This window comes from Quercus lobata, chromosome 8 (genome assembly GCF_001633185.2).
Source record: "Quercus lobata isolate SW786 chromosome 8, ValleyOak3.0 Primary Assembly, whole genome shotgun sequence".
In the NCBI taxonomy this organism is placed as follows: domain Eukaryota; kingdom Viridiplantae; phylum Streptophyta; class Magnoliopsida; order Fagales; family Fagaceae; genus Quercus; species Quercus lobata.
The window spans coordinates 8,398,570-8,470,658 of record NC_044911.1 but is presented as its reverse complement, the minus strand read 5'-3'; the positions used below and the strand labels follow the sequence as shown (position 1 = coordinate 8,470,658).

Below are 72,089 nucleotides of genomic sequence, written 5' to 3'. Positions count from 1 at the left end.
AACTAAAATTCATACAGATGATGATCTTAGTCGGAGGATTTAACAATAAAAACTCAAGAATTAATTGTCTAAGGTAGTTTCATGAAATTGATTGATTTTAGGCAAAATAAAACTAGTGAATTAGCTCGCAGGGAATACTAAGCATTTGACGTGCTTGGAGTCTATGATAAATCAAAGGATTATACAGAACTAAACACTTTTCTAAATGAGTAAAACAATAAAAAATAAATAAATAAATAAAACATTAAAACATAAACATTAAAACCAATAAATAATTGTTAAGAACATACCAATAAACGGTTGAGTTTTACCCCTTGTCTTAACAAGGCTTCTACCAAGCCATAATACAAATAAAACTCTAAAAACTGTAAAGAAATTTTAAGAAAACCTAAATTACATTCTACGGCAGCTATCCTCTGAATTTTGCCCTAAATAGCCTTTAAATAGGTCAAGGAATTCTATTACAAGTTGAATTTCCGTTTGGAGAAAATTCCAGGTTTTTAGGCTTCACTTAACCAACGTTTTTGGCCAATTTAACTTCAGAATCGGACTTTTGGTAAACTACAAAGTTGTAGCCCTTTAAGTTCGATTTCCAGCCCAACTTGAATCATCTCGATTGGACATCTAAGCTGAAAGTTATTCTCAAAATACTAATTGGTGCGCAGGCTGGAATCCTAATCCAAATTGGACTTCGATTTGGTGCAAATTTCCTTTGATTCCTTACTCTAATTGGACTTGAATTTAATTGGGTTGGCCTTCTTTGACTTTATCATGGCCCTTGTAAAAGTAAAGTCCATTAGTTTTCTTCTTTGCACAAATCCACTTATTTAATTTCATTATCCTACAAAAGACAAATTCATGCATTAAAATTCAATTAAGCACAAAATTGATTATTTAGCATTATTCCCAAACCAACTATAAAATGCATGAATTAACTTAAAATAAGTATGATAATGATTTCTAATAATGATATAAATATGCAAAATTAAGTTATTATCACTTCACGTCAATTATTTTTATTTTCATATGCCATTATTTTTTAATCTCTCTCTCTCTCTCTCTCTGATGCATCAAACTCATCAACAGTCAAACACCATTCTCTACTAGCAAACCCACCACCACTCCCACAACTCACCACCACCTCAAAGGCTTAAACCCACCACCATTCTTGCACAAACCACCACCTCCTCAGATGCTTAGACCCACCATCATTCTCACAACCCACTACCACCTTTGCCTCAAAGGCTCAAACCCACAACTCATAACCACCACCTCCACCAAAACCATCAACAAAGACACCAAATCCAACAAAACCCATTGTAATCTCCTCCAACAAACCCACACTGATCTCCTCTAACAAACCAACAAACAAGAGAGAGAGAGAGAGAGAGAGAGAGAGAGAGAGAGAGAGAGGCAGGCAGCTTAGCGAGACCTGTTGTGGGTGGAGATCACTAAGAGAGAGAATGTGTGAGAGAAAGGTATGTGAAAGGAGACATAGAAAAATAGAATAAAATAATGAGAGGAGAGAGAAAAAGAAAAAGAAATTAAATTTTCTTTTTAGCATTGGTGTTCGTATTGTCATTTAGAACATTTTTTGGCATGACTCATCCTTTCACGTATTCCATGACAATTTTTTTGGCATTTAGAACATTTCATGTAAATGGTTTTATTGTGTTTGGTGTGCCACATGCCAAATATTTGGCATTTGGCACACTTGATGCTAGTGTTGTTACAGTTTTTTTTTTTTTTTCCCACATTTTCTTATTTTCCAAACTTAAGTGTATATAAGAGTCTGAACATTGTATATGAATGTTCAAATAGTGTGTAAAACACCTTGAACGTTTAAACCCCCAAAATACAAATTACCAATTCAAGCTTATTATCAAACAATGTATGTGCAGAATATGAAAATTAGCTAAACTAGAATTGATAAAATAATCTAAACCAAATAAAATCACAACCACAACAGAAATTAAATGGTAAAGATTAAAGGAAGAGAGATGCAAACATAAAAACAACACAGCGATGTGTTATCGAAGAGGAAACCAAAGTCCTCGGCATAAAACCTCTCCACCGCCCTCCAAGCGGTCAATAATCCACTAGAGAATGAAGCTGGGATACATGAATAGCAAAAGACCCTCCAAGCCTAATCTACCCAGTGTACATAAGCCCTCCAAACTTCTTGCTCTAACGAGGTTACGTCGAACATTTATCTTCTCTAACTTACCGGATCCCGCTATAGCCCATAGTATCAACCAATATCAATCGGTCCCGTCCTAACTGCTTCCCAAGTACCAAATAGCCTCCTCACAAATATGGATATGGTGAGAAAAAGGTTTTGGCTAATGTACCTCTCAAGGATGTATCAATGGAGAGGGTGAAAGTAGAGGAATTTGGAGAATCAAAGGATGAAGATTGTGGATAAGTCAATATTGTTTTTCTCTAGGGTTTCTCTCTCAAAATTCTCTCTAAAAGCTCTTTACAATACGTGGGTATAAGGGCTATTTATACTGTTGTGTGTTTGGAATGTGAAAGGTCAGTTTTTCCCAAACAGAATGGTCTGGCGACTTGGCCTCACGACTAGACTAAGTCGCGAGCTAACTGCCTGGCCAGCCTAGGACTTTTGTCCTGTAGTGCAACAGCTGGCGTGACTCTTCAGCTCCTCTGCATGCTTCACACATGTGCCTCTTTGGCGACTTGCCAGCCGCGAGCCAGTCGCGAGGCCCTACTGAGTTGCACACTTCTGAGTTTTTCTTCACACTTTCTCACACACTACCCTTACATGATTCCCACCTAAATATAAGGTTTCTAAATGCTAAATTACAAACAAATTTGGTACGGAATAAAGCCAAAAAAATGGTTGAATAAATACAAAAAAAAACAATGACTATGTGATGTGGGATGCGGAAGCATCCAGAAGCAGAACATGTCTACCTCTAGAAAACAAGAAACAAAACATGTTTGTTTCTAAAAATAACATCGAATCCATGAGGATTCCTTGAATCCACAAGGAGAAAATGTCAGGAATTCACCAGAGAATAAAAAGACAAAAGTCTGAATTTTATTGATTTAATAATTGTTAAAAAACGTGTACAGACTTAGGGTCCTATTTAAGGGCTCTGTAAACTTGATAGACAAGAAAATATTTTTTTAAATAATTCTTAATTAATACCTAACTATAACAGGAACCACATTTGACCTAAAAAGCATTAAAAACACCTAAAAACAAGGAAATAAATGCCCTAAACCTAAAATAACGAAAATTACATAAAAATACCAAAAATAACAAATTACATAAATTAATTTGAAGATTCTGTGCTACATCAAACCCCTCCACTTGAAACAAACTCGTCCTCAAGTTGATGGTTGAAATCTGGAATCTTCCATGCCAAGTGAACAAATACTTTGAATACTTCATCTTCTTTGTATTCTTACCAAACTTGAAAGTCATCAATTTGGCAACTTGAACTTCTGGTCCCTTGATCTTCATGCAATTAAAAATATTCACCAAATAATAGTCAATGATCAAATCAAATCTTTCCACCCCAATAAAATCAATATACTTTATTTTGGTGCCTCCCACCAAAATAATAGGAGCTTGAACATTGCAATCATTTAACTTGACTTCATCGAGATCATTGACAATTTCCTCTATAATTTCTTTTTTAATGGTCTCTACTATCTTGACTTCAAGATCTTTCTCTATAATAGGGTCTTCATTAATCTCCTCCACAGTCTTGATTTCTGGTTCTTCTTCTATAACAAGGCCTTCATTAATTTTCTCAAAAAATCTCTATATTTTCTTCTTTGACTTCTACATATTCTTCGAGAAAAGTATTTTCTTCAATATGTAATTCTTCCTTTAATGGTGGAATATATGACTCTTCAAAATAATTTAAACATGAACTTCTTGGCCAATAATAATCTTGTATTGTATACAACAAGATTTCTTCTAAATCCAAATGAGAAAATTTGATAGCAAGCATCTTTTTCATCCTTGGCCATGAATGAATCTTATCTTTACCTTCTCGGATTCTATTAGATTGTACTCGTTCCCACCAACGTAAGGCATACTCACTAAGTTTATATAAAGCAAGTCCAACTTTTCTCTCATAATAAATATTCTCAAGGTCAAATAAATCCTCTAGATCAAGTAACCAATCAAGAAAATCTTCTTTATAAAAATAACCATTAAAACTTGCAATTCTTTTATAAGGCTTATATGAAATTTTCTTACCAATAGGTTGCCCGTGAGTTATGTCTCTGTGACAGTTATCCCTATTGTCTCCATGCTCCAATGATGGCATCTTAGCAAAGACATTTGTGAGTGCTAGCTATACGTCACATAATACTTGCTAAGTTTTCTATTACCGAAATTGCTACCGTCTCATATGTTAGCCACCAAACCAGGATAAGTCAAGGCTATGATACCAACTAATGCGGGATGCGGAAGCGTCAAGAAGCAGAACACGTCTACCTCTAGAAAACAAGAAACAAAACATGTTTACTTTTGAAAATAACCTTGAATCCACAAAGAGAAAGGGTTTGGAATCCATCAGAGAATAGAAAGACAAAAGTCTGAATTTTATTGATTGAATAATTGTTAAAAAAAACGTGTACAGACTTAAGGGCCTATTCAAGGGCTCCGTAAAACATGACAGACAAGAAAATATATTCTAAAATAACTTATAATTGTTACCTAACCATAATAGGAACCAAATTTGACCTAAAAAGCATTAAAAACAGGAAATAAATGCCCTAAACCTAAAATAACGAAAATTACATAAAAATACCAAAAATAACAAATTACATAAATTAATTTGAAGATTTTGTCCCATATCACAATTCTAGCCCATAACACACAAAATTCCATCATTAAAATGCTAGGGCATGGTTTCATTCAACAAATTAACCAAGGTGTTACATGTAGAGTTGTCAAATGGGTTTGGGGTGGGCATAATTAGGTTGGGTATATAAAACCCATTTACCCATTAAAACCTATTTAACTAATTTTTTTTAACCCAAACCCAACCCAACCCAATTATAATGGGTAAACCCCAACCCACCCAATTATCAAAATTACCAAAATGCCCATAAACACAGTAACAGCACAGAGAGGAAAATAGAGGAATGTGCACCGTTTGGTTGCTGAGAAAATTTAGAAAAATAAGGAAATGAATTTTGAAAATTGGATTCCAATTATTTACGAATTGAAAACCAACACAAAAAAAAAAGCTTTCTCCTCCTCCTCCTCCGAAACCACCAAGCTCATCATCCATCCTAACCCAGCCTAGACCCGAATCTACGGCATCGCGTGTCAGGTCAAGTACCTTGTTGACTCCCTGGAGAACAGTTGGGGATGCCTCGGCGAGTCCATGTTCGTCGAGTCCATCGAGTCCATGTTCTTCGAATTTTCCTCTACTTCACCATCAATGGCAAATCGTCGAGAGCTCAAGGTTCAGATCTCACAGCGAAGCCACGAGCAGTTGCTGGAGCGAGAGCTTCCGATTTCGGCTTACGTCGATGCGTTGGCTGGCGTCACCGTCATCGACGAGATTCACCCTAATTAGGTTCTTCCTGTTGATCATCCAATCGTTTCCAGCTTCAATTCCGTCTAGAATTTCTCTCAAGGTTTGGAAAATGCTTCCTTCAATGCTTCGAACCGCTAGAAATGGACTCTGGTGAGCTCTCTTTTAATGCTTTTGTTAAAGATATTAATGAAATTGGAATGCTTTTGGTTGCCGAGAAAGTTAGGGAAACAAAATAAGAAAATTAGAGTCTAATTTTGTCTGAGTGCTGGGTTTTTTGTTTTTTGTTTTTTTTTAATATATAAAAAGGGCTGGGTTGAATTTGGGTATATTATTTTTGGGTTAAATGGGGTTTAATGAGTTCTTAGTTAAAACCCAATAATCATTGGGTCTAATTGGGTTGATGCCCATTTAACCCAATTAATAATTGGGTGGATTTGAATTCAATTAAAGTGGGTGGGTTTGGGTGGACAAATGGGTTTGGGCTTACTTTGCCACCCCTAGTTACATATAAGTTATGTGTATAGGGGCGTAGTCAGGATTATTATTAAATTTTTTTTTTTTGGAGGGTTGAATTACATATTTATATGTTAGTCATAACTCATAAATATATTATATACAAAATAGAAGTGTTACATCCACTATGTTTTCACAATAAATTTTAAGTAGTAAGTTATTACTAGTTCTAATTTGAAACCATCACTAAAGTTATTTTTTTGTCCATTAGTTGAAATTTAAAAGTTCAAAGGATCATTAAAATGGAACTGGAGTTTAGTTAGTTTTAGTTTTAAATGTCAAAAAGAAAAAAAAAATGGGATGAAAGACTTAATGATATAGTGCTCAAATACTACGTATTGCAAATTTGGAATTACAAAATTTTGGTTGGGTATTTGGGTTGAACTGATTCTGTTGCTCTAAAGTTGAATTATCATCTATTGATTGTTGTCCTAAATTTTAGTCTATCAATTTCATTAGGGTCCATTTGGGAACAACTTATTTAGTTAAAATTGAAAACTTTGTATTAAAAGTAATATAGAAAAAAGCTAAAAGCTAGTTGAATAGTACAATGAGACTCATAAATAATACCAAAAAGTGCAATAGAACCTAAAAATAATAGCAAAAAAAAGCTAAAAACTCTAATAAGCTGTTGGTGAAGCGTAATTTTATTGTGCATGGGTGAAGCGTAATGAACTGAGATTTGAAATCCAAAGCACAACATCATGAATCTTTTTTCTTTTTTCTTTTTTCTTTTTTCTTTTTTCTTTTTTTGATAGGACAAAATGATGAATCTTATCATTTGAGAAAAGTCAAAAAGTTTATGAACGTGAGTAACGAAATCTAAGAAAAAATAGTAGAGTAGAGACATTGATTTTCTTCTGAGTGTTTGCTTTCTTGTGTTTGGCACATCTTTCTTCGAGAATATATGTTTTCTTCAAACGAAATTTCTTCACCTGCGCACTAATGTAAAAAAACTCAACAGTTTTTATTTTCTTCATAATATAATATACAATAATATGTTGTAGAAAGTGCCATCCACGTCAAGTCAAAACGTGTTTTAGGCCCTGCCCAGTGTCCAGGATATTTGCGAATCAAAATCTCATTCAATTCAACATTCTTTTGATTAGATAGAAGATATTGGAATTTCTTTTTCTTGACTTTGTGAAATATATATAGCTTTAGCTAGTTACTATAAACTAAAAAGTAATGTGCTTTATTATATTATTATAAACCAAAAATTGTGATTATTAAGAATATCTTCTAAGAAAGTGCCATGGATGCACTACAAAAAAAAAACGTCTATAGCTGCGTTTTTGAAACGCAGCTATAGACCCCAAAAAGAAATTCGAAACGCGTTTTTGTAACTGCAGCTACAGGTCAGACCTATAGCCGCGTTTTTTAACCACGGCTATAGGATTCGGACCTATAGCTGAATTTTTAGAAATGCGGCTACAGACCAGCTTTGAGCCGCGTTTTTAAAAACGCGGCTATAGGTTTTTTTAAAAACAAAAAAAAAATTCTGGGTTTTTTTTTCCCCAGAAAATTCAAAATTCAAATAAAAAATTCAAAATTAAACAAATTCAAAATCAAACACAAACCCAAAAAATTCAAAATCAAACACAACATTCTCACAATATAAACACACCCAAAAAATTCAAAATATGCGGCTATCCACTTCATTCAAAATTTTCAGCATCTCCTCCATTTTCTTACTAACTAAACATAAAAAAAAATAAAAATAAAAAAACTAGATCTATAGACAAATCAGTGTGCTTGAGATGAAGAAAAAAAAAAGTACGTAGCTACAAAGAATCAAAGAAAAAAAAAAGAGTTGTGCTAGAGTGAAGAAGGGAGAAAAAAAAAAAGAAAGAAAAAGGAGAAAAAGAAGCAGCAGCTCCAAAGAATCAAAGAAAAAAAAAAGAGTTACCAGATGTGAAGAAAGAAGAAAGAAAAAAAAAAAAAAAAAAAAAAAAGAGTTACCCAGATGTGAAGAAGGAAGAAAGAATAAGGGAAAAAAAAAAGAGTTATCCATATGTGAAGAAGGAAGGAAAAAAAAAAAAAAAAAAGAGAGAAAGAAGAACCTGAAGACGGTGGAGTGAGTGAAGAATGAAGAAAGAAAATGAAAGAAAGAAAAGATGAAAGTGGGGTAGGTGGGGATGTAGGTGTGAAAGGGTTGGTATGTGGGAAGTTGAAGGGAAAAAAAATTTTGTTTTTTTTTTTTTGTGTTACATATAGCTGCGTTTTATAAAAATGCGGCTATAGGTAACCTGTAGCTGTGTTTTAAAACGCAGCTAAAGGTCAGATATAGCCGCGTTTTTTAAAAAAACGCAGCTATAGGAGCCTTTTTAAAAACGCAGCTATAGGTTCCTCTAAAAAATTATTCGACAAGACCTCTAAAACGCGGCTATAGAAAACCTTTTCGCTGCATTTTAAGGTTAGCTATAGCCGCGTTTTTTAAAAAAACGCAGCTATAGGTCACCCCAAAAAAATTTTTATAGCCGCATTTTTAAAAACGCAGCTATAGGTTAGCTATGGCCGCGTTTTTAACCCGGCTATAGATCAGCTATAGCCGCTTTTTTTTGTAGTGATGTGACCCAAAATTTTTACAGCAAACAGTAATGATTTCTAGAAATCCATTTCTAAATAGTTAACTAGGGCCTAGTGGTGGTTTATTCTAATTTTTACATTCAATCTCTGCCTCATTTTATGAAAGTTGTTATGCTTATTAGTTCTTTGACAAAATGCAAAAAGAGCCCTTCAACATTGGGTAAATCATCCTTTTGTCGCACTTTTATTAGGTGGAATGAAAGATGTCCTACTCCTACAATATTGATGTATTTCTACAAGGTGTCAAAATTTTACTGTGCATGGGAAGCTTTAATGAATTGATGAGCTCATGGAATGAGAGGCACAATACTATGAATTTTATCATCTAAAACTACAAGTTAAACAAAAATTTATGAATGTCATAATTTTAAGTGTGTCAAAAATGAAATGGAGACATATTGATTATCTTGTTAGTCAGTGTTTGTGCCTTGGAAATTCTTTCTAGTGCTGGCCAACTTTCTTCAAAGTATTGTTTCTTTACTCAAATTAAATTTCTTCCCATTCAACCTAACGTTAGATATACTCAATAGTTGTGTGGAAAATGCCATCCACATCAAGTCAAAAAGATTGGGGCCCTGGTGCAAGATTTGCTAATCTTTTGTCAAAGTAGGAGACATTGTAATTTCTTAGGACTTGTTTGGTATTATTGTTTAAACAATAGTTTTCGTTGTTTAAACACCACAACACATATTTTCACTATACTTTTTCACTCACACGTATTTCCACAATACTTAAAAAATGTTACTAAAAATCTTTTACCAAACAGGCCCTTAATAAGCGTATACACTAGGTTAATAGAAAGTCATGTGTATAAAGAGGTGAAGCCATTATTATCCAAAATTGTGATTATTGAGAATGCTTTTTTTTTTTTTTTTGAAAGTTTCCTGAATGTGAACCAAACTTTTGACATTAAACAGTAATGATTTGCAGGAATTCATTGCAAAATGGATAACTATCGGTGGTTTATCCTAAATTTGACATTCTCATCACCACCTCATTTTATGAAAGTCGTTATGCTTATTACTTTTTTATGCATAAATTGAAGGAGTCCTTTTGCTTTTTGTCCAAAGAACTAATAAGGCTGAAGTTACCATCTTAAAAGTTAAAAAGAAGGTTGTTATGCTTATTAGGACAAATTAGGTAACAATCTAGAATCATGTGTAGAAATGTGCTGGGGTGCAAATGAGGGAATTTAAAAAATAAAAATAAAAATATTTAGGCTCTATTTAGTTGGAAAGATGGAAAAGTGAGAGATTGAAGAATATTGGGAGAATAGAAAATTTTTTAATTTTTTAACATTTTTATTTAGTAGGATGGATAGATTTAAATGCTTTATGTAGTCTTAGCTTTTTGGTCCTTATAATAATGCTCCCATAATTTGATAATGTCAAATTTAGTTACTCATTTTGCAACAAAATCTTCCAAAACATTACTGTGTTTAATGTTAAAAATTTGGTTCACATTCATGGAACTTTGATAAAAGGCGTTCTTAATAATCACAATTTTAATTAATAATTACTTCAACTCTTCACATGTAAACACGTGACTTTCTAGTAAGAGCATTCAAATTGATAGATGTAAAACCATTCAAAACTTTATTTTTCAATATATCTGTTGTGGAAAGTGCCATCCACGTCAAGTCATCCAATATCTTTTATGTTCTCCATATATGATTATATCTTTACCTTTTATGTTCTCCATATATGATTATATCTTTTATGTCATTCGTTTTGACTTAACGTTTAGTGTGCACTGTAAAGGAAAGAAATTTCGTGAGAGTAAAGAAGCTTTTTTTTTTTTTGTGGAAGAAAGTTGTGCCCATCACAATAAAGCAAACACCGAATATAAAAGCTATTAAATGATTTAACTCGACGTGGATGACACTTTCCACAACACATATATTATATTATGGAGAATATAAAAGCTATTGAATGATTTATTAATGTTAGTGTGCACTGTGCAGAAGGGAGGAAATTTCGTTAGAGTAGAGAAACATTTTTTCGAAGAAAGTTGTGCCCAGCACAGTAAGCAAACACCGAGAAGAAAAGCAATATTTCTTTATTTTTTTTTAAGATTTTATTACTCACACATTCATAAAGTTTTGATACAGTCAGATGATAAAATTCATATTATTCTGCTTTGCATTCCAAAGCTCAGTTCATTGCGCTTCACCCATGCACGATAAAATTGACACCTCGTAGAAATGCACCTACACTTTTGGAAGGATTTTTTCCGGTACACCTGACTATTTGATTGTTCAGTAGCATACAGTTTTTTGTAGAATTGTAACATTTTATAGTTAAACTAACTAAACTCCATTTCCATTTTAATGATCCTTCAACTTTTAAATTACAATACAAATAATAACGAATAAAAAAAATTAGAAAATTGATTTCCATCCAAATTAGTAGTCTATTTAATAATAATAATAATAATAATAATAATAATAAAGCTTATGGACCCACGAAATGGAGGGTCCCTTCTCAGAAGACTTCAGTCAATGCTTGTTTTTTGATAACCACTTCACTTGAGTCAATGCTTGACCCCAAGTCTTCGATATAATAATGTGCTTTAAATTTTTAAAGCATTAAACCCGAAAGCTCGTAAAAAAGGCTCATAAAAAACCCCGAAAACTGAAAGAAACTCTTATTGCAATTGCATCGTTCAATTAACCTTGTTCTTAAACAAAAAATTTCTTCCCATTCAACCTAACGTTAAATACACTCAGTAGTTTTGTGGAAAATGCCATCCACGCCAAGTCAAAAAAAGTGGGGCCCTAGCGCAGGATTTGCTAACCTTTTGACAAAGTAGGAGACATTGTAGTATTTTACCGTATGTTTGGTATCGTTGCTTAGATAACAGTTTTCATTATTTAAACACTATAATACGTATTTTCACAATACTTTTTTATCTACATATATTTCTACAATATTTAAACAACTTTACTAGAAATCTCTTATCAAATAGGCTCTTAATGAGCGTATACATTAAGTTAATTGAAAGTCATTTGTATGTGAAGAGATGAAGCCATTATTATCCAAAATTGTGATTATTGAGTTTCCTTTCTTTTTTGTTAGTTTCATGAATAGGAACCAAACTTTTGACATTAAACAGGAATTCATTGCAGGAATTCATTGCAAAATGGATAACTAGCAGTGGTTTATCCTAAATTTGACATTCTCATCACCACCTCATTTTATGAAAGTTGTTTTGCTTATTAATTACTTCTTTTTGCATAAATTGAAGGAGTCCTTTTGCTTTTTGTCCAAAGAACTAATAAGGCTGAAGTTACCATCTTAAAAGTTAAAAAGAAAGTTGTTGTGCTTATTAGGACAAATTAGGTAACAATCTAGAATCATGTGTAGAAATGTGATGGGGGTGCAAATGAGTGAATTTCTTTTTTTTTTTTAATATTTAGACTCTATTTAGTTGAAAAGCTGGAAAAGTAAGAGATTGGAGAATATTGGGAGGATAGAAAATTTTTTAATTTTTTAACATTTTTATTTAGTAGGATGGATAGATTTAAATGCTTTATGTAGTCTTAGCTTTTTGGTCCTTATAATAATGCTCCCATAATTTGATAATGTCAAATTTAGTTACTCATTTTGCAACAAAATCTTCCAAAACATTACTGTGTTTAATGTTAAAAATTTGGTTCACATTCATGGAACTTTGATAAAAGGCGTTCTTAATAATCACAATTTTAATTAATAATTACTTCAACTCTTCACATGTAAACACGTGACTTTCTAGTAAGAGCATTCAAATTGATAGATGTAAAACCATTCAAAACTTTATTTTTCAATATATCTGTTGTGGAAAGTGCCATCCACGTCAAGTCATCCAATATCTTTTATGTTCTCCATATATGATTATATCTTTACCTTTTATGTTCTCCATATATGATTATATCTTTTATGTCATTCGTTTTGACTTAACGTTTAGTGTGCACTGTAAAGGAAAGAAATTTCGTGAGAGTAAAGAAGCTTTTTTTTTTTTTGTGGAAGAAAGTTGTGCCCATCACAATAAAGCAAACACCGAATATAAAAGCTATTAAATGATTTAACTCGACGTGGATGACACTTTCCACAACACATATATTATATTATGGAGAATATAAAAGCTATTGAATGATTTATTAATGTTAGTGTGCACTGTGCAGAAGGGAGGAAATTTCGTTAGAGTAGAGAAACATTTTTTCGAAGAAAGTTGTGCCCAGCACAGTAAGCAAACACCGAGAAGAAAAGCAATATTTCTTTATTTTTTTTTAAGATTTTATTACTCACACATTCATAAAGTTTTGATACAGTCAGATGATAAAATTCATATTATTCTGCTTTGCATTCCAAAGCTCAGTTCATTGCGCTTCACCCATGCACGATAAAATTGACACCTCGTAGAAATGCACCTACACTTTTGGAAGGATTTTTTCCGGTACACCTGACTATTTGATTGTTCAGTAGCATACAGTTTTTTGTAGAATTGTAACATTTTATAGTTAAACTAACTAAACTCCATTTCCATTTTAATGATCCTTCAACTTTTAAATTACAATACAAATAATAACGAATAAAAAAAATTAGAAAATTGATTTCCATCCAAATTAGTAGTCTATTTAATAATAATAATAATAATAATAATAATAATAAAGCTTATGGACCCACGAAATGGAGGGTCCCTTCTCAGAAGACTTCAGTCAATGCTTGTTTTTTGATAACCACTTCACTTGAGTCAATGCTTGACCCCAAGTCTTCGATATAATAATGTGCTTTAAATTTTTAAAGCATTAAACCCGAAAGCTCGTAAAAAAGGCTCATAAAAAACCCCGAAAACTGAAAGAAACTCTTATTGCAATTGCATCGTTCAATTAACCTTGTTCTTAAACAAAAAATTTCTTCCCATTCAACCTAACGTTAAATACACTCAGTAGTTTTGTGGAAAATGCCATCCACGCCAAGTCAAAAAAAGTGGGGCCCTAGCGCAGGATTTGCTAACCTTTTGACAAAGTAGGAGACATTGTAATATTTTACCGTATGTTTGGTATCGTTGCTTAGATAACAGTTTTCATTATTTAAACACTATAATACGTATTTTCACAATACTTTTTTATCTACATATATTTCTACAATATTTAAACAACTTTACTAGAAATCTCTTATCAAATAGGCTCTTAATGAGCGTATACATTAAGTTAATTGAAAGTCATTTGTATGTGAAGAGATGAAGCCATTATTATCCAAAATTGTGATTATTGAGTTTCCTTTCTTTTTTGTTAGTTTCATGAATAGGAACCAAACTTTTGACATTAAACAGGAATTCATTGCAGGAATTCATTGCAAAATGGATAACTAGCAGTGGTTTATCCTAAATTTGACATTCTCATCACCACCTCATTTTATGAAAGTTGTTTTGCTTATTAATTACTTCTTTTTGCATAAATTGAAGGAGTCCTTTTGCTTTTTGTCCAAAGAACTAATAAGGCTGAAGTTACCATCTTAAAAGTTAAAAAGAAAGTTGTTGTGCTTATTAGGACAAATTAGGTAACAATCTAGAATCATGTGTAGAAATGTGATGGGGGTGCAAATGAGTGAATTTCTTTTTTTTTTTAATATTTAGACTCTATTTAGTTGAAAAGCTGGAAAAGTAAGAGATTGGAGAATATTGGGAGGATAGAAAATTTTTTAATTTTTTAACATTTTTATTTAGTAGGATGGATAGATTTAAATGCTTTGTGTAGTCTTAGCTTTTTGGTCCTTATAATAATGCTCTCATAATTTGATAATGTCAAATTTAGTTACCCATTTTGCAACGAAATCTTCCAAAACATTATTGTTTAATGTCAAATTTTTGGTTCACATTCATGGAACTTTGATAAAAAGCATTCTTAATAATAACAATTTTGGTTAATAATCACTTCAACTCTTCACATGCAAACACATAACTTTTTAATAAGAGTATTCACATTAGTAGTTGTAAAACCATTCAAAATTATTTTACCACCTCAAGTCATTAAAATCATGCAACATTGAAGAAGCTAAAGCAATTTCACAATATCAAAAAACAAACCCCTTTTAATCAAATGAACGTAGCATCATACAAATCTTGATAAAGTAAAGAAAAGACCCAGGCAAAGTCCCTTTATTCGTTTTGACTAGACGTGGATGGCACTTTCCACAACACATATATTATATATATTATAGAGAACATAAAAGATATTGAATGATTTAAGTATTTGACGTTAGTGTGCACTGCGAAGGGAAGAAATTTCGTGAGAGTAAAGAAGCATTTTTTTCGAAGAAAGTTGTGCCCATCACAATAAAGCAAACACCGAATATAAAAGCTATTGAATGATTTAACTCGACGTGGATGACACTTTCCACAACACATATATTATATTATGGAGAATATAAAAGCTATTGAATGATTTATTAATGTTAGTGTGCACTGTGCAGATGGGAGGGAATTTCGTTAGAGTAGAGAAACATTTTTTCGAAGAAAGTTGCGCCCAGCACAATAAAGCAAACACAGAGTAGAAAAGCAATATTTCTTTATTTTTTTTAAAGATTTTATTACTCACACATTCATAAAGTTTTCATATAGTCAGATGATAAAATTCATATTATTCTGCTTTGCATTCCAATGCTCAGTTCATTGCGCTTCACCCGACTATTTGATTGGTCAGCTTTAGCATACAGTTTTTTGTAGAATTGTAACATTTAATAGTAAAACTAACTTAACTCCATTTCCATTTTAATGATCCTTCAACTTTTAAATTTCGATACAAATAATAACGAATAAAAAAAAAATTAGAAAATTGATTTCCATCCAAATTATTAGCCCTGGCCGGACTTTTGGCAATAGGAACTTTAAAGTCAGTGGAACTAGAAGTTTCAACATACATATTTTTGGCATGAATTTCAAACGGAACAAAACAATGTTTTCAAATTGTGAATAAGACAACTAAAATAGCTAATAGATAGAACAACTAGGATGCCACTTCATTTCCCCTAACATCAAAACATTATGCACTCACTGCTTTTTTTTTTTTTTTTGGAGAAAGATAAACTTCATTTTTGAAGGAATTTCAAAATTAGGTTAAACCACCAATAGTGCATTAAATGAATTCAGGACAGGAGGTCATTATTACCTAACATCAAAAAAATTTCTCATATCCATGACGCGTTCATAAAATGCAATGTTAATATATAATCTCAATTTTGGTCCTAAAATAATCACAATTTTGATTAATAATTACTTCACATTTTTACTCGAAAGCACATGACTTTTGGAACTAGCCATATTAAACTTTTCAATAGCTAGCTAAAACAATTTCACAATATCAAACAAACCCATTGTATACAGTCGGAAACTCCAATGTCACCTATTCCATCAAAGGGATGTTGAATTGTTCATACTTCCCATACTTCACACTATTATTGATTAGGAAAGATTTTGGGCCAGAGCATCACACTTTCAATTAACTTGGATGACAATTTCCAAAATATATTATCTGATAGAGAAAAAACTAGAGTATATTTAACATTAGTGTACATGGGAAGAAATTTGTTCCTAGAATTATCTTTTTTGAGAAAGTTGTAGTATCAAGCACGAGGAAGACTTCCAAGATACAGGCACTAATAAGAAAATAATTGTGTCAAAATATTTTTTGGACACTCGCACATTCATGACCTTTTTATTTTCTTGATAATAAAATTAACATTGTGCTCCGGCATAACAAAGCTAAATAATGCATTGTGCTTGATCCCATAATGCAATAAATTTGTTTTTCAATTGTAGGTGAAAGCAAGAAACACAGCCTATTAATCAATTAAGTTAATGATGATTCACTTTAGGAGATTTAGAATTAGTTCAATCCAGCCTAATTTTGTGATTTCAATAAGGAGTATTTGTCTACGAATCTACAGCATCATAAAACTTTTGTTCTCTTTATTCTTTGCAACATTTGAAAGTAAGATTTAGGTAAACTCCACACGATGTCCTATTATTATTATATTATTACTATTATTATTTAATTTATGCATACTATATGTTCTATAGTTCCATTGTTCCAAGCAGTGATAATACTTAGAGACTTAAGTCACAGTGGGATTTTAAAGATGGTTGAAATTTTGAATTTTTGAATTTTTGACATAAGTAATGAATAACCAATCAAATTATGTTGCACTTTTCACAAGTTACAAAATGATATGTAGTTTCAAAAAAAAAAAAAAAAAATGATATGTAAATCCAAATGCACCAAAGGGCCCACAAATTCACTTTGCACAAGTTAGAAAATTGATTTCAATCCAAACGAAGGGTCCCATCATTTGTGGGGTAAAAATTAAAACATCAAAAAACCGATTAAGCTCAAACAAACAAACTCAAACTCAAACTCGTAGTCAACACAACGCAATACAATAAAGACGGTCCATTTCCTATAAATTAGCATGCCATTAATGGCATTTCGTATTACTTAACAAAATCATAAACCAGTTTTATTTTTATAAAACAGCACCGTGATGATGATGATGGAGGGTTCCTTGTTGAGAATTACTTTAACCCTTTTCCTTTGTTTGCTCACTATTCATCCTAATTTCTGCACTGCCCACTCTGAGGTTCGTTGCATTGAAAGCGAGCGACACGCCCTTCTCAACTTCAAGCATGACCTTCTAGATCCTTCAAACCGGCTTGCCTCTTGGGCATCTGACGTGGATTGTTGTGACTGGGTCGGTGTTCTCTGCCACAACGTCACCAGTCATGTCCTCCAACTCCATCTCCGAAGCTTTTTTCCTGTGAGAGACGAGTTTTCAACTGATGATGACCAAAGGCAAAGGGATGCTCAATACGAAGCTTATGAGAGGTCAGTGTTCGGCGGTAAGATAAATCCTTCTCTGCTTGATTTGAAGCATTTGATTTACTTAGACCTCAGCTACAATGATTTTGGTGGTACTCACATTCCCAAATTCCTCGGTTCAATGGGGAGATTAAGATATCTTAATCTTTCCCGTGCGGGATTTGTGGGATTGATTCCTCATCAACTTGGGAATCTCTCTAATTTGCACTATCTCAATCTTGGACTTAATTATTATGAAAATAATAATTTATATGTCAAGAACCTTCAATGGCTCTCTGGTCTTCCTTTACTACAACACCTTGATTTGAGAATTGCAAACCTTAGCAAAGCCTCTGATTGGCTACAGGAGATAAACAAACTCCCTTCCTTGTTAGAGTTGCAATTGTCAGATTGTGAACTTTCTCATTTCATCCCACCACCGATACCCAATATTAACTTTTCATCTCTCACCACCCTCGATCTTTCATCCAACCGTGGTTTCTATTTTCAAAACACTTCGATTCTGTTTTGGGTCTTTGATCTTCACAGCCTGGTTTCTCTTGATCTATCTGACAATCAGCTTCAAGGTCCAATCCCTGTTCATCTCCAGAACTTGACTTCACTTAGGCACCTCGATCTATCTTATAACAATCTCAACTCTTCAATCCCTAATTGGCTCTACAGTTGTAATCATCTTGAGTTCCTCGACCTCGGCACCAATATTTTGCAAGGTACAATCTCTAGTTCCATTGGAAACCTAACATCTGCCATTAGCATAGTCTTGTCAAACAATGAACTTGAAGGAAAGGTACCAAGATCTTTGGGTAATCTCTGCAGCTTAAGGGAAATTAGATTGTCATACAACAAATGGAGTCAAGAGATATCTGAAATCTTTGAAAGTCTAACACGATGTGTTACAAATGGACTAGAGATCTTAGATTTGTCTAGTGCTCAACTGTCTGGGCAGTTGATTGATGATCTTGGGCAATTTAAAAATCTGGTCATCCTTTCTTTGGGGTATAATTCAATTTCAGGTCCAATTCCATGGTCTATAGGAAATCTTTCCTCTTTGAGATCCTTGGACCTTATGAGGAATCAAATTAATGGAACTCTCCCTCAAATCTTTGGACAACTCTCCAAATTAAAGTCTCTGTATATTGGTTTCAATATGTTGGAGGGTGTGGTGTTAGAAGTTCATTTTGCCAATTTAATGAGATTAAAAACACTTTTTGCATCTCAAAACCAACTGACTTTAGAAGTAAGTGACAGTTGGACCCCTCCTTTTCAACTCAACTCTTTAGTTTTGGAATCATGGAATTTAGGGCCCAAATTTCCTTCATGGCTCTGTTCACAAAAGCAACTTTTGAGCTTGGACATATCCAACACAGGGATTTCAGATGCAGTTCCTCCTTCCTTTTGGAACTTGACTTCTCAGCTTACTTATCTAAATATCTCTCATAATCAAATCTATGGAGAGATTCCACATATCCCAATGATTTTGTCCTATGATTCAATAATAATTGATATGCGTTCAAATAACTTCACAGGTCCATTACCTTGTATATCCTCAAATGTGACCTTTCTTGATCTTTCTAACAATTCACTATCCGGATCTATTTCTCACTTTTTGTGTTACAAGATGAATGAGCCAAAAAATATGCAGTTCCTCAATCTTGGAAAAAATCTTTTATTAGGGAAATTAAGTAATTGTTGGATGATGTGGAAAAACTTGTATGCCCTAAATTTGGGAAAAAACAATTTCACTGGTACAATTCCAACCTCCATTGGATCTTTGGTTCGTCTTTCGTTTTTGCACCTAGACAACAACAGATTCTCTGGAAAATTACCATCCTCTTTGAAAAATTGTAAAGATTTGGTGACCATTGATGTTGCTAAGAATGATTTTGTTGGAAGCATACCTTCTTGGATAGGACATAGACTTTCAAGCTTGGTGATTCTTAACCTTCACTCAAATAATTTTCATGGTTACATTCCAGAAGAACTCTGTTCTCTAACGTCACTCCAAATCTTGGACCTTTCACATGATATGCTATTTGGAAGCATACCTAGATGTGTCCACAATTTTAGTGCCATGGCCACAGGTAACAATTCAAATTATCCCTTTCTTTTATATTACTCATTCACAGGATATAATTCTCGGCCTTTTGAAAGTCAATCGGTTGTGATTAAGGGAAAAGATCTTGAGTATTCCACCACTCTTCAACTGGTAAAACTTATAGACCTTTCCAACAACAATTTATCAGGTGAGATCCCTGAAGAAGTGACTCGTCTCAAAGGATTACAATCATTGAATTTGTCATTTAATATCTTGACTGGAAGAATTCCTGAGAAAATAGGTGATTTGGGATTTGTGGAGTCTATTGATTTCTCAAGCAACCAACTTTCTGGTCGAATTCCTCAAAGTATGTCAAGTTTGACATTTTTAAGTCAATTGAACTTGTCAAACAACAATTTGATTGGGAGAATCCCGTCAAGCACTCAACTACAAAGTCTCAATGCATCCAATTTTTTTGGAAACAAACTTTGTGGACCTCCACTTACTGATAATTGTACTATAAAGGACGTACAACCAAACATTGAAAATAAAGAAAGCAAAGTTTTTAGTGGACTTGTGGTAGATTGGTTTTATGTGTTCATGGCACTTGGGTTTGTTGTTGGATTTTGGGTTGTATTGGGTCCTTTACTGTTGAACAGGCAATGGAGGGTTTTGTACTTTCAATTCTTGGATCACCAAGGGTACAAGCTTAGGGGTGTAGTGACACAAACTTGGTAGTGTTGTAAGTAATTGTTGTAAGATTCTTAATATTTAGTGCAAATGTCACGTAATCATATTAATCAGTAGTTTGATGATTTCTTTATGATCTTGAAGGTCATAACTTCTTGTATTACTTGTTATATTCGCTCCATTAACATTTATGAATATGATGTTTCTTCTTATGAACGTCTATGTCAGTCCAATTTGTAGTTTTATGATTCCTATAGATTAATGGTGTAAAATTACATTTAAGTTCTTAAATGTAATTGATATGTTAAAAGTAAATATTCAATACCCCGCAACGATGCCCATTTTCTCTTTAGAATCTCTTAGTGATCACTTTGTAAAGTCTCAATGAAAAAGACAACATGTTTCTGCATATCTAGGCAAACTATTTGGTGGATTCCTTGCAACTAGTATCTAAGAAGGAAGCATAGGCTCCACTATAGAGGAGTGCATCTCAAAAGTCTACTTTGTCCCTAGTGAAAAAATCAACCTTCAATGTTTATTGGGAAATAGGTGATGACCCACATGGTGTGCTAGTATGCTATAGGTTTTTTCTTTCAGAATTTTTATTTTTATTTTTTGAAAATCAGAAATTTCTATTTTTGTTCCATGTCTTATAACCATACCTTTAAGATCATGGTCAAGGAAGGCAAAGAGTCCAATCAGAGAGAACTATTTGCAATCAAAGAAAATTGGAGAAAAGAGGGGTTGGATGAGGTGAGGTTCGTGGATGTGAATCTTATGGGGATTTCTAATATGCTCAAAGAAGCTTTTCCCACTATGAAGAATTGGAGGGATTGTGGGTCAAGTCCTCCCAAGCCAGTCAGGTAGGACATCCCAAAATCTAACTTAATTCTAAAAAGTGAATTAATAAATACATGTTATTGTTTTGTAATTTTGAATTTATGTCTTTTTCAGTGTGTATCTTTGGGCTTCGTGGTTTGATAGAGGCGTTGCAATAGGAGGTTTATTTCCTTTGACGTTCAAGTCTCTTATATTCCCTCCAGACATTGATACCCCTGGTTTAGTAGAAAGGAATGGAAATTGGGTTGCCTATGTCCTTAATTATGCTGCATTTTTTTTTTTTTTTTAATTCTTAGCAACATATTGGTGACACATTGTGTTGCAACTTGCAAGTGACAGGTTTGATTAGGAGCTTGTGTTTAGTTGTGACAAATATATTTTTATTACTTCCAACTCTTTACTGTGAGTTTGCTTTAAATGTAACAGACGGCTTTTAACATACTGGATTTATTGATTGCAAAAGTTCATATTTTGTGGTACATTGAAATAAGCATTCCCAACTCTTGACACTTTTCACTTTGAGATTTGTTTCCCTTTCATGATGTTCCTTCATTGCAGATTAGAAAAGTCTGAATCCTAATCTCGAATATTTGGGTTGGTACCTAGATGTGTATGTGTATGTTTATAAAATTAGGTTTGCTAAAGAGGGATTTGTGTCTAGTTAAGACGGGATTTTGTTGAATTGGTGATTAACCTAATTGGGGTATGAAGAAGTTATGGGGTAAAGTTAATTCTCTGTGGTGTTTTGTGTATGTTCTAACGTTGTTTGCAATGATTTATCAATTGCAATTACAAGTAGCACTCTCTCTCACATGTAAGCAATGTTTTGTGTATGCGTATGTTCAAGCACTACTAGAGGGGTTTTTGTTGTTTTGAGATTTTCATCCATTTAATGTGCTCATGTTTATTAATAATCTCATCATGTAAGCTATGATTTTGTTTTGGTTGCTCTTGATACCTTTTAAGTGTGATTTTTTTATTATCTGAAGATATGTATATTATGACAATATATTTGTACAATCATTTTATTTCAGAAACAGAAACAATGAAAATGATGCTAAGATTGTATTTGCATTTGATAGGGTGATTTTGGAAAGCCTCTCCTTCAACTTTTCTTGAATCAAAATTTTAGACCCCTTTCATTGAACTTTTAGTAGGTCTTGTTTTTTGCAACACATTACTTAACCCAAAAGCTAAAGGAAATGGGTTTAGGCTATTGGACCAATAATGTTGTATCAATATTTTCTTTGTTTCTTGTCCATGTGGGACTTCCACTCACATTTGTATAAGCAACAATTTTTGTTGCTTCATCTTCTGTGAGCTAACTAATATATGATTTCCCTTATAGACTTATAGCTAATCCATGGAACTGGTCATATATTTTGATTTTGCTGGTTAGAGTACCCAATGTGGTCTTACGGTGAGACATCCAATTAACAAAGGATGGAATTGGGATTTGTGCGCCAGATGTCCGGGTGAACAACTCTACTGATATTGCAGGTATTTCGAAAACAGGAAAAAGGTTACCTAATTAATGGGGTCCCTACCAAAGAATGAATTTTTGTGGATATAACCTTCAAGGAGCAACAATTGTTGCCTATAAGTAAAAGTTGTTTCAAACATTGTTTCTTTGTATTTGCTATTGCCAACTTGGATGTCTTGTGAACCAGATATGATGATTTGATAGAACATTTTCTGTACTTATGGTTAAGGATTATAATTATACAATGTTATTCTTAAGGAAGCATGGAAATATGAGACTGAATGTGCCTTTTCAACATTAAAATATTATTTCCATTGACTCCTACAGTGGCTATCATGCTATGTGCTGCATATTTCATATAATATTTTGCATTAACAATTAATGATAATTTCTATATTTCTTCCAGTAAGGAGTTTTCTCTCGAACTAATAAGTTTGATGGCAATGCGTTCCACTTTCTCACTATAAAAAATGTGGCTTCAGTGTTCACGCCACCAAGTTTCTAGTTGAACATTCAGGTAAATAAAAAATCACAATTCCTTCTTAAATTTTTTATTGGATTTTCTTTCTTCTTATCTTTGGTAAGACGTATCTCTAAACATGTATGATCTATTTGCACAATTATCATTTGACCCAGCCTGTTGTTCTAATACTAGTGCAGAATGATCAATTCTTCGCTCAACACAATTTGAGTATGAGAAGCTTTATACTTTCTGTATCTAAAAGTGTAATTGTTAGTTATATTTCACCACCAGAGGTTGCTTTCCTAAGAAGAATTACTGCATGATTTAATTCAAAACGGCAAAACTAGTCTTTCGGTTCCTAGGACAAGATGAGATTGAGTCTTCAACCAACCAGACTTATGGTCTCTCTTAAAGAATCTTAAATTTGTCAAGACATTTGCCTCTGTAAATCTTGTTCTCAAGGCTTACTCATGGCATGTAGATGAAACTAATTATTTACTAGGTCATGAAGAAGATCTAGAAGTTTTTGCATCAAATTTTGCAAATAATGTTCCACTTAGCATCAGTTATAGTTATGATCTAGTAACTCAGTTCTTGAATTACATTGACAATGGAAACTTCTCTGTTAATGGTGTGTTGGCCGACGCCCCATTTATACTCCATCAGAGGCTATAGGTAAATTTTCGTCTTTTTTTCCCCTGTTAAGAAAAGTGTTCACCTAAAATTATTCATACCTAAAAACTTTATTGTATCGGTTCATTCTAAATTTCTAACTGTTTTGATTTCTGTACATTCTTTTACAAACTTAAATTGTTCTGCCTACCTGAATCCCCTGACAGATGTATTGGATTTCTAACTATCAAATCAATAAAGCTTCTAATTGCGATTTCCTTGGATTTGGCTACCAGGACTCCTAGATAAATTTCTCCTTTCCCTATTTTGTGACATTGTAGCACATTCAATGTGAACTAATTTACTTTTTGTCAGTGGATTCATGTGTGTTGGTTTTTAGACCTCTTAAAACACAATTGGATTAACCTAGGTAATTAGCCAAGTTGTTACTTAGTCCAAATTCCAAATCTAGGTTATCACAATCAAACAATCATATCATGCAAAACAGCGGAAAAATAAATAACACAACGATATGATAACCCAGGAAAACCAAACCGGTAAAAAACCTGGGAATGATTTAACCTAGCTATCCTCAAGGTAAAAAGCAAATCCACTAGAAAGAATCGAAGTTCATACAATAAGACTTATAAGCCCCCACGCTCGACTTCTTATTGCTACCCACCAATAGAACTTACTGACACGAACACGTGCAAACTCCGAATCCACGGACTCCTTCTTTCTTTGGCCTTTGCAAAACACAAACACCCCCGTTCGTGACTTTAAGATCCCACTCAAAGGTTTAGCAACACAAACTCTCCTGTTTGTGACTCCAAGACCACCCTTGAAGGTTTAGATCATCAACACCTTTGATGACTAGAGAAGGCAGCAACTTCTACAATACCGGATCTTGAGATTTTTCAAAGAATAGCACCGGTAGAAGACATAAGAGAGCTTTTTAGGAACAAAACCCTAAATACAAAAGAGGCACACTCTTTTCTCTCTGAAAAGCCACATAAAAACATGCTTTAGGTTTCCTTTATATACTGGGAGAAGTAGATTAGAAACCCTAATCCTAAATGGGCTTGAACTGCTATTTGGGCTTAATTAAAATTCTGCAAATACGACTTTCGATCGATCGAGCCTGTCTTTCGATCGATCGAATCAGACAGATTATGAAATCTTCTTCCTACAGCTTGTATGTTCTTGAATCTTGACTTGAATCACCTTGAGCATTGTCTAATAAAACCTATAGACTCTAAGATCTATATCTAGACAAGTTTGTGTTCACGATTTGCCAATTGTTCTAAACATTTAGAACCTAACAATGTGGATATCAGTTTGCATTTGCAGATAACCTTAACAACTTTCCTGTATTTTCTTAACTGGTGCTATTTCTAACTTCTTATAGTCACATTCATGATTCATCCTGCCCTTCATGTGAAGTTAATTGTTTAATAAATTTAAACCAAAAAAAAAAATACTAAACCTCGAACTCATTGCTTTTTGGAGACTTTTCAATTTCATTCTCAGTTAATTGTTTAACATATGATTTTGTATATCACATGCCACAATTGCATTCTAGGAACTGAAGGATTAAAATATCATTTCTTATAACTGCATTTTATTTAACAATAATGGCGTGATAATTCTGACATGATTAGTTAAGTTTTCTCTATGATAGATTATTGCTTGCTCATTTTAATAATATTTTCTTCAAGATGCTGATCGCTATTCTCACATTGCAGATTTCTTTGCTCATCTAGACCAAAATGCTTCAGCACAAGGTATATCACTATTGCATATTGCTTCTAATAAAAGTTGATTATTTTCTCCTCATAACTAATCAATAAGGGTGTCTAAGTGTATGTTTTTATGGAAATATTACTTTTTTAGAATATTATTGTTTACCTTTTTCTTTCACCTTCCTCTATCTCCAGCGAATCCTTTGATTATCTCTAAATATGGAGCAAGTGAAGATTACCCTGGTTGTACGAATTTAGCACATACGAAAGCTATTTCAATCATGTAGATATACTTGTCTGTCTTGTTCAATTGGCAAAGGATGGGACTCAGTTTGCTTAATTTTTTTTTAAGCATTCTTGTGCAATATAATTGGGTGGAATGGTAATTATATTGGCCAAATTTGGTCTAGGGGGCTCTGGTGTGTAGAATCATCTTCAGCTCCTTTGCACAAGACATTGCAGAGATCAAGGAACTCTTGAAGCAAAAAGGAGGTGACATCTTATCCTAATGGTTCATCTTATTTGTTTTTTCTTCTACAAGATACCTTGGGTACATCTTATCTTAATGCCTTGCTTTCAAAACCTAAAAAACCAAAAATGAAAAATACATGAAGACCATCGCAAAATAAGAAGTTGTAAAAGAAAATAAGGAAAAAAAAAAGGGGGGAGGGGGGTGTGGGGACTCCCTGTCAACAATAAGAAGTTGTATTAGGTGTTTTTTTTTTTTTAATAAGACTTGTTAATTTCATCTTTCTCGAATTCCTATATGCATGCTAGCATAGAACCAACATAGAAGCAAGTCTTTTTGATCCATCTTTATTTTGAATGTGTGATAGAATTTCACTGTCACAAAAGTTTATGAATTTTGACACTTACACCATCTGTTTCATTTCTAGTCAAGGTTTGCTTGTTAAGTTTTTGACTTGTCAACAAATTTTTTTATTTTGTTTGCGAACAAGTTGTGTGTAAAGATCTAGAGTCTAAATTAGTTTGTAGCAATGATCAACTCGTTGGCATATTTGATGAAGGCCTCTCATTTCAATGTTTCATTGATCTCAACCACAAGGCACAACCTCATGCTCACTGCTGTGCCCATTCATGTGTCAAGACAGTTGCAAAGTTAATTACCAATTTGTTGCAGTCCTTTGCTTTGAGTCAGTTACCAATATGTTGTGATGTTTGATTGAGCAGTAATAATAGTTGTTAATGTATTTCCACACGACTTAGTGGCAAAAAGCATTGCCTTCTCTATGTAAATATAGTGTATGTCAGTATGTGAATGTACTGAATCAAAGGTGCTTCAACTCATAGAGCTCCACTTCATTAAAATAACCAAAAACAAAAAAAAAAACAAAAAAAAACAAAAAAAAAAAAAAAAAAAAAAAAAGCAAAAACAAAAACATCCATAGAGCTCCATTTTGTTTTTATTTATTAATAAGTTTTATAATTTTTTGGGTATAATTTTGCATTTCTTCATTGTGTGCATCACAGGTCAATAATCTTTAAAACAACCAATGAATACCCCAAGAGAGTTGATTGTATTAGAAAAGGCGGTGTACAATTAGTCCTAAGTTTCTCCAAGTAAAAAATACATGCACCACCATTAGTATCTTGTCTGATACTTTCTTCCTAATTGACCAAATGAATTTAGTTAATTAGTTATGCTATTGATATATCCAATTGGAACTTTAAAATGAGTGGCATTGGAAGTTTCATCAATACTACATATTGGTGGGATGAATTTTACCCCAAAAAAAAATTTTAATAATTAGGTAAACCTGTTTTTAACCATTTTTTGAATAACCTCACTAAAATTAATAACAAGCGCAACGACTTGGACACTGGTTCTTTGACCTTACATGAAATTCTGTTTCATATTTGTAAGGCATTCTTAGTGATCACACTTTTGGTTGAATAATCGCTTCACCTCTTTACTCTTAAAGCACATGACTTGCAATTTGCAAACGAAAAATATTCCATTATTATTATTTTTTTATAGGACTTACTCCATTATTGTATCCTAAACCGAGACGTGTCTAACCAAAATGAATTTAATTCATAAGTCTTAAAATGCATAGCCTATTTCATGACATATTATTATTATTATTATTATTATATATATATATATTTATATTTTGGTTGAAGACAACCTGTACAATAGAAATGCTATCAACATGTATATCTATATTATATTTAAAATTTGAAATCTAACATTTATTATTGCTATGCTCTTATTAAGTCACATTAGCGGCCATGTCATATTTGATATTCTCTCCTCTTTAATTATTTTTCTCCTCATTAATTTATCACCTTACAATTACTCTTCTTCCAACATTTTCCCCACTTTTACCTTTTGAATATATACCATTGTTAATTTCTTTGAGACCTTCTCTCATTTCCTCGTGTATGTGTGTGTTAAATACTTAATATTCTCAAAAGAAAAAATAGTGGGTTAATCCCATATTGGAAAATAAGTGTGAGTTAAAGAGGTTTAAAACATGTGTTGTGTATCCAAGAGTTAGGTCCTTTTAAATATACATCACTGTCAGTTTCTTTAAGACCTCCCCTCTCCCTCTGTGTATGTGTTAAATACTTAATATTCTCAAAAGAAAAAATAGTGGGTTAATCCCACATTGGAAAATGAGTGTAAGTTAAAAAGGTTTAAATCATGTGTTGTATATCCAAGAGTTAGACCATTTTGAATATACACCACTGTCAATTTTTTTAAGACATTCTCCCATCTCCCCATGTGTGTGCGTTAAATACTTAATATTCTCAAAAAAAAAAAACAAAAACAAAACTATCAGCAACTCTATACCTTAACCTAACAATTCCTTTATCTCTTCATCTTTCTTTTATTTTGACTCCTCTCTCCCCATTTTATTTACTATAAATATTTGTTTTCATTTCTTCCATTCAATCCATATTTTGCCCACACAAAAAGGTGAATACTCTCTCTCTCTTATTTTCTTTCTTTTGGGGAATTTTTAATTCTTTGTTGCACATCTAATTTAGGTTGATGATTCTTTATTTTGTTAAAATCTACTTTAAGTTAATGCATTTGGTTATATTTTAATTTTATTTTATTTGACTGTTAAATGTTATCCAATAATATTATATAATGATATAATGTTATTTTATTATGTAGCATAGCTTGGAAAATTTGTTGTTTACAATTATTTACAATTATACATTTTCTTTTGAGTATTTGCCCACTCATCTTATTTTATATAATTTTGCTATTTCTCTCATATTCTCTCCTAGAATATGTGATACTCTCTCTCTCTCTCTATATATATATAGACAAAGTTTAGTTACAAAATTAGTTGTACCTTTAAACTACAACCTTACTCAATATCTTTTTGTTAAGGGTGAATTTTGACAAATTCACCATTAGATTACATCTTCTTCTTATATCCTCCATACTTGCAAAATTTTTAGAAAATTAAAGATTAATAACTATGTCATCAATAAATTATTTAAATAATAAGTTTTTGTAGTTTAAAATTATGCATTAAATATAAACTTATAAATCATATAGTAAATAATATCTGATTGACACAAAATTTGACATGTGTATTAAGAGTGCAAAGAGCATGCAATTCAATGATTAGATTTTTAAAATATTTAGTAATGTTTATTTTATTGAGTAAGACTGTAGCTTTAGGTTACAACCAATATATATACACACTTTCTTTTGGTGGAATGTTTTGTGAGTTTCTAATCACATGTACTCTCTGTCTCTTTTATAGTTTGATTTGAGTTAATTCTTAAATATTTTAGAAATGAGAATTTGACAATTTTATATATTTGAATTTAAGTAAAATATTATATGTTTAATTTTAAAAAATAAAAAGGAGAGAAAATATAAACGATTTAATGATATGAAGGATGTGATTGAATTTAAATGTTGAATAAAATAAAATGAGAAGAAATGAAAAGAAGAAGAAGAAGATATAACAATAAATACCAACAGGGAGGTAACACAACCTCCCTGCAAGTTAATACATCAAAGATACACCTAAAAATAAATATACTAAATAAGTCAACTTCTTTTTTTAAAAGAAAGAGTGGGGGTAACACAACCTCAAAACATATTGGAGATAATAAGAAAGAAATTAAATTGTAAAATTTTATAATTGAAGAGGAAAGAATTTTTTTTATATTTATTTTTAAGGAACATAATCTAAGTACAAGGGAAAATATAGATTATAGAATTGTGAAGTTATATAAATTAATTTATAGAATTGTGAACATAATCTAAAGGATGGAAGCATCGTAAAAACGAAAACTAAGAATGGCTCATAAAAAAAGGCCCAAGAGCATGATCATGGGCTACTCCATTTTTTAGCCCAATTTAAGATGGATTTGTTGAAATAATAACTTACAATGGGAAGAGCTTTGCAATTTGGATTTTTAATGCAAGTATTGTCATCCCAGGCAGAGGCACCTTGGCCATCCAATTTCCCACCACCCCTGAGTACCAACCGGTCTATGTATTGAAAGGTGATCCAATGGTTAACATTAATTGTGGATACTTTGTTTGTAAGAGCTTTTAGGGTCCCTATGATCTGAATTTCCACTTGACCCTTGCATGGTTCTTTCAACACTATAGGCCCCAGCATATATGTTCCTCGTGGGATCAACATAAGATTCCTTCCTTCAGATTGACAAGCTTTGTTAAATACATTTTCAAAAACCTACAAAGACAAACACACACAAAAATTATAAAGAGAAATGAATACAATTATAAAACCATTACGTAGCTTTTTTAAAATGCTTTAATGCAACTCACCCAAGAAAAGATTCATGGTTATCATAATTTTATTGAGCAAAACATACCTTACTGTTATCAGTAATTCCATCTGCAATAGCACCATCATTCATCACATTAAAAACCATTTTTCCAAACCCAACTTCAGAAATGAATGCTAATAAGAACACCAAGTAAACACAACGAAAAACTGATATTGAACCCATGTTTTCCACTACTACTAACTTCTTTCTTTCTTTCTTTCTTTCTCTTCTTTTTTTATTTTTTTATTTAAATAAAATGATAATAGAATTTTATTGAGTAAAAAACTAGACAATAGATTATAGATACACTACAAAACTTCAGAACAAGGACTCTTCCACCCAATACTTTACAATATGGTTTCTCCGTTTTATAATGAATTTTCTTAGATAAAAATGGAATAAAATTAACAATAAAGTTAAGGAGAAAACAAAACTCCACTGCAATTTTATAACAATATTCCTAAATTAGCCTATCACCTTACACATGAGCCCACTACAATCTGCAATTTAATATATATATATATTTTTTTTAATGGCTCATGTGTGAAGTGATAGTCTAATTTAGGAATGTATCAGGTAAACACAATGCATTTTTTATATTAAACCCATATGTTTTCAACTCCTACCACTTGATTGTTGTGGTTTCTCTGCTTGTTTTTGTTTTTTTTTTTTTTGAGAAAAAGTTCAGTGCATATTATTAAGGTAGGCTATTGAAATCAACTTGAAATACAGATAGAAGGTCTAGTGGTACTTCTTCCATCCAGACTGACATTTGAGGAGGAGAGGTTTCTCTGCTTTAATAATGAATTTTATTAGATAAAATAGAATAAAATTAACAATAAAATTAGGGACACAACAAAACTTCACAACAATTTTACAATTATATTCTTAAATTAGCCTACCACCACACAAGCCCACCACAATATGTCATTTAGATTTCTATTTTTTATTAATAGCTCATATGTGAATTGATAGGTTAATTTAGGAGAATTGTGAATTTGTTGTAAATTTGTGTAATGTCCTAAACGGACTCTAAAATCAAAAAATTTTAGGCGAAAAGCATATTTTAGTCCCTACATTTTCAGGCGATTCCCATTTTAGTCCCTAAATTTTATTTTTACCGTTTTTAGTCCCTATCCTGAAAAACGCTTTTTATTTTGGTCCCTGTCGTTACATCAGAAACAGAAATTGCATAGCTGGCAAACGGCATGCACTGTTGGCCTGATGTGGCCATTAAAATAATAATAAAAAATGCCACGTCAGCATTTAAATTGAAAAAATTAATTTATTAATTTTAACTAAATAAAAAAAATTAAAAACAGAATTAAAAACTAAAAATCATATGAATTGAGATCTAAGTGTGTCTTGAACAAGAACAACAAGAACACAAACTCAAATCCAAGAACACAAACCCAGAAATTAAAAAAAACAAACAAAAAAAGAAGAAGGTATTTTTCACTATTTATCCACCTGACACTTCTTCTATTAACTAAAACTAGAACCGGATAATAAAAAAAACTCTCCTTCCCCGAAAACTCATCTCTCAAAAACGTTAAGTCCCCAAAAACCATCTCCCCTAACACTATTGAAAAAACAATCATTAGCGTAAAAGAAAAACCCAAACTGAAAAACCCTTTTGAACCCATAGCTAACGCATCAATTTCTGGGTTTGGATCATCGAATCCGTAGATCTCAGTCTCTCTATCCTTCCTCATTCTCAGATCGGAGCTTAGATTTTTTTTTTTTTTTTTTTTTTTTTTTGTGTGGATAACCAAACGGTCCTCACTCTCAGATCGGCATGGAGCTTAGATCAGTGTGGATTGTGAGATATCTCCATTGAGTGAAACGGAAAACAAATCAGTAAGTTGTGGTTTGGGTAAGTGATTGTTCTGATTTGGTATTTGTTGGGTGGTGGATTTCTAGGTTGATCTGAGCGTGACCGGAGCTGGGTGTGTGCTGTGATGTGTGCATGGGTCTGGATCGGCGGATATCGGAGTGGGTTTGAACTAATGCTTTGATGGGTTTTTTTTTTTTTTTTTAATTTTTGGGTTTGTGTTCTTGGATTTGAGCTTGTGTGCTGTGATGTGTGCGTAGGTTTGGATCGGCGGAGATCGGAGTGGGTTTGAACTAATGCTTTGATGGTTTTTTTTTTTTTTTTAATTTCTGGGTTTGTGATCTTGGATTTGAGCTTGTGTTCTTGTTGTTCTTGTTCAAGACATACTTAGATCTTAATTCATATAATTTTTAGTTTTAAATTCTGTTTTTTAATTTTTTTTATTTAGTTTAAATTAATAAATTAATTTTTTTTAATTTAAATGCTGAGGCATTTTTTATTATTATTTTAATGACTACGTCAGGCCAACAGTGCATGCCGTTTGCCAGCTGTGCAATTGCCGTTTCTGATGTAACGGCAAGGACCAAAATAAAAAGCGTTTTTCAGGATAGGGACTAAAAACGGTAAAAATAAAATTTAGGGACTAAAATGAGAATCGCCTAAAAATGTAGGGACTAAAATGTGTTTTTCGCCAAAATTTTATTTAGTTCATTTGAAGGATCACCTCATTAATGTTCAGTGGTTATCCCACTTAAATGCCATAATGCCATGTGTACAATAGAACCCAATGAATGATTAGGGTCTTTTAAGGAAGTGGCTTAAGGTTCATCCTAATGTGAGGACAATATGTCTCAAACTTTAAAGGTCCTTGATAAGCAGCAATGCACAAATGTTATGTGAATTAAAAATGGAAGAGAGAGAAATGAAAATCCTATGATTCTTATATGGAGTATGGACCTACAATAACAAGCCTTGACACATTGCTAATTATGAGGCTACATTCAAGACGTGTTTCTAGTTTCTATACTTCTCATAACAGGTCTTGACATACTGCATCCATTACATGTAGAGTTCAAAGTTGAAACCTTCAAATATAGGAGCATTGGAAATTCTATGAATTGGTCCTTTTTTTTTTATAACGACATTATTTCAAACCTATAGCGTTTTTTTTTTTTTTTTTTGGGTAAAATAAAATAAGGATTGCATTTACAAAAACTAAGGAACAAATATAGTCTCAGGAGAGTCAGGACACTTCCTGCTTAAATAGAAGCTATTAAACTCAGCATTAAGAGTACTAAGTACGTCCACAGCTGGACACAAAAAGAGATTAAATTGACTCTCTTGCACAGCTCCCATCCTGGCCAGCCTATCTGCACTTCTATTTGCTTCTCGAAAGCAATGCTTAAAACGGATTTGGTGAATCTGGGTAGCCAGTAGCCTGCAGTCATTCACCAGAGGAGAAACCAAACTGTTAGTGCAGTTTGAAGAGGACAAAACATCAATAATAGCTTAAGCATCTAACTCTACTTCAACAGCATTAAAATTTCTATTTATGCAGAGTACAAACCCATCCTGTGATGCCCATAATTCGGCTAAGTAGCTGGATGTAATTCCTATATTTCTCGCAAATCCCATAATCCAGGCGCCCTCTTCATCACGAATGACTCCCCCACCTCCTGCTGGTCCGGGATTCCCAAGAGAGGATCCGTCAATGTTCAACTTAACCCATCCATGGCTCGGTCTTTTCCATCGAATCTGCTTAACAACGAGTTGAGATGGAGTTTTTTGGGAAATAAGCACAATAGAAGAACTCCATAGCTCTATGTACTACCTCTTCAGCTAGCATGGGATTGATTCTTTTGTTCTTGAAAACCACCTGATTCCTATTGTTCCAGATGGTCCAAACAGTAAATGGAAACACAATTTTCCAAGGAATTGGGAGCCCAGAATCTGCCTTGTCAATAGCACAATTATTGACAGCCACATGAGGAGGTTTTGCGTGAAGAAGGGGCCATTATTTGCAGATATTCCCAGTTGGAACCAGGTGGCCTTGATGGCGAGGCAACCTCAAAGGGCATGGGAAATCGTTTCTACACCAGCCTGACACAATGGACAAGTAACATCTGCCTCTTGATGCTAATCGCTCTCTAACCCCAATGCTGTTATGGCAACGTTTCCATAGGAAGGTCTGAACCTAGGAAGGATTTTAAGCTCCGCTGCAAGCCTGTAAGCACTTCTAAGATCAAATTCTCCATGCTTTGCCCCCACCCAAGTCAGTCTGTCTTGGAGCGCTTTCTTGGAATTCAGAGGAAGATCAAATGGGATCAAGGACCAATTCCATCCCGCATTGTTCCATAATAATTGTTCTTTATTCCTTAGACGTGTGAAGTTTAAACCCTAGATCCTTTATTCACCGACAAATGACTTTACTGGTTAAACTAACTAATAACTAGAACTTACAATTTGGTCATTTGATCAAAGAATATTTGGAAATTGGAATATGCACAATGGACCCCATATAATTGAATTTTAAATTTTAAATTTGGCAGATTTTGACCTAATTTTACTGACTATAATTTCGGCATAACTATGAGAGATTATGATCAAATTGGTTGAGACATTATGGTCCTTGTCTATGAATTGAATTTTGAACTTAAATGCATATTGACTTTTGGTGAGTTGACGATTTGGTGCTTTTTTTTATTCTTGGCTAATGCAACTGACACTAATTTCAGCATTACACACTGATCAAATTAGCTTTTGCTCTTACCAAACGAGGCTTACACTAATTTTATTGATCCTTATCTATAAGTTAAGGGCTCGCTGCTACAGCCAAATCATCCATTATTTCAGTAGAAGTGTGAACAGCTTACAGCTTCAATGGCGTGAAAACAATTGAAAGAGAAATTATTCATTCGTCCATTATTTCTTCTTTTCTTTTCTTTTTGGACATTCATCCATTGTTTCATTTCTTGTATTTTTACCCGCTCTTCCTCTTTGCCTAAGAAAGTGCTTAAACAATTAGCCAGGCGTTGCAACTTGCAACCTTCCAAGCAATGGAAATTAGCAACAGACCAACAGTTGATTGCTCACTATGGAAATTAGCAACAGACCAACAGTTGAGAACAATCTGCTGTTCCATGCATTTGCTTAATGCAGTTCTTAACTCCACTACTTATGTCATACACAAATGCACACCAAAGAATAATTGTGTATATTTTACAACAAAACAGAAATACAAATTGCATACTCAGAATAAATCCATCATCACATCTAGGATCTACCTCTCAAGAATTTGTATTCTCAAATTACAAGGGGAAGAATGAACATACCTACAATGTTCAAAAAAGAAGAAAGAATTCACTGCTGTTTAGGAAAAATTTGGAACCTTGTTGCCATGCAGCAAAGAAGGGTGATCATGTAACAATTTTCAAACTAGAAAAAGAGCAGAAAGGAGCATTGCAAGATATGGAAGGAAGAAGCATGAAGCAATTTTAGACTGCCCATTCCGTTGAGTTGGAGCAATTGTTGTATTTACACCACCTGGGCTGGAAGTTGGTGTTGTCGCTGTCGCTGAAACAGGTGGCATAGGTGGCTCCATCACATCACTTTCATTCAGGACAGGGAACGGAGCCTCAGCTGGTGGCAGGTAGTCAGGAGTAATGAGTTGCATGAGACTCCCAGCTTCAACAGAGGACATATAAGGAGGTGCGTTTTTGCCCAATAAACATGGATTCCCTGCATTACATTGAAGCGTGTCATTGTATCAGTAACTAGAGACAAACTTGAATTGCTCTATAGGGCCATGCCAGGGGAGAAACAAAATGCTTCGTAGGAAACTGAATTGAATCAATTGACTATGAAAAGTTCCTGGAGGGTTTGAATGAGAAGAGGCAAGATGACATGAATGTTTGTTGGATGCAATAATGTATTAACATTTTTGTCCAGCAGCATTTTGCTACTGAGACCTGTGATTACAAAGCATTTATGTTCTAATAAGCATGCAAACGGAGGCCAGGTTGTTAATCTATTAATCTAGTGGTATAGAGTTGTGTCAAAAATTTCTAGAAACCCAAGAGTAATGCCAATGCAATTTTTAGTTTTGGTGTTTAACATGTATTTCTGCATCATTTAAATTAAAAGAACCAACAAAAGTATCCTGTATCCACTTACTTTTGTATCTGGCAGCTGTCTTAGGGTAGTCAGTGATGACACCGTCAACACTGGCTCCCGTGACATATGAGTTGATCTCCACAGTTGCATCTGAGAAGAAGTCCCATGCTTGAGACACAAACTCATTGCTGAAGGTTTCAACATAAACAGGGAGTTTAAATGATTTTAGCTTCGATACAGTATCAGTAACACCAGTAAGGAATGCATTATTTTCAGGAAAGACAGAGGTCTTGCCGACAACCACAGCATGAGCAAACTTTTTAATATCCCCAACGGCTGAGTTTGCGGCATCACGAATATTCTCATCAACCTTGTATACAAGCTCATAATTCGTTTTGTCCTTGAATTGCTGGAGAACTGAGCTGTTAGTGGACTGAATCATGACTCTTAGTGCTACCTGATTATCATAACTAGCTTTACTCAATGCATCTTTCACTGCCTGGATTACATCTAATCCCTGCTCCCCTGCAAGGTAGGCCGCATTCTGAAAGGAACAGAACATAATGAAATGGCATCATCAACATAAATAGTCAAGTCAGGGTAAGAAGAATTTTTATGTCTCAATTGGCAATACACAGAATCTACATCCAAACATTCTTGACCAATAGGAAACACAGTGGTTTCTGCATTGGCACCAGCATAACTTTCGAGAAGGAATGCACGGCAGTTAGTGTCAACCTAAAGCAGAGTCATCAAGCATGACAGATCACACTCTATACAAGAGTGGACGCCTACAAATTATTGACTAAGAGGATTTTGGAAAGAAAACAACTGAAAATCATTGCAGACATACCTCACCCCTCTCCCTAACCCCCAAAAATTTGATAGAACAAAGAAAACACATGTTACACCAATAAAAATGTTCAGAGCCTGTAACAGGCATGATCTCTGATAAATTACTAATCATGGATTTCTGGTTTAAAATATCTTTTCTTATAAAGTTTTCTTAGCATCTAAAAAGATGCAGGCATAGCAAATACTCACCTCTATGCTGATCAAGACACCAGTAAGAGAGCTAGCTTTCTTTGACAAGGTCAAAAAGTCAGCCAATGTCAGATATCTTCCAGCATTTTTGTACTTTGGATTCCGGAACAATCTGTAGCCTGCATAGGGATTTGCTATGGACGCTGCAGGAATTTAGAAAAAAAATGCAGGGATGTTAAATATGATTCTAGGAGTAACTTTGCTATTCATTGCATTCACAAAAACAGAACAGAATATGCCAGTCAAATAACATAACCAAAATGCACTAGAAGATATAGAACAAGGAAAGCAGATGAATTGTCATGAGAAAGGGCCCTCTCAACACATAAGAAATTAGGATGTCTCAATTTATGTTCCCTCTCTAAGGTCCAAATATCTTTTCCAAAATGTTACAACATCCCAAAAGTTTAAGTGAAAGATTTACATTTTCATACTAAAGTTGACTAAATCAACCTGTAAAGTTGTAGTAACATTTACTTCCTTTTTTTTTATATACGTTTGAAGTGGGGGAGGGGCAGGATTCAAACTTAGTAATCTCCATTAGAAACACCAAGAGAAGCCATTTGACCTAAAGCCTAAAGGCTAAGGGTCATTGGCAATAACAAGTACTTTCTGACTCTTCCTTGTACCTCCTGAATTTTCTACATAGATGCATGGTTCAACACTCCAGTAGTTCTCAAAGACATTACATAGAAAGTTTGGATGTGTGGCTCACTACATTTACACACCACGTAATTGCATGGTCTATGTGATGTCCCAAATCATTAATAAAATCAAGAAACAGTCGTGCTCCAATTAAGAATACTGATGAAAATAGAGTTATAAGATATTCACCAGTGACGTGCTAACCAATAATTAGAAGTTAGTAACATTTCCTTCAGTTATAATTTTGCAAGAAATTAGGTAGGATGTTTCTCTCTTCGTAATAACAAAAGCTGTGTTTGGCAAAAATAATTTTAAATAACATTCTAAATATTACATTTACACCACAGAATATGTAAATGACAACCAAATTCAACTTACGTGTCAAAGATTGAATCTGACTCCATGTCAGGCTAAAGGTAAATATTCCACTGCCAGACTTGATAGCTGGAATGCTTCTTGTAAGGTTGCTGAACATTGACTGAGCAACTGTTGTGCTATCTATCAGATTTATTGAGCTTAAGCAAAATGGAGTCCCATCCTTTGCCAATTGAACAGGACAGTCCAGTATATCTACATGATCATCAATAGCTTTCTTATATGCTAAGTCCGTGCAACCAGGGTAATCTCCACTTGCTCCATATTTAGAGATGACCAAAGCCTTTGCTGGAAAATGAAAAGGTGAAAGAAAAAGGTCAACAATTATATCCTAAAAAATAATGTTGTCATATAAATACAGTTAGACAAGCTCATCAATCAGTTACGAGCAGAAAAGTATGAAAGCTTTTATTAGAAGCAATATGCTATAGTGATATACCTTGTGCTGAAGCATTTTGACCTAGATGAGCAAAGCAACCTGCAATGTGAGAAGAGAAATCAGCATCTTGAAGAAATTATTATTGAAATAAGCAGGCAATAATCTATCATAGAGAAAATTAACTGATTATGTCCGAATTATCTAGACATTACTGTTAAATGAAATGCAACTATAAGCAACGGTATTTTAATCCTTCAGTTCTTAAAATGTAATTGTGGCCTGTGACACACAAACATGTGCAAGTACAAATAGAACAAAATCCAGTTTCACTTCTATAATAACCTGATCAAGGACCTCTGTATTAAAGGTAGTCCCAGGACTAGAAATGAAATTGAAAAGCCTCCAAAAATCATGGTGAGTTTTAGTGAATTTATAAAATAAAAAATAAAAAATTTAATAAACTTCAACTTCTCATGAAGTGGTAGGATGAATCATGAATGCATCTGTATGAAGCTAGAAATAGCAAGAATTTAGAAAAAAATGCAGGAAAGTTGTTCAAGGTTATCTGGAGATGCACACTGATATTCACATGATTGCACTGATGAAGGGTAAATCAGTTCACATTGAATGTCCTACAAGGTCAAGCAATGAGCAAAGGAGAAATCTATCAAGGATTCCTGGTAGACAGACCCAAGGAAATTGGAATTAGAAGCTTTATTGATTTGATCATTAGAAATCTAACGCACAACTCAAAACAGCTAGAGAAACTTTATAATGAACTAATACCATTAAGTTTTTAGGTATGCATGGTAATTAGGTGAACACAATCTTTAAAAGGTGGGGGAAAAAAAATTACCTATAGCCTCTGATGGAGTAATTGGGAAGTCGGTCAGCACACCATCAACAGAGAAGATGCCATTGTCAACGTAATTCAAGAACTCAGTTACAGGATCGTAACTATAATTGAAGCTAAATGGAACATCATTCGAAAAATCTGATGCAAAAACCTCTAGCCCTTCTTTATGAGCATCCAAAACAACAGACATATAAGGTAGTAAATAATTATTTGCATCTACAGGCCATATGTAAGACTTGGGAACCATAATTCCAGAGGCAAATGTCTTGACAAATGTAAGATTCTTTAAGAGAGAACCATAAGTCTGGTTGGTTGAAGGCTCAGTCTCATCTTGTCCTAGAAACCGGAAGACCAGTTTTGTCGTTTTTGGATTCAATCGTGCCATGATACTTTTTAGGAAAGCAACCTCTGGTGATGAAATATAATTAACAATTACAGTTTTTGATACAGAAATTACAAAGCTTCTCATACTCAAATTGTGTTGCGTGAAGAATTGATCATGCTGCACAAGTATGAGAACAAAAAGGTTGGTCAAAATGATAGCTGTGCGACCAGCTCCTACATGTTTAGAGAAACACCTTACGAAGAAGAAGAGGAGAGATCAATCAAATTTTAAGACAGAATTATAATCTTTTATTTACCTGAACGTTCAACCAGAAACCTCGTGGCTTATACGTTGAAGCCACATCTTTAACAGTGAGAATTGGGAAGGCATTGCCATCAAACTTATTAGTTCGAGAATAGACTCCTTGAATTACTGGTTAGAAAGACAGAAACTATCATTAATTGTTGATACAAAAATATATATATATATATATATATATCAAATAAGCAACAACAAAGCCTGATAGAAACTGTAAACTGTCATTTGAAGCAATATTTTAATGTTTAAAATGCATTTTTAATCTCATATACCATTGTAAATATAGCTGTGGATAATTATGATATCCAACCATATGTAAAGAAAAATGTGGCATCAATCATTATATTCTGGTTCACAAGACATCCATGTAGCCAACAGCAAATTCAAAGAAACAACGTTTAAAACAACTCAGACTTACAGGCAATAGTCGATAGCTCCTTGAAGGTGAAATCCACAGAAAACCATCCTTTGGTAGGGACCCCATTAACCAGGTAAGCCTTATTCCTTTTTTTGAAAATATCCGCAATGTCAGAACTGTTACTTAGCAGGAGATCTGGCGCACAAATCCCAACTCCATCCTTTGTTAATTGAACATCACACCACAAGACCACATCGGGTACACTAACCAGCAATGCCAAATTATATGCATATGAAGTAGAACTAGGAAAAATCCCTGAAAATCCACCGTTTGCAATGACCTTAGGCGGATTACCTACAAGGCAAATCATATTCGTTAGAAGATGAAGCCAAAAAATTGTTGGGTATACAGACGTGAGGAAAAACCCCACATGGATCGAAAAACAAGAAAAAAAAAAAAAAAAACTACTTGCGAAATTAATATAACGTATAATTGGATACAAATGTCCAATATCCCAAACCTATTTCCTTACACTTTGGGGTTAAGTAGTGTGTCACAAAAAACAACACTTTCTAAAATTTCTACAAAAGGGTCTAAAATAAAAATTTAGGAAATGTTTTTAGAAAACACTTTTTAAAAACACTATACCCCAAATCCAAATGCAATATCTGGACCATTTTCATTCTTCCTGTTTCTGAAATCAGAAAAATTATTCAAATTTCAACTTCCGTGGCTTCAATTAATAACAAAATCACAGTTAAAAGTTCACAAAAGGTAACCCAAAATAAAATTATAGCTTACAAGTTGAGATCATTAATGAACATGAGCACATTATATTGATGAAAATCCCAAAAAAAAAAAAAATTGCAATAAAACTAAATGATGGATCTAGCTAATCAGCATCAGACTTTTAAAATGAAAAACCTTTCCATATTAGTATAAAGTTAGGTAACTGTTTTCACTTCAACTAATACAACTTGTTAACTGAATTTATTTGAGATTACATGCATTAAGACTTTTAGATTCAAAATGGTTTTTCTCATAGACAAAGCAGAAAATCAGAAAGAGAGAGAGAGAGATCTATTTGGATGTAGAGGAAAAAATGTAAGAAAAATTAAAAGAATTAACTAAAATAGAAAAGAAAAACAAATTAAAAATAAATAAAATCCTCTGCATCAAGCTTAATCAACTACTCTGCTCGGTTCTATAAGCCAAAAAAATTTCAAAAACGAAGAACTAAAAAGCTGGTCAAGTTAATAAGTTACCATAAATGAGTTTTTCACCTTTCCAGAACCAAAGCAGCACAAAATTCATTATTAAAATATATATATACAAAATTTTCATTTTCCTTCACTTCTTTCTCAGCAACCAAACATAGTTTAAAAAATTAGTAACAAAAAGGCTACAGAGACAGAGACAGAGAGAAAGAGAGAAGAAGATTCACCGCTAAGTGTAGACCATTTAGATCCCTGAGCAGAGACCAGAGGTGCTAGCAGCACCGAGTGAAGAAGTAGAAGCAGAAAGAGAGTTTGAGCGCGTGAGTTATACATTGCCGGAAAAATCAATACAGTTAGTCGTCGGAGACTCAGTACGGAACTTCCGGCGATCAAGTTTTCTCGGAAAATGAATTCAGATTCAGTACTACTTGTAAGAGAGAGAGAGAGAGAGTTGAGCTCTGAACTCTATTGCTTTTACGGGCTGAGCTGACATATATTTATAATTTTATTTTTATTTTTATTTTTGTTGTTAATGTAATATATTTAAATTTTAAACTAGTTAATTAACGAGAAAATAATGGGGTTTTGGTAATGAATAAGAGGGACGGTGTAGTTAAATACGCGTACCCACGTTACCGTCTTATGATCATATTATTGTTGTCAAACGTAAGCGGCTCGACTCAGCCGGTTTCTATTACAACTAACTACTCTTTGTCCTAAGGAAGCCTATGTAAGTATGTAGACCAGTTACCATCAACTTTCTTTCAAGAGTATGGATAAGTGTTGTTTTTTTCACTTATATTTATTGCGCATCTTATCATAAATTTAATGAGTAAATCTTACTATAAATGTGAAAGAAATGAGTATCATTCTCTATACTTCTGCAGTACGTAAGTATTACTCGTACTTAGGACGATTTGGTTGGTGATTTTTAGTATCATTATTTAAAATAATGTGAAAATTGTGATTTAAAAAATGCTATAAAAACACGTATTTACAGTATTCATAAAATAAAAAATAAAAAAAAAAGTGTTTGCTACTATATTTCAAATAACATGTTTCAGTATATGAAAAAACATGTTGTGTATTTGATATGTGTGTGTGTTTTTTTTTAAAGCTAACAAACACAGGACAATTTAATAATTTTTTTATTTGAAGAGAGAAATGTCAGTTTATGTGTTGTCTAATCAAGTAAGCCTCATTCCCTCGAGTTTGTGTAATCCGAGCTATTATATATAAACAGAGAATGTTAACAAGCATGATGCTTGTTAAAGTTGGACTAATGCAGGTCTTAATTAATAAAAAAATTAGATAAATGGAAAAGAAAAAAAAAAAAAAAAAAAGACATAAAACTAGCCCCATAGTTTATTTTAATTTTTTTCTCTCTCTATAAAGCTAACCCCATAACATGTAAAATTGAAGGAAAAAATGACATAAAGTTACAAAAAAGACAAAAAGCTATAAATAAATTTTTTTATAAAAAAAAAAAGTAAAAAAAAAAAAATGGTGTTAACGGGTAACCGTTAACACAACCCTATAAAAAAAATTCCTTTATGAGTGGTCCTAAGATAATAACTTTTTTTTTTAATGAGATAGTTCATTACTAAATAAGGGGGATGTATTAAGTACTAACTCATTTCTATCCTCTTAAACGAAAACGCAAGAGGGGGAAGAGAGGATATGATAAAGAGTCCACTCCAAGTCCAAAGAGAGGCTTAGTGGGATGTGGTCCTAAGACTATATATATGTATAATCCCTTGTTAGCAAGTTCAACAACAAAAATTAGTAATTTGTTGATTTTAAATCTCAGAAAAAGATAATTAAGGGAGTAGTAAAGTGTAAACCCTATAAGACAATTAAGTGTGAGATAATGAAAGTGAGGTATGGGACAGTGGAGAGTGAAGACATTTTTTTTTTTAATAATTGCATTGTTGTGTTGAATTTTTACTAGAGTAATGTAAAAAGGCACAACAAAAATTCTTCTTAATGAATTACAAAGACTAATAAGTTTTCACAGTTGAGCTGAATTGTTAAATAAAGAATTGAAAAGAGTAAAGATAAAAACCATTAAATAATAAACTAAAATATTCTAAGAAACAATAATTAAAGTTCCCTTAACAACAATAATTAATAACTTTATTATACTACTTAATAATAAGGATTTCCAAGGTTTAATCTTAGCAGAACTAATTAATATTTTCATTATATTAAAAAAAAATGTCTAATAAACTTATAGTTTATCCTTTATTCTCTTACCAGTACTATGGATAACTTTTTAATAAGGAAATCACATATTTTCACAATATTCATTTCCTACCTAAAACTTATCTTCTAAACGAACTTGGTGCTAACTTGAAAAATCTTCCTTCAAATTATGGATCATGACTTATGAGAAAATGTCTATCTTATTATCCTAATGATTAAGATGAAATAAGAAAATATTATTTATAAAGAGGTTATTGTCAACCTCTTTAACACAAATTTGAATAAACCTCCTAAAAAATATTCTTGGAGCCGCCACAGACTTTCACAAGAGATATTTAGTGACATTATTTTTCATAAAAATGCTAAAACTACTTTAGAAAACTTATAAAGTGAGTTGACAAGAATAGGATTAGTGTCACCTTAATAACATAATAAATTAATATTTTAAGAGTCCAGTGAACAGATGTCATTTGTTAATGGACCATTTTAGGAAATTTTTTAAAATACTTTCATGAGAAATATAAAAAAGTAAAAAAAAAAAAATCAGTTATACTTTTTCTTTTCCAATAAAAAGTTTCTGAAATTATTTCTTAAATCAATGTTTTTAGAACATCCGTTAATTTTTCTCATATTATAATTACTTTTACTTTTTTATGCTTGGCAACTCGTCAAGATATTTTTTCAGGCTCTCAAAAAAAAAAAAAAATCAAGATATTTTTATCCGTGTTTATTTCTTGAAGCCTAGCAGGGTAGGAATGGATATTCTAATGCTTAGAGTATTTTGAAATATAGGAAAAGAAATCTAGATATTTTTCATCGTACTCGTTTCTTGAAGCCTCACGGATTAGGAATGAATCAAATGCTAATGGTGTATTTTTAAAGATAGAAAAGAGAAGTCGAGATATTTTTGCCCATTTCTCGAAGCCTCACGGGGTTGGAAAAGTAATACATGAGGACACTAATCGGAAAATAAGAAATGGGAAGAAAGGTTAAAAACTAGTTCGACAAGTGGCAATCAAATACCCTATATTGGCTCATTCTAATATAAATATACATTGCATATAGCACAAGTGCAGTCATCAAGGACCTCTTTTTTTCTTTTTCTTTTTTCCTTAATCCTCAAGGACTTTGTTATCTATTAAACCCAACTACGTAAATTCCCATCATTTTTCTTTATTTCTCTTGCTTCTATGGTATTATTATTTTATTCTTTCTTTTTTCACAAAACAAAAAGGACAAAATTTATCTATAAAATTGATTGTAGTTTAAGACTATAACTTTACTTAATAAAATAAATATTATTATATATTTTGAAAATTTAACCATTGAATTACATATTCTTTACGTTCTTAATACACATGTCAAATTTTGTATCAATTGGATATTACTTACCATATGATTTATAAGCTTATATTTTATGCATAATTTTAAATTACAAAAACTTGTAATTAAAAATTTATTAATGGCATAGTTATTGATCTTTAATTTTCTAAAAAACATAGTGGATATAAGAAGAAGATATAGTCCAATAATAAATTTGTCAAAATTCACCTCCAATAAAAAGATATTGAGTAAAGTTGGCTATAACCAATTTTGTGGCTTAACTTTGTCCTAACAAAGAACTATGTTCCATCTTTTCTCATGTTAATCTTTATTATTGATCTACTACAAATTGATGTACTAGTGTTTTATTCTAAAAAAGAAAATCTTCTATAAATAGAAGTTAAAGTCTCTGCACATCAATGAATCCCTTAACAACTCTTCTACATAGAAGTAAAATTATTGGAAAATCAATATGCTACAACAAATTTTATAAACAATTGATGTAACAAATTATTGGTATACAATAAAAATAATGTTAATAACAGTTACATATTTGAAGATGATATTACATTAGTTACAATCCACCATCAATAAAACTGTGGAATTTGTCATGTATATAGTATTGTTGTTAGAAAATTTTGTCTTTTAGGCCTTTGTTAATAGCACCTAGTAAGGTTGTATTAAATATTCTAAAATACCTTAATTTTATGAGATCAAGGAAAAAAAAAGTTTTAAGTGCGCATGCCTGTCATAATAGTATAAAAAACTTAAATAAGTTGGATTAAATACTTCCTTATTAAATGCATTAGGGCACCGCATTAATCAAATTTTAACACAGTCAATTATAAATAGTGTAAAAAAAGTGATTAATTTATATGAAAGTGATTATCCATCATGCATAATTGATCATTTTAACAAATTGTGGCAGAAACTATAGTAAATAATATGAATCTTATTAGTAGAATTATTTTTACCACAATTGTGACATGATGGATAAGAATGATATAGAAAAAGTGTTAAGTTAATGTATTCAAAGTTGATAACTTTGGCAAAAATGGTAACAAATACGATGAAATAGTCAAATAGACAAATAGTGTACGATTTTGAACCCTTTTTATTTTTTTTATTTTTTTATTTTGGCAAAAATACCATTTTGGTCCTTACATTTTAGGGTCATAGTCAATTTAGTTCCTACATTTTTGTAACAATCAATATGGTCCCTATTATTTTCAACTTACCGCCAATTTGGTCCTTACTATTAAATTACTAACAAAAAATACCTATGTGGCAAACAGCGTGCACTGTTAACACACTTTAAGCTTATGTGACAATTAAAATAATAATATTACGAGCCACTGGAAAAAATTTAATTTATCAATTTAAAAAAAAAAGTAAAAAAATGAAATTAAGATCTGGGAAGAACGTGAACCCAGAAAAATCCAACCCAAATCTACTTCTAGCATATTCTTTAAGCAAATCCAAAAATAAGATCAAACAAATATCAAATGGTTAACCTCACAAAAAATTTGGCTTTGTGGTTTCAACTTCACAAACGTTCACAATGGGATTGACATAAGTGGGTTAATACAATGGGTATTTTATTGAGCACTTGGCAGTTGGCACTTGGTTAAGAAGCAAAGGCTTAGAAAGAAGAGATGAGATTTTTCTGTATTGCTCAAGCACACAAATCTCTCAGTTGTTCAAAGAGCCAAGAACAAAAGAAATGAGAGAAAGGTTTTTCAACCTACATGGGTTCTCTCTATTTTGCTATCACTGTACTGTCAACTGTGTGTTTTTCGTTTTGGCTAAGGTGCTGCAAGGAAGAAAACTATCTCAGTGCTCCATTGTTAACCATTTTTTATATTTGTTTGGTTTTATTTTGGATTTGCTTAAAGGATATGTTGGAAGTGGATTTTGGTTGGATTTTTCTGAGTTTACGTTCTTTCTAGATCTGAATTTCCTTTTTGTTTCTTTAAAACTGATAAATTAAATTTTTTACAGATGTAATGTTATTATTTTAGTTGCCACTAAGCTTAAAGGGTGTCAATAATGCACACTGTTTGCCACATAATCATTTTCTGTTAATGAGTTGACGATAGATATCAAATTGACTGTAAACTGAAAATAATAGGAATCAAATTAATTGCTACAAAAATCAAGGGGCTAAATTGACCGTAAAAAGGAACATAATAATGTTTTTGATTTTTTTTTTTTTTTTTCAAATGTCAACGTCGTCTACAGAGTTTGCGCCCTCCACTGCCAGATGTGTGAGTCAATGGGTAGACAATAGATATTGAGCTCTGGCTGGCTGGATGGCTCGAGCCGCAGCGCAACCCAAGCTGACCAGTGGTGACGTGGGGTTCACAATTACTGATTGGATGACAGCTAAATCGGGCCCACGACATGGGCATCACAAACTGGCAATTCCGACCTGGCCTCAACTGATTGGGTTGAGTACATTATGATATCACAAAACGCGCAAAATGACCTCGTCCAAATCTTGAAGAGCACAACATGTTTTGGATCATGGGACCCTCAACTACATACATATTACCATATTATAGACTTCCTAGCTAGTACAGACGGTTTAAAGTTTTATTTACCAAAAATTATATATATGTAAACTTTATTTCCATAGCTTACCAAAAAAACTTTATTTCCATTTTTTGTGAATGAGAGAGTATCTGAATGAATGTAATATCCACTACTTGTTAAAAAATAATTTTTAAGAGGGCATTATTATTATTATTATTTACTGAGATAGTTGAATTTTAGACCTTATGAATTGCATAATTGTCAAAGTTGCATACTTTTTATCTTATTATCATTTATTTTGAATGATTTTTCCCTTTATGTGTGAAGCTTCGGGAATCAAATCTCATATATAATAAGTTCTCTTACCCTAAAAAAAACATCTGATATAATAATTTGCCGGTGTGGACCGAGTCAAAAACATCTGATATAATAATTTGGCATTTGACACACTAAACTCTAAAAAATCACTTCTATCAAAGGCTGTAAATTTCATAATATTTGGCATTGATGAACAGTGCAATCTCAAATTTGAGACCGCACTATTCACCAATTGTAAAACTTATAATATTTTTTTATTCAGTGGGGTCCGCTTTCTTTTCTTCTTCATTTTTTTTTTTTCTTTCTCATTCCCTTGTTTTATTCCATCTCTCATTCTTGCTCTGAGAGCCATAGATACACAACACTCTAGCCATAGAATGGAATACAACCATTTCTCTGCTTTTTTTCTCTCTCTCTCCCTCTACTCGTTGTCTTTGCCTCCCTCTTCTTCTCGATAGTGGTTGTGTGGGTTATAGATTTGGCGCTTTGGATTTGACCAGTGTGGGCATTGGCATAGGTCTCTGACCGGCGTGGGTTCATGGGTCATTGACCGGTGTGGGCATTGGCATTGAGGGTAGATTGGCATGGGTCATCGACTAAGAGTTTAGTGTGGGTCTCTGATCGCGTGGGTCTCTCTCGGTGGTTGTTTTTCTTTTTCCTTTTCTGATTGTTGGTGGTGATGAGGTTGTGGGTTTGTGAATTGGTTGTGATTCTGGAGGGTTGTTTTTCTTTTTTTCTTTTTCCGATTGTTGGTGGTGAATGGTGATGAGGTTGTGGGTGGTGGTGACAGTGGCAGTTGTTGTAGCTGTGGTGGCGTCGGCAGGTGGTTTTATTTTTTATTTTTGTTTTCAATGGTTGTGGCCGACAGCGGCTAGCCGTGGGTGTGGGTTTGCAAAGAAAGGGGTGGGTTTCAGAGAAAGGGAGAGACAGAGAGAAAGAAACAGAGAATAAAAAAACAATATTTAAATAAAGTGGTAAAAAAATTAGAATCTTTGATGTATGATATATTATAAAGTGAGATGTTAAAAACTAAAATTTTGAGTTTTGAAGTAGTATATGCTAAAAATTTTACTTCCCTTGATGGGAATGCTCTAACAATACACCACAACTTTTACTTAGTCCTTTAGATATGAAAAGGATGGTCCTCCTTTCCTTTATATTCCTCTTTTATTTATTTATTTTTTCATTAGATTGCCAGCCAGTTATTTTTAATGATTTGGGGGGCCCAGGTACCCCCTAAATAAGAACATGTTCTCATATTTTTATTTATTAACATTTAAAAAAAAAATTGAATTTCTATTAGAAAATGTCAATCTAGATATTAGTTTTTTCTAATTGAATATTAAATATCTTAATAAATTTGTTATTAGTTATAGGGACACGATTATTTAACGACCCAAGAAGGACATTGGGCTCGTATGTAAAGGGCCCTAACAATATGATTTGTAGAGAGTGGGCTTGAAAGGCAAGACCTTGGTCACAGGTCAGCGGTTTAGTCGTGGTATTTATGGAAGCTTATATATGTGTGGACTTGGCTTGACTAGCTAAGCCTACCATTAGTGCGGATTGTAGGATTTAAGTCCTCAGACTACGTCCGAGGAGCATAGTACCCTTCCCACTCTCCCTTTTGTAGGGTCTCTCCCCCTCCCAGGCTCCCCTTACCCCTTGGCTCTCTCTCCCTTTTATACTAGTGTTCACCTCCCTTTTAGTGTCCACGTGTAAGTTTTACTTTATGGGGTGCAGACCTGTCCTATCAATCCATACCTAGAGTGGTTGGGGGTGGTTAGAAAAGTTAAATAGTATGGTTTGGAGTATGGGCCTGTCAGATGCAGGATTCTGTACTACGACGTTGGTAGCTTTCTCCCTTGTCCTGCCCCTGTACTGAGTTTGTCCTTTTCTTCAGGCGTTTTGTGAGTGCTGAGCATAAGATCGTCCTCGGTCACATCCTTGGGCCTTTTTTGGGCTTTCATTATGCGTTTTTGGTAATAGTTCTCCTCGGCTTAGGCCTTGGGCCCTAATGTAGAGTGGGCTTGAGCCACGAATTCTCCGGCCCCACATTAGTAATATAAAGAAAATATAATAGAAAATTTAGTTACAAATTTCATAAATGAAAAAAAAAATCATCAAACAGACGTAGAAAATAATGAAATAATTCAAGAGATGAGAAAGTTAATCATGAAAGTAATTAATGATATTAAAATATGTAACACCAAAATTCTTGATCATATAAAAAATACTAGATTATTTTTCCAAATGTATAACCACTAACAAAATTTTACTTGCAATAATTGTTATAGTTTTTTTTAGATTTTTTTTCATAATCAAAATAGATAAAATCCTACTTTAGATCAATTAAAATAGTTATATTATCAATTCAAAAGAAGATGCTAGCAAAACCTAAATACAAAAACTTAATTAATAATTTTGTATCTCAAGAAGCCAGAAACATGTGTCCAATTACGTATGAGAAACCAATAGTTGTGCAGATAAACTAACTAGTGTTTCTAGGTTGGAATTCTTTTGAAAGATCATTTGGTATGTTGCTATAGTCCTATTTTCTTTTTTTCTTTTCTTTAAACCAATTTTTGGGAGAGGAAATATACCCTGTTTTTGGGTGTATGCTTTATCCCACTCACAACTGATAGGTTTTACCAGCTCTGAGTAGGGGTGTCCAAACTCGACTGCGACCTGTTGGACAGACCAACCAGCCCAATCTCCACCTGAGCTCAGCCCGAACCGACACTCCCGTCGTTCGATTTCGGGTTTCGGCGCCCAAGGCTTGATGTTGGCAGGTCGAGTGGTGAGTTTTCTTCTCCAAAACCCGAGCCACTCGACCTGTGGAGGTTATATACAAATTCAAAAAAATCAAGCTCAAATCCGAGGAGATCCAGCGAGTTCTCAATCATACTTGGTGAGATTTAGCCAGATCCAGCCATTCCTAGCAGATTTCAGCGATTTTGGTGCAGATTTTGGCGATTTTGATGCAGATCTAGTGAGTTTTTACATTTTTCATCGATAATTTTGCAAATTCCGATGATGATTTTGTAGCTCTGGTGATGACCCGAAACCAACCGAACATACCCAATCTCCACCTGAACCCAAAACTGACTCGACCGATTGACACCGACGGTTGGTTTCGGGTCACTCTTCTTTCCACCCAACGCTGGAGGGTCGGGTTCGGGCAGGGGTGAAAACCGACCCGGCCCAACCTGTGGACACCCCTAGCTGTGAGTGTGAAGAAATATACACCAAAAACATGGTGTATTTTCTCTTTTTGGGGTGGCCTTTTTTATTGTTTGATGAAAAGCAAAAAAAATTTTTAGGTGACTTATGATACGACAAAATTTAGCTGCAAACTTGCTTTTAGCCAATAGCTACAACTCCAATTAATATCTTTTTATTAAAAGTGAATTTTGTAAAATCTACCATTGGATTACATTTTTTTTTCTTATATCTTCCATATTTGCAAAATTTTCAAAAGATAAAAAATCAATAGCTATATCATCAATCAATTGTTTAAATTTCAAGTTTTTGTAGTCTAAAAAATTATGCATAAATAATAAGTTTATGAATTGAATAATAAATAACATTTGATTAGCAAGAAATTTAACATATGTATTAAGAATATAAAGAACATGCAGTCTAATAAATATATTTTCAAAATATGTAGTTATGTTAATTTTTTTAGTAGAAATCATAGTAACTAAATACAACCAAAATTTATCCCTTGCAATCATGGATAGAGCCATCATTGGACTAGCGGGGCAACGCCCCCCCCCCCCCCCCCCCCTTTTTTAAATATTATTATATGTATGTTTATTAATTTTAGCAATTTTGTTCTATAAAATTACATTTTGTTTTCCTTAAACAATATCATTGAATCTTTCTAGAGTAATATTATACTCACAAACTTTTTTACAAACTGTTTTGGTAGCAAATTATTATTGGTTCGCATATAGGCACACTACTCACATCATTTTTTTACCTACCAGTAACTACTTATTATATTAGTAATTTATAAAAAAAATTGTAATTCTAGAATTTTCATCATTTTAGTGACCATAAAAAAATTTATAGATCTAAAATCTAAAACAAAATATACAAGTAAAAAAAAAATAGCTTAACAATAAAAATTACCAATAGTAAAACTAAAAAAATTAAGCTCCATTAACCAATTTTATCTAAAATAAACAATCCTGGCCTTTAAAAAATTCTAAACAAAAATAATTTTATTCTTACCCATACCAAAAATAAATAAATAAATAAATAAATAAATAAATAAAATAAAAAATAAAATCTCAACAGCTAAGCAATAGTTGAGTCAAAGGTTGAAATTATTACACACAATCAATAGTATAACTGCCCTCCTAACTCAAAGTTCTAACTTCATCCCTGCTTGCAATAAAACCGTCCTCCACGTTATATATTATATATATGTTGCCCATGATATAAAAAGAAAAAGTTTAACAAAAAGAACAAATAAAAAACTATACATATGTATAAAGGTTTACAATAATAAATTATCTAGTGAATATCAAAAAACAAATTTTATTAATTTCATTTAAAACTAGAATAGAGTCAATGCATAGAAACAAATTAGTAAACGGGCTTGTTTGATTATGACGACCCCTAATGTGATGCTTCACAATATTCTTGCATACCTTTCAGTATTGAGTCTTTGCAACTTTTTTTTTTTGTAAGCAGTAATATTTATTACAACACACACGAAAATAATAATACATAACTAGAGTATAACTACAAAAGAGTCTAACTTTTGTAATTTTAGATTGAGGTTATAAACAGAAAAAGTTTAGCACAAAAAACAAGTAAAAAACTATATATATGTATAAAGGTTTACAATAATAAATTATCTGGTGAATATCAAAATTTCATTTAAAACTAGAATAGAGTCAATGCATAGAAACAAATTAGTAAACGGGCTTGTTTGATTATGACGACCCCTAATGTGATGTTTCGCAATATTCTTGCATACCTTTCAGTATTGAGTCTTTGCAACTTTTTTTTTTTTTTTTGAGTAAACAGAAATATTTATTAGAACACACATGAAAATAATAATACATAATCAGAGTATAATTACAAAAGGGCCTAACCTTTGTAGTTGTAGACTAGGGTTATAAACAACGGACACTAAATACACACAATCAATGTGGGATAAACATCCCTATTTTTTTTTGAGTAAATAGTAATTATTATTAGAACACACACGAAAATAATAATAGTGTTTTAAATCGGGTTTATAATACATTACATAATCAGAGTACAACTACAAAAGGACCTAACCTTTGTAGTTGTAGACTAAGATTATAAACGGATATTAGAAAGTAGACACACACAACCAATGTGAAATATACATCCCCATTTTTGACTTGCACAAACTTTCTTTTTTCCATAATTTTATGCATACGCTGATGTGATTCACGTGACGACAGTCGTTGTAGAATTTCATGTAATCTCACATAATCTTCTGTTTAGTGCGTTTAACACAAAGAACAAGTTATTAATAATTGACATGCCAACCGCTTACATAATTCATAACCACATGGACCCAAAAACATTATTATCACAAATTATAAAAATCATAAGTCCAAGAAGATCATATTAGCCACAACCTGCTGGGGAAAAAAAATCCTAAGCCATAGTTTTCTTCTTTTGGCTCAAGTTTAAACCAAAGAAGAAATACATGTACAACAATTTATAATAAAGTGCAGGAAATTTTTTTCCCTCTCATTTACTAGGGTGATTAAACAAGGTAATACTTCTTGTTCTGTAAATCAAACAGGACACTAAGTGACACATACTATTTTATAGGTGTTACACGCATGATGTTGTGTATTGAAGTATTGAATGCAAGCCAAATTTCTATATATTTTGAGGTATAGGAGTGACATAGTCAACTCTTTATAGGTCTTCCATATTGGATATCGCGTATTGGAGTATTGAATGCAAGCCAAACTCATACTTCAAAGCTTTCATTTATTTGAGGAAATACTTTTCCAAATGAACTTGGAAAATATTGGGTATCAAACAGGTTTTAATTTTATTCCTCTGAATGATTCAAACATCAATTACAATCAGTGAAGAAACGCGGAAAGTTAGAAAATGACTTCAACAAAGCAAGTGGTTGGGAAGGAGGGACCAAAGGCCAGGAGAAAAGGTTGTCTCTTTTCTTTAAGTGAAATGGAAAGTGAGAAAGGGTTGTGAGAGATACCCTCATTCCAAGCCACAATTCTACGCCTTTAGTCTTTAGCCACTATTCTTAGTCTTTAGTCTTTTATTATTATTATTATAGGTAGCTTTTAATTTATGGAAAAAGGTTTAGGAAAATAATTTTTTTAGCCTAAAGTTTTTTTAAAAAGTGGTGTGAATGATTCACGACATATCCTGAAAACAATTTTCCATGCCCAAAAGTTCTTATTGATTCGTTTTAGTGCTTACGTGCCATGACCGTGGTAGGGCATGTTTATGAACTAATTAACATAAAAAGACAACTTTCTCAGTGAGTGTGTGTTTTTTCTGTGGTTGCTACTAAAAGAAAAACTTTGTTTTAGGCTTTTAGCAAAGCTTGTAGGGTAAGCTTAAGGGGTAGATGCATGAATACAAATAATAAAGAATCACCTGGTCCATTTGGTGGCATGGAAATCAAAAGAAGATATTGGTTTAGAAATTCTCAATTATTTTACCCTTTTTTTTTAAAGCTGTAATTTTTATTATGCAATAACAATCAAATCGACTAGATCAATTGCACCATTAATGTGTGGAGGAACATTCTCTATCCACACCAAATAACCACTAACATATTTAGTATAGTAGCATGTCTAACAAAGTTGTGAGCAACACTATTCTCTTGTCTTCTAATGTGAGAAAATTACAAGCAACAAAGGAATTAGTAAGTTTCAATCATTGCATTTGATCTATTAAAATTTGGATTAAAATGAAATTATTAGGGTTTGCGCCTAAATTAACATATTTTGCATTTTTTTTTGAACAAAAAAAAAAAAGACCCATTTTCTTTTGACCCAATCACAATTAATTCTACAATTTTTTTCAATAGTTACATTCTGATTTCCTAATCCTAAGGATTAGATTAAAAATGCTAAGGTTACTTTCAATGAAACTCTCTAACAATTTTAATTTAGGCCAAAGTTCAAGGGATTAAATGTAGTAGTTGAAGATTTGTGGACTATATTGTGATAATTTCCAACCACATAGAGGTAAATTATAATTTACCACCCACAAAAAAAATCACATATATGACAAAGTTGTGCAAACATTTTTTTATGAATAAGAATAATAATAAAAATAGGAAACAAGATATGGTCCCAACCCATTTCATTCTTCTAGAGAAAAAAAAAAAAAAAAGAAGAAAGAGATGGGATGAAAATGAGTCCCTTCCAATTATAAAAAGCAACCCAATGGGCTAAATTGCGAGAAAGAAAATTTAGCATCTCTAGTTGCAAATAAAAAACTCCAACAGGAAAGAGACATAAAGGTTGACTTCAACTCTGAGAGGGAAGGGGCTATGAACCAGGGGGGGGTAGCATGTAGATTTTGCAGGGCTTCAATTACACCTTCGGAGTCCCCCTCAAACATCACATAGTTGTGCAAACCATTTATTTCATATGGCATGTGCAAATTACATGATAAATTATTAAGTTTGTTGGCTATATAATTAGCTAAAAATACGATTCTCTTCAAAAGTGGCTTTGATGTAAATGATATTTAATTTAGATAAAGTCAAAACTAGAATTTGAATGTGCTACAGCCCATTTCTGCTATTTTTATTAATTACTAGGAATTCATCTCTTCATTTTTTAGGAATAAATTAGGAATTCATTCCTATACGCAAATAGTTGAAGGAAAGAGATTGATGGTACATATCAAGTTATTCATTATCAATTTAATTATTATTTCTTATCAAATTTAATGTCTTCTCTAATATATAAAATAATCTTTTTAAGGTCAGAAAATGCATATAATATAAAGTTTTCCGTATATAATCTCACAACCTGGCTGTCAAAGGGCAAGAAAAACGTTTAAAACACCCATTTGATGGAACTAAGGTTACTGACAAGAAAACCATATGCATGATCAAGACAAAATCAATCTCTCTGAGATGGTCAAATTTGAATCAAGACTCAACATATATGAATTGCATTGTCTGTAGTAGTTGATTTTTTTTTTTTTAATCAATTTGAAAATCGAAATGCCTTACAGTTCACAGCCAGATTTTCTTTGCGTTTGGTTCCTTCCAAACTAATATAGTTCTAAATCCTCACCAAATCAATATTATAAATTAAACAATTAGGGAAAATGTGAATGCCAAAACCCCATAGTCAAATGCAGAGAGAGTAAACCGAGAACTCTGTCCATTTCATCACTGATTTAACAAATACAAATAGCCTCAGATCACTAGCTAAACATTAATTAAATATAAGGGGAAAGTTCTAATCACATAGTTTACAAAAATCTATGAGCCTTTTGTCCTATTACAAATTTACAATATAATTGGGGCAGGAAGTTTCTCTGGCCAATAAGCCCATATGGTATTGGTATGGAGAGGACCATGATGAAAATAGACAGAGGGTCTATGATTGGTCCACGTCAGCAAAACATTTGGTAGGATCTGATTGTATAATTGAGAGAAATTGATGTTCTGTAAGATGTACACACTACACAGCACTAAAGTCTAAAAGCCGCGTATGAGGGCCACAGAAGAATTGTTCAAAGTGAAAAATGGACAGTGAGATGTGGGCATATACGTTTGTATGCTGATCATGACCTTTTTTTTTGTTCAAACTTCAAACATTGGAACTATGTGAAACAATGTTCTAAGCTATTGTGTTTGCTTGTTTATTGAGCAAAGAACAAAAATAGGGACTTGGTTAGTCCATAACAGACCCAATATGGTATGAAAAATATCATTCTAGATCATTTTATTCAACATTCATGTGAATCACATATGAAGATAAGCCTAAGCAGTGGCCAATGTTATGCTTCTGGTCAAAGTTTATGAGCATGTAGTTTTTAACCTATTACAAGAGATATAATTTTTCTTCAAATCAATTTAGCGAAACTTTTTCTTTTCTATAACCCACAATGTGAACAATTCACATGTTCAACTACCAACTACGTTACTCAAAAAAAAAAACCTACCAACTACGTGTACTTCTTTCAAAAAAAAAAAAAAAAAAACTACGTGTACTTGTAATTACACAGTCTCTTTAATTGTCATGTAAAATATTTAGATAGCTTAATGAGTTATATAATTAAAATAAATATGAATTAGTGAATAATCATTTAAATTGTCACATAATAAATTGAAAGAAATTATTTCAAACTAATTTTGAGAGATTTTTGTCTAATAATAATAATAATAATAATAATAATGAGTGGTTATAACAGCTAGTTTATTTTACTAGCAATATGTTTGAATTGAAGTCAACAATTAAGGAAGGGATATTGTTTATTGAGGAGTTGATCCAAGCACATTGATAGTTTCGAAATAGTTACAATTCATAGCACATTTGGAAGGCAGGTTAGTGATCCAAGCACATATATATTTTCTTCAACCCACTTTAGCACATTTGGAGGACAGGAAATTAGTGATCCAACCACATATATATTTTCTTCCACCCACTTAGCATATTTGGAGGGCAGGAAATTAGTGATTCAACCACACATATATTTTCTCCAACCCACTTAGCACATTTAGAGGCTATTTGGATGCAAAAATTTCATTACTCAATCTCTATCATTTAATTTCCATCACTCATCACTCATAACTCATCACTTATTACTCATCATTCATCACTTAATTTTTCACACCTGTTTGGCACCATCACTCACTTTCCATCACTCAATATTTTCCACACTATTTGTGGGCCCCATACCTGTCAATCTATGCAGCTTTTTTTTTTTTTTTTTTTTTTTTTTTTTTTTTTTTTTTTTTTTTTTTTTTTTTTTTTTCAGTACCCAAACTCACCGAACCTAGTAAAAAAAAAGAAAGAATTAAACCCAAAACCCGATGAAGAACAAAAGAAACCTAGCCAAAAAAAACCTAGTGAAAGAAAAAGATGAGAAAGAAAGAACTGAACCCAGAAACCCAATGATGAACAAAAGAAACTCAGCCAAAAAAAGAACCCATTGAAAGAACAAAAAAAAAAAAAAAAAAAACCCAGAAACCGCACGCAGTGAAGGAAGAAGAAGAAGCCACTTAGTGTGAAAAGAAAAAGAAAAAAAAAAGAAGATGAAGAAATGCACGCACCAAACCCAGTGAAGAAAAAAAAAAAGATGGTCAAAAGTTGCGGCTAAGACTGACAGTGGGTCCCTCCATGTAGGAATGGCAATGGGTCGGGTTCAGGCTGGGTTTTTCCATACCCAAACTCGACCCGCGGGTTTGTCCCAAAAACTCGAACCCGACTCGTTTATTAAACGGATTTTTTTCTTAACCCTGAACCCGCCCTATCGGGCCTCCTTGGGCCTTGTCCCCTCATGCCTAGCCAAGCCCAAAATTAGAACCACAAACTTCCATTTATGATTTTTCGGCCCAAAATCACAAACACAAACACAAATCCAAACACGATCATAAACATAAACACAGAAATTCCAAACACAAACGTCAGATCTGTGATTTTCCCTTCAAATTCATAAACCAAACACAAATTTTAGATCTATGATTTTCCCTTTCAAAATCACACACAAACACAAACTCACATTGAGACAAACTGAACCCAAAAAAAAGAAGAAGAAAAAAATGGAGATCGAGGTGGAGTGAGGCCGTGAGGCCATGGGCGAGGAAGATGAGAGGGGCAAAGAGCTGTGTTTTAGTGTGAGACCGGCAATGGCAAGGACGAAACAGAGTTGAGAGCTGTGTCTGACAGCCTGTGCTTGACTGCTTGTGGGCTTGTGGTCGTGTGAGTGAGAGAGTTGAGAGATGAAGAGGGAGAGGTGGCCGTGTGAGACAGAGTGAGTGAGATTGTGAGCTGGAGATGAAAGGCGGATTGGCAAAGGTGTGCTGAAGAGATGAGAGGCGAAGGTGTAAGGCTGTGAGGTCTAAGGTGAAATGAAATGAGGGTAAGGAGAAACTTAGGGTTAGATATAGCTATATATATAGGGGGTTTTTTGTAATTTCAAGGTACCGGGTTATACTCGCTTCGGGTTTTTAAAAAAAAAAAACCCATACCCGACCTTATTTCTAATCGGACCGGGTAAAACCCGACCTATTAGGGTCGGGCCTGGCCGGGTACCCGCGGGTCAGGCAAAAATTGTCATCCCTACCTCCATGTAGTGTTATTTATGGAAATGCCATTGAGTTATGAGTTATGGAAACTGAAAACAGCTAAAATGTGTTTTCAATTTCCATAACTCATAACTCATAACTCAAAAATCAGAGAATTGAGTGATAGAAACAGAACTATGGAAACAGATTTATTGTGCAGCCAAACGGATTTCTAGTTATGGGTCCCACCATTTTTGAGTTATGAATTATGGAAATAGAGAATTAAGTTACGGAAACAAGCCATTCAAACAGCCTCTAAGAGCACCCACAGTAGATGTGGGATATGTGCCAAATGCTAAATATTTGGCACATATCCCACACCAAATACAAAAATCAACTCCCATCAGATGTGGCATATGTGCCAAAATTATACCATTTATGTCCGTATCGTTGCAAATTTGCAACGGTACGGACAGATGTGGTAAAACCAAATAATGTTTTATATTTGGCTTTCTCTTTCCTCTCACTTTCGGTCTTGACCCTTGATTTCTTCCCTCTCTCTTCTCACATCAGACCCAAGCTTCCCTCAACAGCTCAACAAAGAAAGAACAAAATGAAAAAAATGACACTCCGATTGGATCCGAGGAGAAGCAGATCATCTTCATGGGCGAGGCCACTCCGATCGGATCATCGGCATTGGCATCGTCATCATCATCGCCGTCGGAGGTGCAAGTGACATGGGCGAGGCCACTTCGATCATCGCCATCGTCATTGTCGTCAGAGGCACAAGCGGCATAGGCGAGGCCATTCCGATCATCGTCACTTCGATCGGATCATTGCCATTGTCATCGTCATCGTCGTCAGAGGCGCAAGCGGCATGGGCGAGGCCACTCCGATCGTCATCATTGCCATCGTCATCGCCGCTCCAATCTCGCCGATCTCTCTCTCTCTTTTTTGGTGGTTGGTTGTTTTGATTGTTGGTGGTTGGCTGATTTTGGTTGATGGTGGTAGGTTGATCGGGTTGTGGGTGTGAGATTTGGGTTGATATTGGTGTTTGAGTTTGGGTTGATCGGGTTGGTTGATTTTGGTTTATCGGGTTTTGATTGTAATGTTTGTTTGAGTGTTTTTTTTTTTTTTTTTTTTTTTTTTTTTTTTTGTAGCAGTGGCTGATATTGGTGGTTGATCTGTGGGGGTGGCCGGTGGTTGTGGGCTGTGGTTGTTGATCTGCGGTGTGGGTTGCTGTTGCTGTTGCTGATGATAATGGGGGAGGGGATAATATATTATTTTAATGTGTAGTAAATATTATTTTAATGTATAGAATTGAATTATAAAACATCTGATAAATGAAATGTTGCAAAATGATGTGGTAAAATAATAAAGTAGGCATTTGATGTGGTAAAATGACATAATATTTGCACCAATTGCTACCGAAGCTCTAAGGTTTCATTTTTTGAGCCCAAAACACAATAGTATTTCATAAACGCATATTTTTGGTGTTTGATAAGTCTTACAAAATTGCATTTTACGGCTCATTATCGTGATTTTATGCCAACACATTGCACCCTCTAAGTTGAGATTGCAAAACGCAGCTATAAAAGCAAGTTTTCAAAATGCCCAAAAACATGAAGTTGAACCAAACTAACTTCTACTGATCCAAGGATGTTGATATATATTGATTATTTTTTTCAATCCACCTTGCATAATTGGCAAGTGAGATTGCATAATGACAAATTCCATAGTTTTGGCGTCTTCTACATATATATTTATATATTATTTTTTTTTAATTTTAAATTTGCATTGAAGCCTGCTACCTTTTTCGGATTCTCGACTTTTAGGGGGTTTAGAGATAAAGACAGCATTAGAAAATTAATTTATGTGCTAGGCCCATGTGCAAATTTAGCTCTCTATATAGATGTAATTCACACTACTCAGGGTGTGGCACATGAGAAAATAATGTGATTAGTGATCACTGATTACCAATAGTGTTAAGTGTTGACTACTTTGGCAGTGTGCTCAAAAAATGTGGCACACTCTTCCCTAAGTGGAGATAATTACACCAAGGCCCATTTCACTTTTTTTTTTTTTTTTTTTTTTAGAAACCAAAAAGGGTGGCTCACGTGTGATATCACAGCCGACCACACCCCACAGATACATCGCCTGTGAGTACCACCAGCACATAATGGTGCCCGCGACTTGGACTCCACCCATGCACTTTGTTTTTTTTTTAGAAACCAAAGTCCAAACCCCACACCTATGGGGTATGAGGACTCGAACCCGTGCCTGGCACAGCCATCAAGAAGGGGGCAACCACTAAGCCACACTAGCTGGTGGTAGGCCCATTTCACTTATTTTGGCAGAATGACCAACAATGCTACTCATAGCTCTTTTTTTTTTTTTTTTTCCTCAATGTGCGTGTATGTGTTCGTGTATAACTTAAGGCACCTCCTTATTAACAGTAGAAAACTAGTAACATTTCATCATTGCGTTTATACATTGATTTTCTAGTCCAATCTAAATTAGAAAAACCTTTCAAAAACTCTCGCATTGATTGAATGGTGTGGTTGTTTATGTTTAGGTGCCCAACAGAGAAGCATGGCTTGGAAATTGGACAGTGTTATGATTTTATCACTTTGAAAAGGTGAGCAATTGAGTTCATCCCTCAAAAATTTCCCTTCTTTCATACTCTGTCATATAATTAATAATATTAATGTGGGGTCTAATTATAACCAAAGAAGCAGTAAAAACCAACAGGCTTTCCCACTTGGGAAAAGCAAGAAGGCCTACACAATAGCCCTCAAAAGCAATAACTACTTGTATGTGGACAATGATAGCCAAACCAATTAAAGAAACAAGTCAGACTCTGGTTGAGCAAATGCAAATGGGTAGATGATTTTTTTTGAAATACTTGTTACACACATTTTGTTGCACACATATTTACACGCGCATAAATTAACTTGAAAATGTAACTTAAAATTATAACTTTTACTTGAAAATCATGACTTCAAGTCATATTTTTAGTGCAATTTTTGCTTAGGTAAAGATGTGTGCAACAAATAATATGTCATAAACACTACTCTTTAGCCGATAAGATTGTGTAGCTTGTGACAAAACCAAGCAAGTTAAGGTCGGATAATTATTGAGTACTCCTAGAGTACTATAAATGTGTATTATTTACTCTCACATAAATGTGGGTCCCAATAATTAAATTTATAATGGAACCCATAATTCATATGAAAGTAACAAGTACACAATTATGATTCTCTCGGATCAATAACTTTCAGGTAACTTTGATTTTGCTAATTCTGGAACATTGGATGCTGCTATAGACAGACCATAAAAGAACCATTCAAACAAGCAGGTCAAGGTCACTTTGCCGAGCCTGGTGCTAACCTAAGACATGCAACCCACGTAATGTCACCAATTTGCTGATGTGAGTACTCCACCTGGATTGTGGATATCATTCCAAGCCAATCTTTGCCACCAAAAATATAGTGACATACCTAGTTTGACCTTGGCCTTCAAGAACATATATATCCAAGTTCTTTAACTTCACCAAGATTGCATCGAGTTGTACCAAGTTACATTCGTTCTATATATTATTATGGGTCCGGTTAATGTGTACCTGCCTTTTATTTTTGGAAACATTTTATCGGGAATTGAAAAAACTGTAAATATTTTTTCAATTTCCAAATTTTTTTTTTCCAAAAATGATTAATTATTATGTGCCCTTATGGCACACATTAGCAAAATCCTATTATTATTGTTTGGTAGATTGAGCTCCAAAATTATTTTTATCTTACCAAGTATTGAGAATCAAAATAAGTATTGACTCTCAAAAGAAACTTGAGCAGATATAAGGCCAAGTGGCCAACATTCTTCGAGATCTTTAGTAATATATAGAGGTAGATAGTGTTAGAGGAGAGATGAGGATTGAACCACATATATGAGACACCTTAAAAGATGTTATCACTTAAACGAATACAAATTTTTTTGTCTCACTTTATACGTTCCACTTTATACTCTACCAATCATGGTATGCTATGTGGTTAATTTTTTCCATTTTAAACTTTAATATTTTATAAGAAAAGTCAAATAAATACATGAAAAGTTATAATTGTTAGAGTATAAAATGAAGCATAAAAGGTAGGATAGGAGATTTGTATTTCTCCAACTGTAGAAAATATTGTCACATAACATTGATCAAGGATATTTGAGGACTAGTAGATTTTTATCCTTTTTGAACCCGGGCCTATTCAAATCAACCCTCCCCCCTTACCCCCACAACCTAACATACATTTACGTAGAGGGTTGGTCCAACACGATCTAAGGAATTGTCTATGCCTAAACCCACTCCAACTTGGATTGGTATCTTCTAATGGTGAAGTTCCAATTTCTTTTAGGACAAAGTTTAGCTACAAAACCATTTGTAGCCTAAGGCTAAAATTGCGCTAATAAACTGACATGTGTAAAAAATGGTGCACATGATTACTTAAGTAAATTTAACCCAACTAACCCTAGTTAACTACACCACCTATTAAAAAAATAAAAAATAAAAAACTAAAACACAGATACGTACTCTCTCTCTCTCTCTTCGGCTTCTCTGTACCCAATCCCTCTCTATTTCATCGACTTCTCACCACTGGTCACCCCCTAATCGCCATCTACACTTACCACGAGAGTCTCTCTCTCTCCATTCTGCATTTATTTTTCAATGCCCACCAATTGTTTTGAAACAATGTCTAAATCAACATGCTTTTATTTTCCACCATTGTTATTGATTGAAAACCTTTTCAAAGGTGATTATGACTTTGTTAGTATCATGGTGGGTTAACCATTGAATCTGTCTTTATTAATCCTAATTTTATTTATATCTTTTCTTTGGTTTACTAAATGAATGAATATATACACCAAATTATTTTGGTTCATTAATAACCTTGGAGTATATATTATCAAAACCTAGCTTATTACTAATATTTAAACATGTCCCTTTTATATGTTTCCACTATAAAAATAAAAAAATTGCATTGATACAACACCACCGATGCCAATATTCATTCATTTAGTAAACCAAAGAAAAGATATAAATAAAATTAGGATTAATAAAGACAGATTCAGTGGTTAACCCACCATGATACTAACAAAGTCATAATCACATTTGAAAAGGTTTTCAATTAATAACAATGGTGGAAAATAAAAGCATGTTGATTTAGACATTGTTTCAAAACAGTTGGTGGGCATTGAAAAATAAATGCAGAATGGAGAGAGAGAGAGAGAGAGACTTATGTGGTAAGTTTAGATGGCGATTAGGGGGTGACCAGTGGTGAGAAGTTGATGAAATAGAGAGGGATTGGGTTTCTGAGTTTACAAAGAAGCCGGAGAGAGAGAGAGAGAGTACTTATTTGTGTTTTAGTTTTTATTTATTTATTTTTAACAGGTGGTGTAGTTAACTAGAGTTAGTTGGATTAAGTTTACTTAAGTAATCATATGTAATGCACATATCGTTTTTTACATATGTCAATTTATTAGAGCAGTTTGTAGCCTTAGGCTACAAATGGTTTTGTAGTTAAACTTTGTGCTGGAGGGAGAAAATGGGAATCAAATCATAAATATAGGAATATACCATCGTTCTATCACTTATATCCCTTTAATCCCCACTAGCAACATACAATTAAAAGAACCCTTAATAGGGTTATTTTATTTTATTTTATTTTTCTAAGTCATAATTAATTATTAAGAAGGACACCAAAAATAAAAATAAAATAAAATAAAAAAGGTTAAGTTTTGACTTTTGAACATGATCTTAGCAAACGACTATGCCTAAACTCACTCCATTGGGCAGGTATCTTCTATATGGGCTTCGCCCATTTCATTAGAGGAGTGACTTCAGCAAAGATAAGGACCAATTATACCTAGCTCATTTTTCTTGGGCAGTTGCCTTTATGAAAGACTGCAATTATGAACTCCTTAACCCATATATTTGGTAAAAGAGTTCATTTTATTTTAAACATGAAATTTGAATGTGATGTTATCCTCAACTAGGATGAGTTTATCTGTGGAAATTTACTAGAAAATATTAGCGTTTTCATTGTTGAACATGGTGAATCAGGCCTAGTTCAGTTGATTTTGATACTGTTTTATAATCTGGTCATTTTGCAGTTTGCACTGTTTTGGAACTAAGTTGATGGCCAAAATGGCCCATTAGCATTAATTTTTGAAATATTTAGCAACAGAGCACTGTTTCGGAAATAATTAGGGAAATACCACTTTTTCCGAAAACGCCGCTATAGGGCCCAAAAACGTCACTATAGGGCTTAAAAAACGCCACTATAGGGCCCCTTGAACCTGTTATGGGACTAATAAAAAAATTTTGCAGGAAAACGCCGCTATAGGGTCCAAAAACGTCACTATAGGGCTTAAAAACGCCACTATAAGGCCCCTTGAACCTGTTATGGGACTTATAAAAAAATTTTGCAGGAAAACGCCGCTATAGGACCCGAAAAAGTGGTATTTCCCTAATTATTTCCGAAACAGTGCTCTGTTGCTAAATATTTCAAAAATTAATGCTAATGGGCCATTTTGGCCCAAGTTGATGCTATGCAACTTTATGTTGTTCTCTTGAACTCCCTGTAGTGTAGTGGTTACAAATTAAAGGGTATTTATATCATGCTTGGATTGGATTTATTGTAAGTGCTCGTTTATCACTGAGCAATATTTGGCTTAATTTTTCTGACATGATATGGAAGTTGAATGAGTAAAATTGATTTCACTGCATTATAAGTGAACCTACTTTCTATAAAAAATCATCATTTCCATTATTTTATTAATAAAAACATGTAACATTTGGATAAATCTACTCATTAGCCTAGTTCTTTAGTATTATCATCCCTTAATGATTTTTTTGTAGCGTTTCATTGTTGCAAATTGCATTTTGAATAAAGTTTGTTGTCTCATACCATAGAATTGTTTCTATGCCGAGCTGGGAGCTACTTGCCCTGTGAACTAAAAAGGCGAAATTAGAACATTAACACATGGATGATGATCATTTAGGTGCGAACCTGTTATAATTGCAATGTTCAACGTTTGGGATCTAATATCAAGATGCATTCCTCTCAATGAAAGCCTAAAGTTAGAATCAAGGAAAGGCCTTATGATTAAGAAATGAGAAAGAATTGCAGTCATAAGTCCCTTCCTAAATTCCAACTTCAAGCTTTCAATGAGAGGAAAGTCTCATGATATTACATCCTAGATGCTAAACATTGTAGTCAGGATAGGCGCATTCATCATTCACATGTTAATGTTATAACTTCACCTTTTTAGTTCACTACACAGGGTAAACATGTATGTAAGCTAAGCAGCTCCTAGATAGGCAGAGAAACAATTATATGGTTTGAGACAAACTTATTCAAAATGTAATTTAATTACAACAATGGAAAGATACAAAGAAATCAATAAAGGGATGATAATATTAAAGAACTAGACTAATAAGGGAGTAATTTTATCCAAATGTTACATGATTTTATTAAAAATTAATGAAAATAATGGCTTTGATAAAAAGTAGGCTCATTTATGATATAGTGAAAAAATTCTACTCATTCAACTTGCAAATCATGTCATTTGAAAAACTAAGCTAAATATTTCTCGGTGATAAATGAGTACTTACCATGAACCTAGCCCACGTGTTCTAGTGTTTTCATACAAGAAATCGGGAAAAATTGACAATGTACACACATCCGAAATAGGGAAACTACGTACATAATCAATATTTTGAAAAAATAATTGTGTAGCGCTCAAGTGCTATATCTGTTTCGTGTCATCTTCATCCTGTGAAAATTCCTAATGCCTTAAGGATATCTTAATCTCAAAACTTTACTAAGCATGATGCTTTATGAGGTTAAAGAGAAGTTGCATTACTCCTTGGTTTGAGTTTGTTTCGAGTCTTTCGACGCTAGCAGCAGCAAGGTCAGATGATTTGTTTGGGTTTGGGTCAAATTGGGTTCGGATAAAAAACGAATGGTCCTAAATGGGTTGCATAAGGGTATGGTCAATTATGTTATAGGTCGATTTAGCCAGGTTATGAGTTAATCTTTATTTTTTCATATGCAAAAAATAATAAAATAATTTTGATCATATTGTCTTTGTCTCTCTTTCAGTACAAATAAGATAACAAATTACAAAATACTTAAAAATAAAAGGTTAAATAATACATTAATTTTTAAGTTTACACAATCTCCGAAGTTCATAAATATTATCAACACCATTTAAGAACACGAAAAAAAAAAAAAAAAACAGATGTTGGGGATCATATGAAGTTAAATACCAGCAAGCAAGTTAGAACTAAAATCATGGAAGTGTAGCCATGGGGTTACACAAGTCCCAGAGATTTGCAGTGGGAGATATTACTTTTCAGTCAAACAAGAGACTTGCCATGTTTTTTTCAGTAACATTGTTTGAAGTAATCATAATGAGCATGCATCGCATCTATAATGGATCATGCAATTCTGCCGTAAAATGTCTTAAAACATATTAAACACCGTGAGTGAAACGCACAATCTTATATAACAATTATAACAAATACAAATCAAACAATCTAATCCCATAAGTCATAGAGGCAATATACCAAACACATGGCATGCAACACACATAATGTTTACATTTATATATGTTAAAACCATCTCAAATGCAAAGGAACACACTTTTTAAATCAAACTTATTTCAACAAAAGAAACAACAAAACCCATTTGATTGCTCTAGGAAACTAACCCTCAAATAATCATTAGAAAATTAGACAACCAAATTATAAATGAATTGGAATTTCGGAATATTGGCAAAACCCTTGTTACCCAAATCATCATAATCCTCAAATCTTCTATTATTCACCAAACCCATCAAGCATTAACCATAAACATCATAAAACAACATAACCCAAAAGATTTCATAGAATAAATTAAGAGAAAACTAAGATTTTTACCTTGGGTTTCATCCACTTCAAAATCTCATGGAATTTGGCTACTAGGAGGATTAATGGAGAGAACTACCTCCTCACTACCTTGGAGGACTTGACTTGAGAGAGGAAAAATGAGGAAGGAGACATTATTCTCATTGAAAGTTTTCTTTTTTAATAGACTGTCATTGCTATCTGTGGCAAATTGTATCAAATGGGAGAGCAGCTATGGCATTACAAGAAAAAACTAAGGCAGGGTGGTGTTTGTTATACACACAAGTTTAAACCCACCCATCAGATAAACTGAAATCGTTTCAGTTCAGTTTATGGTTGTGTAAACTTGTATGTAACATACTAGAACTCGTTTGGATTGAGCTTATTTTTGCTGAAATTGAAAATTAAAAATGAAAACACTGTAGTGAAATAATTTTTAAATATATAAATAATACCATGAAACCTATTTTTAATGAAAAAATGGTTGAAAAATGGAATTTATGTGACCTGTGAACAGTACATCATGTACTATTCACAATTAACTTGGTCAAATAGTGCAGCTGGAAAAAAAAAAAAAAAAGAGAACGAAAACGCAGTTTTAGCGTGCGCGTGGGTCCCAGCTTCATCAAAATGTAAATGCTATAGTGAAAATGCTGGATTAAGTTGAATCCAAACGTTCACTTAGCTGAAATTGCGTTTTCATTCTTTTTTTTTTTTTTGTTCCAGCCGCACTATTTGACCAAGTCAACCGTAAAAAGTGCACGGTGTATTGTTCACAGGTCCCACAAGTTCCATTTTTCAGCCATTTTTTCATTAAAAATGGGTCCTACGGCACTATTCATACATTTAAAAATTATTTCGTTATAGTGATTTCAGTTTCAATTTTCAGTCTCAACAAAAATAAGCTCAATCCAGACGAACCCTAACATGATGCATTTGGTAGTATTTACCCATAATGAAATTCCTGATTGAGTACACATGTACGCAGTTCAAAAGAAGCTGAATATGTACATAAATGGACAAGATTAACATTCCCACTTCAATATATATGTCATATAGGTTTTGTTTTTATTAAACATTCCAGCTTTTTTCTTTTTTTCTGGGCAACCAAACAGAGCGTTGAAAAAGAAAAGATATATAGAGACTTTTTCAAGAAACACTCGTCCACCACAACTGAGATGTCAAGATGGGGATTTCTCATAATGTTTTTTCTTTGTTTTGATAGTTCGGAGAGATGGTAGATTTTGAGCATCTCTCAGCTTCTTCAATCTGAGACTGAGAGATACCCAAGTAACCCAACACCCAACTTTAATGTATTATATAGATACCCAACATAAAACCTAACCTTAGCTTCTCCAATCTCATCCACGTGAACTATCAAAACAATGAAAAAAAGGAGCTGAGAGAATAGTCAAAACTTTGCCACAGGTTCTGTGCTTTAAAAATTACTGGACCAAGTATTATGGAAGTTAAATTGATATAGTTCAGAATCTTCCTAAAAAAAAAAAAAAAACAAAAAAACAAAAGTAATATGGAATTAGTGTGATTTGTGTGAAACTCCAGCTGAAGAGGAGGATCTAGGTAGTAGGGACGGAGTTATATTGAAATTAAGGTGAGCCTAGCCCCAATAATATTTAATACAGTCTTCTCAAAAAAAAAAAAAAAAAAATACTGTAATTTGTATGGGACAAAATGGGCTTCTGCCCTTTTTGGGCAAAGTAATTAGTCTTTTGCCATTCTTCTCAAATTAAATAGGGAAATGCCCATCTTTTGAAAATCGAGTTTCTCAAAATCGATTTAAATTGCCTATAACTCGATTTCATGGATATCAAGTTATAAAACGTCACTATAGGTTTTTACAATGTCACTATAGATCCTTAAAAACGTCACTATAGGGCTCCAGAATTTTTTTTTTTTTTTTAACTCGATTTTCAAAAGAGGGGCATTTCCCTATTTAGTTTGGGAAGAAGGGCAAAAGACTAATTACTTTGCCTAAAAAGGGCAGAAGCCCATTTTGTCCAATTTGTATGTGTTTCAAACAAAGTAATCCTATTCAAATGAGTTGGCTTGAATTGTTTGTATTTTTATTTGTGGGTAGAGACTCTTCTTGCTTGAACAAATTCTCACATTGATGGATTAGTGGTTTCCCAAATTGGATTTCAAATAAACCGACCCCATTTAAATGAGTTGGCTTCAATTGGTTGTATTTTATTTTGGGTAGAGTCATTGAGAGTAGAGCTTAGAGACAGGGCATAGCCAGAAATTATTACTTTGGCGGCCGATTTGTAGTTGTGATATACTAAGAGCTCGTTTGGTATCAGTTTTAACTTTTAACTTTTAGTTCTTATGTACATCTTTTTAAAACTTCACTCTTATCCACCCTTGCTTAGTCTGCTTAGAGAGTCTTCTTGAAAGGGCAATTACAGCCAATAACATTTTTGGAAGCGTAAATCTGGCTACGTGTGCATTTGGATACCGCTTATTTTGCTGAAAACTGAAAACAATAAATAAAATATTTTTTGATTACAGTTCATTAATGAATTACTATTCATTGGCCTGATTATACTGTGCTAGACTCTTAAAAAAAAAAAAAAAGGGTCAAAAAACACAATTACTCTAAACGCAGACGCAAATGCTCACTACCAAACGGAGCTGCATGCAAGAATCAATGTTGAACGCCGGTTTGGAAGCCAGATGGAACGCAGCTTTACAGTTCTTTGGTTATGTTTTTATTACTTGTAATAATCATTCCATATGAATCTCTATTCCTTAAAATGAGGAATAGACATTGCTTATTAAAAGTACTGAATCCCTATTCCCTTAGGGTCCGTTTGGCAATTTATAAAGGAATGGAATGGAATGGTCATTAAAGGAATGAAATGGAATGGAATGGATTTAGTAGGGAAATGAATGGAATGGAATGTGATTTAAAAATTTTGTTTGGATGTTATAAAATAAAGGAATGGAATGGAAAGTAAGTAACACCGTTTGGGAGTGACATTGAAAGGAATGGAATGAAATCATTTTATAATAACATTACTATTATACTCCTCATTTTAAAGAACATAAAAAATAATCAATGAGAACTTATAATTGCTTTGAAATGCTTAGTATTTAGTGGATGATGTGAAACTAGTTAGCCACAATTGGGTCTGTGTTAGATTATTGAATTACAATATTGTTTTGTTAAGGTGAATAGATTGTATCACGCTAATCAATAATTTAACAGATGAAGATAATGGCATGAAAAATTGACAATAGTACAATTTCTTTATTTCAAAGTTCCCAATGCAACTAATAATGATTCTTTCACCACTATTGTCTTGCAGACATCCCACAATAACACTAGATTCATAGCCATGGCAGCAAAGAAAAAGAGGGGTTTCATACTTTTTTTGAGGAGTAATATGTCAAATACTTTAATAGTAGCAGACAAAGTGGTATAAAGTATATATCACAAAGTGGCATAAAAAAATTTATATTAAAAATAATCTACTCCAACTTATTAAAGTTCTAAACTATTATTATTTTAATTAAAATACTTTTCATTTTACTTTCTTCTCATTTTAAATTTTTTTTACTCTTGTTTTTTTCTTAACCACACACCTGTCCTTGTACACTAGCTTTAACATCTTAATAAGTTGTAAAAAAATGCATAAAATATATTATGTATATATTTTGTTTAGATAGAAAGGGAATTGACATTGATAAATTATAACATAGATTGATGGATAGAAAAGGGAACTACCTTGGTTTGATATTGGTTTTGTTATTTGCATTGCAAGAATTCTGTTGTGATTTCATGAATAAGTAGTGGGCAATAAATTTGTTTGAATTATTTTTGGCTAAGAATATATTCAATGAAATGCCTTAATTTGAATTTGGGCAGAGTCATGTTACTCGGTCCTAGGCTGAATCATT

General features: G+C 33.1%; 3 protein-coding genes across 3 annotated transcripts; 1 reads left to right on the top strand and 2 right to left on the bottom strand.

Moving 5' to 3' along the window:
* The first annotated feature begins 17,152 nt into the window (after positions 1-17,152).
* LOC115956278 (receptor-like protein EIX2) lies at positions 17,153-20,509 on the top strand. Its single transcript, XM_031074703.1, has one exon. It carries the CDS (start codon positions 17,153-17,155, stop codon positions 20,258-20,260), a length of 3,108 nt encoding a protein of 1,035 aa, XP_030930563.1. The 3' UTR covers positions 20,261-20,509.
* A 9,171-nt stretch (positions 20,510-29,680) lies between these two features.
* LOC115956277 (exopolygalacturonase-like) lies at positions 29,681-30,332 on the bottom strand. Its single transcript, XM_031074702.1, has 2 exons — positions 30,195-30,332; positions 29,681-30,052 (listed from the first exon to the last, which is right to left on the bottom strand). Exons 1-2 carry the CDS (start codon positions 30,330-30,332, stop codon positions 29,681-29,683), a joined length of 510 nt encoding a protein of 169 aa, XP_030930562.1.
* Positions 30,333-35,108: 4,776 nt separating this feature from the next.
* Positions 35,109-66,412, bottom strand: LOC115956276 (glycerophosphodiester phosphodiesterase GDPDL3-like). Its single transcript, XM_031074701.1, has 11 exons — positions 66,289-66,412; positions 64,492-64,511; positions 41,841-42,063; positions 40,457-40,750; positions 40,037-40,152; positions 39,396-39,897; positions 38,600-38,638; positions 38,164-38,448; positions 37,141-37,283; positions 36,157-36,640; positions 35,109-35,721 (listed from the first exon to the last, which is right to left on the bottom strand). Exons 1-11 carry the CDS (start codon positions 66,410-66,412, stop codon positions 35,414-35,416), a joined length of 2,538 nt encoding a protein of 845 aa, XP_030930561.1. The 3' UTR covers positions 35,109-35,413.
* Positions 66,413-72,089: the final 5,677 nt, after the last annotated feature.

Coding starts and splice junctions, on each gene's coding strand:
- LOC115956277 (XM_031074702.1), bottom strand. CDS start 30,332: ATGGGTTCAATATCAGTTTTTCGTTGTGTTTACTTGGTGTTCTTATTA. Junction 30,053..30,194: donor GAATTACTGATAACAGTAAG/GTATGTTTTGCT, acceptor TTGTCTTTGTAG/GTTTTTGAAAATGTATTTAA.
- LOC115956276 (XM_031074701.1), bottom strand. CDS start 66,412: ATGACTGCAATTCTTTCTCATTTCTTAATCATAAGGCCTTTCCTTGAT. Junction 64,512..66,288: donor GAACATTGCAATTATAACAG/GTTCGCACCTAA, acceptor TTACCACATAAG/TCTCTCTCTCTCTCTCTCTC. Junction 42,064..64,491: donor TCTCTCTCTCTCTCTCTCTC/CATTCTGCATTT, acceptor TCAGAGCTCAAC/TCTCTCTCTCTCTCTCTTAC.
- LOC115956278 (XM_031074703.1), top strand. CDS start 17,153: ATGATGATGATGGAGGGTTCCTTGTTGAGAATTACTTTAACCCTTTTC.